At 44.8% G+C, this 71,689-nt stretch overlaps 3 protein-coding genes across 4 annotated transcripts; 2 read left to right on the top strand and 1 right to left on the bottom strand.

Moving 5' to 3' along the window:
• Positions 1–24,149: 24,149 nt before the first annotated feature.
• Positions 24,150–29,480, bottom strand: LOC136953803 (alcohol dehydrogenase class-3-like). Of its 2 annotated transcripts, none has more exons than XM_067247222.1 (9): positions 29,377–29,480; positions 29,155–29,256; positions 28,180–28,330; positions 27,981–28,068; positions 27,454–27,673; positions 26,899–27,159; positions 26,135–26,267; positions 25,735–25,873; positions 24,150–25,586 (listed from the first exon to the last, which is right to left on the bottom strand). In XM_067247222.1, the coding sequence occupies exons 1-9, from the start codon at positions 29,389–29,391 to the stop codon at positions 25,562–25,564; spliced, it is 1,134 nt and encodes a 377-aa protein (XP_067103323.1). In that variant the 5' UTR covers positions 29,392–29,480; the 3' UTR covers positions 24,150–25,561. The 2 variants fall into 2 exon arrangements, with proteins under 2 accessions (XP_067103323.1, XP_067103322.1); XM_067247221.1 differs by having other exon boundaries at positions 24,150–24,623.
• A 114-nt stretch (positions 29,481–29,594) lies between these two features.
• On the top strand, positions 29,595–32,040 carry gar1 (GAR1 homolog, ribonucleoprotein). The gene is made up of 7 exons (XM_067247917.1): positions 29,595–29,660; positions 30,221–30,412; positions 30,521–30,675; positions 30,793–30,852; positions 30,958–31,081; positions 31,227–31,352; positions 31,492–32,040. Exons 2-7 carry the CDS (start codon positions 30,235–30,237, stop codon positions 31,500–31,502), a joined length of 654 nt encoding a protein of 217 aa, XP_067104018.1. The 5' UTR covers positions 29,595–29,660; positions 30,221–30,234; the 3' UTR covers positions 31,503–32,040.
• A 1,027-nt stretch (positions 32,041–33,067) lies between these two features.
• LOC136953983 (alcohol dehydrogenase class-3) lies at positions 33,068–37,586 on the top strand. Its single transcript, XM_067247490.1, has 9 exons — positions 33,068–33,153; positions 34,402–34,503; positions 34,978–35,119; positions 35,452–35,539; positions 35,691–35,910; positions 36,082–36,342; positions 36,579–36,714; positions 37,166–37,301; positions 37,405–37,586. Exons 1-9 carry the CDS (start codon positions 33,136–33,138, stop codon positions 37,427–37,429), a joined length of 1,128 nt encoding a protein of 375 aa, XP_067103591.1. The 5' UTR covers positions 33,068–33,135; the 3' UTR covers positions 37,430–37,586.
• Positions 37,587–71,689: the final 34,103 nt, after the last annotated feature.

The following is a 71,689-nucleotide window of genomic DNA, read 5'->3' as shown; positions in this document are numbered from 1 at the left end:
TTGACAAGAACACACATTTTCTCTGACTCGTAGGAACAACAAATGAATAAAAAGGAAAAAGATAAAAGAATTAAAGAAAGAAAATAAATAAAAAAGTAAAAAAGAAAAACAGTCAACACAGATTTTTTTTTAAATGACCATACAACATAAAACTAATTTAGGTACTTCAGGGAAAAATAGTCACAAGTTAAAATAAAAATTCCTTCTGGGAGAGAAAGTACACTAATGCATCTCTAATTTATGCTTAACCATTTTAATTCCTCCTGGTGAAGAAAATTGAATTAGTTTGATTAAAAGTCACAAGGTAGTCTTGTGTTTTTCGAAACAGGCGGAGGCATGGTCCAACGTAATAATGAGCTCGCTGCATTCTGTGCTATCTTGGATCATTAAGAATGCATGTCTGTACGTTAAACATATGAATATGCATTGCCATAGAAAATGTGCTCTCAGACTAAGCAATGAGCCAGTGTTGTGCTTGGAATAATAAGCCATCAAAGAAATGAACTTCCATTCAATCACTTTCCTTGTTCTCTGCCAAGGGATAAAATTGTAAAAATGGTAATTCAATTTGACACTGCACAATAATATTACATTGATCTCCAGAGTAGCTTTCAGAGTCTTAAAGCTAATAACTTTGAATGTGCTCAACACAATGTGGATGTGACACTTGAAGGCTCCATCATGTCATCAACATTAATGAGGATAGTTTGGTACAGACATGAGATTGGCGTGTGTGTGTTTGTGTGTATGCATGTGTGTGTGTATGCGTGTGTGTGTTTGTGTGTGCGTGTTATCACATTGTTAGACTAAGAGAGCACCAGAGGTCACTGTGGAGAATAGGTAGAGGTTAACAAATGATGGATGCCAAATGAGAGGGGGAGGGGGTGGATGGATAGCATTCTTTCATCATCGGTTTGACAAGGTAGGAATCAGCTTGGTACACAATACTGTTTACGTTCTACGGGTCATGCCATGTCTGTTACTGTGATGTGTCACTGAAGTATCCAAGAGCCATTTTTTGAATAAATATCTTGTTTCTTGAACTTATTGTATTTCAGGTACGTTTGATTGGTGTATATTTACGTGCATGTAAATACCGGTTCCAGACATTCCTCATCTTGTAACAGTAGTTACGATATAGCAGTAGTTATGGCTGTTAAACAGTCGGGCACTGCAGGAAAACATCTTCCATGGTGGGAAGAGTGGTTTCAGAGTTAGTGCAGCTGGAATGTCAATGGAGGACACTGCAGTAAATAAATCAACGATTCCAAGAAGTTGAAAAGACACTTCCAGCTGCGTTTTCCAGAGCTTCCTTTTCCTTTCGCTCGCGAGCCCTGAGAGCATGCACGCTCGTGAGCCCTGAGAGCGTGCACGCTCACGAGCCCTGAGAGCGTGCACGCTGGTGAGCCCTGAGAGCGTGCACGCTCGTGAGCCCTGAGAGCGTGCACGCTCGTGAGCCCTGAGAGCGTGGACGCTCACGAGCCCTGAGCGCGTGCACGCTCACGAGCCCTGAGAGCGTGCACGCTCGTGAGCCCTGAGAGCGTGCACGCTCGTGAGCCCTGAGAGCGTGCACGCTCGTGAGCCCTGAGAGCGTGCATGCTGTCCAGGCACGCTGTCTCAGGTCCCCCTGAGAGCTCAGGGGGACCTGCTTTTCATTTCTCACACACTTGCCAACGAAAACAGGCAACTGCCCTCGAGAACAAAGGAGTTTATCTGCACACAACAAGACATGGTACGGAGAAAGGTGACTGGGAAGCCGGGTGAGGAGGGAGGGAGACAGAAGGGTTGTAGGACTGAAGAGAGGGAGAGAGATGGGTTGTAGGGGTGAGGAGAGGGAGAGAGATGGGTTGTAGGGGTGAGGAGAGGGCGAGAGATGGGTTGTAGGACTGAAGAGAGGGAGAGAGATGGGTTGTAGGGGTGAAGAGAGGGAGAGATGGGTTGTAGGGGTGAGGAGAGGGAGAGAGATGGGTTGTAGGGGTGAGGAGAGGGCGAGAGATGGGTTGTAGGGGTGAGGAGAGGGCGAGAGATGGGTTGTAGGGGTGAGGAGAGGGAGAGAGATGGGTTGTAGGGGTGAGGAGAGGGAGAGAGATGGGTTGTAGGGGTGAGGAGAGGGCGAGAGATGGGTTGTAGGGGTGAGGAGAGGGAGAGATGGGTTGTAGGGTTAGGGTCACCCTGCGAGTGAGTTCTGGATAGGCGGGAGCGTCGGCGTGGAGACGTGATAGTGTTGTACAGTTGAGGCCTGTCCCAGATCCAGCAGAGTTTCTGGGATAGCGTCTTTGTAACTCGTCGCTGTTCACTCTGTGTTACCTCCCCCCTCCGGGGTCCGATGGCTGTAGAAACAAACTGGGTGTCCTCAGAGGAGGGGGGGGGGAGTGAGGGGGAGGGGGGGAGTAAGGGGGAGTGAGGGGGAGGGGGGTGCACATTTCTGTTCTCATTTCCACACCCACGTCTTCAAACGCGTCGAGTCACCCGTCATTACTTCCAGAGAAACACAACGGAAACTTGCTCAAAGGCAGGACGGCTTTATCTTCGACAGGAAAGCTGAACCCACAGGGATGTAATCAGAATGAAGGAGAGGGGGGGGGGAGACAAAAAGTCATCATCTTCTGTGCTGCAGAGTTTCTCAGGCTCATTTTCTTTCCTTTTTAGAAACTAATGATTTTTCTGGGAAGGGGAGGGGGATGGGGTTAGGTAAAATTTCATCAAACACAGGATGTGTGCAGTTGATTAGTAATTCAGACCAAAGCTAACTTTGGTCAGACAATATTACAAGTGGGCTCAAGGAAATTTCTAATGAGCAGCTAATCTAACTTCTTCATCTTCCATCACACAGTGACTCGAATTTCTGGGTATTGAGACCTAATTGAAATGTGAATATCAAGCCATAAGACCATGATGAGCGATGGTGTTTTCAACATTAAAGAGATTAAACTCTCAATTCAGTCGTTTCACCAACAGTAGGCTGCTGTGAGGCATGTGGAAGCAGGGCTCTGTTCTGCTAGGGATCCTCATCACAGAGCAACCATGAGCCTCAAGTCCCTCCATCTGACCTCGCTGTCCCCTCCTGTTTACCCGCTCCATCCATCCTGCCACCCCTCTCTCCTTCAACACCTGTCTTCTATTAGAGCTCACTCATTGGCCGGCGGATCGCAGGGGAAGATTGCCGTGACGACAGCAGGTCCTGGTCACCAGGAAGCTGATGGTCAGGCCCAGGGAGGAGGTAAGAGAATCTCCCTCCTGAGTACGAACTCAGCCCCGTCGCATGCAACATGAAAAAGGTTCAGTTCTGTCACGAGACAGGGCCTGCCTCTGTAGGGATGGGCTCCTCATCCAATAACACAGGGCGAGGCTAATCTCAAAGGAAACAGAAGAGAACATTCGTAATATATTATGGTATAAAACCGTGATGTAATTACATTCCGTGATATAAAAAATTATAATTTGGCTGGATGTCGTGCACGGAGTTTGGCTAGCGGCATTTGACGGCAGAGTTACAGCATAACATCGTGTTGCCACGGTCTGATATTAAGTCTGCGAGGTGACGAGACGTTGTGTTTGTGAACGTGTGTCTAGGTCGCAGGCTTCATCAGAGACTGTCGCCTAAAGTCTGTCGGACCTTCTATCAACGTGGAGGGATGAATAGTTTTGCTCCGGGAGGAGGGTGGCGCGAGGTGATAGCCTGTTTGTTTTTCTTGCCATCGCGCCGGCGAGCTGACTGGAGCTTTTCACGAGGCTCCCAGAGCTTGTGATCAGGCCTGGTCTGTGAATCACAGCCTAGCGTGCGATCGGCCCACTGCCCTGCGCATGACTCCCCCGTGAACTCTGTTACAATAACACACTTGCCTTTGACTCCGTCCCTAACCCCTGAGCCACCCCACCCCTATTCCCTTACACTTCTGTGAAAACTGGGGGAAGAAAACTCCCTCAGAGAAGGCGGGTGAAAAGGGGGAGAGAGAGTTATCTATAGTGGTCTCTGAGATAAAAGCAGCCGGGATATCAGCCTTCTCTGGCCCGTTTGCTCCCTTCCAAACTCTATAACTGTTGTTAGCATAACTGTGATGACGAAGATAATCTTTGTTATTATTATTGTTATTCTTTATTACTTTATTTTATTTCTCCCTTTGGGGCGAGATGCAGTAATGAGGACCAGACGACGTGGATTCCTGCTCGTTCGGCCGCTTCGTGAGAGGAGAAGCATGTCCAGGTTAACAGTGCCACCTACAGCGAGGAACATCGAGCTGCTTCCCCGACGCTCTCAGAGACGCCGAGGTTCACGTTCTCCCTCGACGCGGCCCGTCTCTCTGGGATCTATCTTGACGCTTAGCTGCAGTTGAGATTTTCCATCGCAACATTCTATCACATTGAATTCAAGTGTTGAAAAGGCGGAATGAAAACTGTTTTTCGGAGCAGTATTTCATGTGCATCCACCAGGCTATAAGTACTATGTATAGAAACCAACAACATAAGAGTTAGTACATTTCGAAAAATAATTTTCTAAAGAAACTTTTTGGGCTGTGAAAAAACATTTGAAAGGTTGAAAAAATATTTGTGAAAAAAAAAAAAATCGAGGTTTGACAAAAAAAAACTGGAAAGGTTGAAAAAATATTTGTGAAAAAAAGTTTTCAAAATAACGTTTGCTTCATCGATGAGTACTTGATGAGGACTCTATTACACTCTACTGTACTCTATTATACCCGGCTTCTCTTCTGTAGAAGCTCTCTTCTGTCTGAGTATCTGTGCTTCTGCTTGAGTGAGGGATGTGTGTACTTTAGCCATCTCTGTTTATGAAGTATATATATGACAAGCATGACGATGTGCTGCAGCATCCAAGTACACAACCACCTCATCCAACTGTAAAACAGTCAAAATTAATCAGAGCCAAATCAAAATTTGTCTTGTCGGCAAAAAAGACCAAACACGGGTCATTACTGTTTATCCTCACCCTAATCACTCCTGGTGATTCGTTAGTAAATATTATCCCATTCTCCTTAATCCACTCCACAACACCACACTCCCCCACTTACCGGAAGCCCCGACATTTACCTCAGGATTTACCGGGTTTGGGCAGGAGGGTCTGAGAGTGGAGAAGAGCTAATCTACAAGGCAGATTCTGGATTAGTCTGCCACGCAAAGTGACCCGAGGGCCCGGGCTCTCATTGGCCGGAGAGGAGGCAGGCCTGTGGTTGGGGGTGTGGGCTGTCTGGTCTCTTGAGTCCTAATGCGGAGATCTGTTCTCTGTGCCGACATCTCTCTCTCCCTCTATCCCCCTCTCTCTTTTCTCAAGGAGCCCTGATGAGAATTCCACTAATCAGTCAAGGATTAACAGGGACTTAAACAACACTACATGTAATTCCCCCTTCACAGCCATTGGGGCAACAAGAGACCCCCCCTCACTTACACACAGCATCACACACACACAGCATCACACACACACAGCATCACACACAGTGTCACACACACACACAGCATTACACAAACACAGCATCACACACACACAGCATCACACACACACAGCATCACACACACAGCATCACACACACACAGCATCACACACACACAGCATCACACACACACAGCATCACACACACACAGCATCACACACACACACACAGCATCACACTAGGCGAGTGTGTGGACGAGCCTAAGGTCTAAACAGCGATCAACATTTTCCTTAATGTTTGGATGTGTGGAAATATTGGTTCCTTCGGTTAATCATGTGATTAAATCAATTGTCAGTAAAATGCACACGTGTCTGAAAGAAAAGGTCTCAACGACAACCGACTCAATTGCCCCTGCACTTTTTTCAAAATCATTTGTAGCTGGGATTTTCTGTGGATGATAAGCGTGTCTGGGTGCTGGACTTCCCCCCCGAGAGCGACGCTCCACTGGGCCTGGGACGAGGACTTGTGAGAGCGTTTCTCAAAGTGACAGCAGCATCAGGCACTGCCTCCCTCCAAGAGCAGGGAGACCACCCACAACCACCACACAACACCCACAACCTCCACACAACACCCACAACCTCTACACAACACCCACAACCTCCACACAACACCCACAATCTCCACCCACAACCTCCACACAACACCCACAACCTCCACACAAGTCTGTCTTGATCCTTGTCTCTCAAACGAGTAAGATTCTCAAAGCGATGTAGACACACTTTTCAAATAGCAGCGGAGTCCTGGAAGCACTGTGAAGTTCCAAGTGTTTTCAGGAACGGTTCAAATACAATTCCAGAGACAACAAATGAAGTATTTAGCGAAAGATTTCTGCTTGAACATTGCTTAATAGTTTTTCGGCATCTCCCGCTGCGAGCGCTGATTACAATTCATGCACGGAAGGTGTTGAGGAGACTCTGGGTGTTCATGGTCAGGCCTGTCCCACGCTATCAGAGAAACTGCTCTCCTTCCCAGCCTCCCACAGTTGTGCAGTAATGAAGGAGCTGTCTTACCCAAACAAATAGCTGCTCTGGAGACGCACCTCTGACGCCTCCCTGATCCAGACAGTCTCTCTTATCTCCTCAGAAATGGCCGCCGCGAGCAGCCCTGGCTGTGATGTCATCCATCAGCCCCAGGGCCGGGGTACAGCAGGTACGCTAGGAGATGTTTTGATAGGAAGAAGAAGGTCATTCCCGACCAAGGTGTGAACCGAGTCTTGGTGCATGTTTTACTTTTTGTTTTAACTGTTTGTTTTCTCTCAGACGCTGTGGTGTATTTACAATGTCACGTCGCAGTTCTTTGTGTTTATGTCGGGGCGTCTCCAGCTGGATGTGTGAGGAACATTCTTGGTTTATTTTGACTTCCTTTTCATGTAAACTGACACAGTAGAAGGCGGGGCTGTCAATCATTCAGCTAAAAAATGCTGACAGTTTAAACCGTCGGTTCTGAACGTTAATCTATAGCCAGAACTGCTTCTGACAGGCCTTTTACTGGACAGTTGTGAGGTTACACAGGAGGAGGAATAACACTTAATGGAAGAAACCACGACCGATAATGAATATCTGACGTTGGCAGCGATGCTTCAGAAAAGATGGCAGTACCTTTCCAGTGTTGACAGAAAGAGGAAAGTGAGCAGATCCGTGGAGGTTCGGTTTGGCAGAATAGGGAGGTAATTTGTGGAGGGTTCTGAAGGTGGCGTCGATCGTTAGATAACTTTATAGAGCTAAAAACCCTGGTCCACCCCACACGCCTCCCACACAGAGCTGGCTGCACTGTGTGTCAGGCACGGCACCCCCTCTCCCTCCTCAGGTACACACACACACACACACACACACTCTATCCCTCCTCAGGTACACACACACACAGACACACACACACTCTCTATCCCTCCTCAGGTACACACACACACACTCTCTATCCCTCCTCAGGTACACACACACACACACACACACACAGACACACACACGCTCTCTATCCCTCCTCAGGTACGTACACACACACACACACACATACACTCTCTATCCTTCCTCAGGTACACACACACACTCTCTATCCTTCCTCAGGTACACACACACGCACACACTGTCTATCCTTCCTCAGGTTCACACACACACACACTCTATCCTTCCTCAAGTACACACACACATGCAAGCACTCCCACACTCACAACACACAGACAGTGCTGCACTCATAACTTAACACATAATTCGTTATTGGGTTAAGAACCTCACCATAATAAATCTAAGTGGGAGCCACACTCGTAATGATAACAGAAACACTGGAAGCCAAATCTGCTGAAGTTCATTTCTACACTTTATGAAAACGTCCTGAAAGAAATGTTGAAAGGAAGTTACTGATTATTTTTCTACATGACATTACTCCATATTATTCTATCTACTTTCTTTTCAAACATCAAATCTCTTGCTTTACCCTCTGTCTAACTAGGCCCGGCTGCCAGAGATCCTCCAGCCAACATCTTATGTTCATAGGTGTGCGTGTTAAACAGGACTGCAGATTCCCATTGAGATCAGTTACCACAACTAGGTTATCAAGCAGTTGCTAAGAAGTCTCATCCACCAGAGCAGTGTTAACAGCGACCTGCATATCTTCCACACAAAGGTTGTTATAAAGAGTTAAGACCATAATGCCATGTTTGCGAGTTTAGCGACCACGCCAACAAGGAGCTGAGGAGAGACACAGGAACTGAGCAGCTCAAACAGCTGTGTTTTTACAACCCCTGAAATTCTATGCTGGAAAGATTTTTTTTTTTTTCTACTTCTACCAGCTACACATCCTGCACCTGTCGTTTCCATCACAGCCGTGTGGTCACAAAGGCTGCAGAACTGTCAACAGGCCAAGTCCTCAATAGACCCCACAAGCCAGTCAATCCCTCCAACACCCCCTCCAACCACCCCCACCATCAACCTGGCCATACCACACCAGTTCAGATGATACGCTGGAAAATTGAATGATTTTATGAACCTGCTGACAGCGGATACTTAAGGAGCAGCTCTCTGGAAGTGTAGTTTTTATCCTGAAGACAGACTCAGTGTAGTGGTTATCCTGATGAGAGACTCAGTGTAGCGGTTATCCTGAAGACAGACTCAGTGGAGCCGTTATCCTGAAGACAGACTCAGTGTAGTGGTTATCCTGAAGACAGACTCAGTGGAGCGGTTATCCTGAAGACAGACTCAGTGTAGCCGTTATCCTGAAGACAGACTCAGTGGAGCCGTTATCCTGAAGACAGACTCAGTGGAGCCGTTATCCTGAAGACAGACTCAGTGTAGTGGTTATCCTGAAGACAGAGTCAGTGGAGCGTGGCCAGAATTTAAGACCAGATTCTGTTTATCCCCCAATTTCAAATCCCTTATGTTGTGGCATTTGTTTCTTTCATCATAAAATGTTATTCAAATATCAAAGATTTAGTGAAATCTGGGCGACATCCCATTCAGTAGAGATGTTCTATTTTTGTTTTCTGTCCATCCTGTTCCGCCAGACACAACAAGGTACGCTCCCTGAAGATACGTGGTTTCCTCTTTAACAACGTTATTCAGAGGAGACACTCCCGTCCAGGGGAGGGCAGGAGAGTAGAAAAGCGTAGGAGAGGTAGGGCAGCGTGGACCCAGTGGGGATTAGAGGGGTCACAGTGGATCATCTGGGTCTTCCTCTCCCGTAATGGAGGAAAACAAACATGAATCACCTCTAGAGTATCACGAGTCAGGCCGTCAGGGCCGAGGACGTCAGGGCCGAGGACGTCAGGGCCGTCAGGGCCGGGGGCGTCAGGGCCGGGGGCGTCAGGGCCGTCAGGGCCGAGGACGTCAGGGCCGGGGGCGTCAGGGCCGGGGGCGTCAGGGCCGTCAGGGCTGGGGGCGTCAGGGCCGGGGGCGTCAGGGCCGGGGGCGTCAGGGCCGTCAGGGCCGTCAGGGCCGGGGGCCCTGTGTTCTTGTGTTCTCGGGGGCCCTGTGTTCTTGCTGTTTAATTGTAACTTGTCTAACTACATGCTCCTATTGTTCTTCCCTTTGGGACTTATTTGGTTTTCACAATGTATGCTTCATGTTTGGCAACACGCAATGTTTGGGGCTATCTCGTTGTTATGATCAGTGACCTATGCACTTTTGTAAAACTCTCTTTTGGAAGTCATTTGGATAAAAGCGTCTGCTAAATGCACAAATGTAAAATGTAAATGTGTGTGCACGTGTGTGTGTGTGCACGTGTGTGTGGTGTGTGTGTGTGGTGTGTGTGTATGCTGTGTGTGTGTCTGTGTTCGTACGCGCGTCTGTCTGATAACAGAGAAGGCTGGAATGTGGCAGTGTTTGCTCTCTTCCTGACTTGGCAGCGCTCGCTCCGCCCCCCCTCCCGCAGTGGGCCTCCTGCCCGCCGCATCGCTCTCAGGCGGCGTGGAGCCCCACCTGGCGCACGGACGCCGGCGCCATCTGGTCCCGGAGGCGGCCGGCGAACTGGGCGCGCTCGGTGCCCGTGATGGCGTTGTTTAACGAGCAAACAGTGATGTGCCAGGTGGCGCTCTACTGCACCATGTGACCAGGAGGGGCCCGAACCGCCGTACAGACCCAGGGCATCAAAGGGGGCCTGGGATTTCCAGAGTAACCAAGCCGTAATCCACCCCCTTATTGGTCTCATTCATATTGAAATGCCTGATCAGAGGGCTTCAGGGAACCTAATCTTGCCAACAAGGGGTCCGGCACAGCTGCAGGGATAAAGTTAGAGTATGAGACCACCACTATATTAGAGAAGCTAAGGCCTCGCTGATTGGATTATGAGGGGGAGTGGGGGTGTGGGGAGGGAGGAGGGATGGGGTGTGGGGTGGGCTAGGGTGGGGTTGGGGGTGGATGGTGCAGGGGGTACCGGGGCGAGGAAATGTCATTTTCCAGGGTTGTGTGTGGTAGTGTTGACCTCTCAGTAGTTGGAAGGCTTGGGCTACTAGGGGGGGGGATACTGGGGCGCTAGAGGCCTGGCGGGGGGGTTGGCTTTGTCCCTGTGTTTCCTGACCCACAAAGGAGAGTGGGGGGGGCAGAGAATGGGAACGACAAAATGAGGCGCAGAAGTGGGCCTTCAGCTCCTGGACTCAGGCCTTGGAGCTGCATTGACACCCAGCGTGAGATCGTCTGGTATTAAGTTGTAGCGCGACAGAGATTCAAGAGCGGGAGAGAGACGGAGAGGACTAAATGGGGCATTAGCTGCCGACTTAGAGGTTTTTGCTGGTTCCTCTGGTAGGAGGAGCGTGATTGAACGTGGCTTAGATGAGGATCAATGGTTATCCTCTTGACTGTGTTGTTTTCAGATTTCTTTCACTGCTCGTAGGAAAAGGTTGTAGTCAGTTAGTTCCGGTAAGCAGTCAGCTCATTCAAGTCGTTTTTCTCAAATCTACGCCTGTGTACTTAACAAGTACGTCAATCGAAAAGTAGAGTCCCGCATGAAAACATGGCCTGAAGGCTCAAACGTACATTATGTACATTAACGTGTCGTTGAAAGACGAGATCTCAAAACCTACACAAACCCATTTCTTCCTCAACGCATCCCAGTAACCAACGTTTAAACCTGCTGTTTTCAGTCTGTTCAAAACAAAGGCAAACGGCAAAGCTACTCTTTCATTGGATGACGTGACATAATCAACTGATTACCCTTCCAGAACTCTCCACCTGACTGGACCAGTGCCCGCTGTGGGCCGTCCCGACGGGATCTCTGCTCCACCTCTCCCTCGGGACCAATCCAACGCTGAGAAGCGCCAGCGTTTCATTGGCTGTTGTCAGGAGTGGGCGGTCTGCTGATGTGAGTTTGGCAGCAGCTCTGCACACCTGCCAGTTGAGAAAGACAACTTTGAGTGAGGAACACAAGGGTCAAATTCTGTTCCTCACTCAAAATTGTCTTTCTCAACTTTTCTCAAGGAAAGAAAAAGGTGCAGTGGTCTTCCCAGAACTGTGTATGTGTTTTTACAGTTAAACATAAAAAATAATAATAATAGGATCAGGAATTAAATGAAACAAATTTGTCTCCATCCAGGTGCAGCCATTAAGAAGATGGATCAGCAGTGAGCCATTAGCTCTGAATGCTTATCTCCACATCAACAGATACGGCTTCACTCGTTCACCCACTCACTCACTCATCCAGAGGCTGGCCCTCTGGTCATCCATCCTGAGCGTGTTTACAGCTCCCATCTAGGAGACTTCCCTGGAATCTGCACACATTCATCCAGGCGTGTTGCTAACTCACTTCAACACTTGACATCTCATTTTAAAGCTCACAGATATTTTTTTCTCTTTTAAACCCTACACGCAGCCATCCCCAATTAGCGTCCCGCGGGCCAGATCCGGCCCGCAAGAGCCAGATGTCTGGACCTCGCTGACAGCTTAAACTCTATTCATGCTGCCAGTTTTAATGCAAACTATCCAGAACAATCTGACCAGCGCAAACAAATGTCGATGTCGAGTTAATTAAACAATGTGCAATCGACATGGCTGCCTAAGTTTTAAACCAAGATAAACAAATTATAAATGTTGAGCTGTTCCGCTGCAAGTTCCGTTGTCGGCTAACACGGCAACCGAAGAGTCGAAGTTTTAGCGGAGGAGTGTTTTTCCAGTCTACTCACCGATTTGAGGAAAACAGAAGCATTCTCATTAGCAATAGACTCGTCCTGTGACCGAACCGACATGGAACAGCTGTCTGTTGTGTTTGCTGGAATTTTTGTTTGCTGACTGTTTGCACCGAATATGCTCCAGGGGCATTTCATAATTGAATAGTCGGTTTTGGACAGATTTTGTTGAGTAAATTTTTCTCTTGTGTGACTCCCAGCACCACTACTCATTATAAAATCATAATAGAAGTAACATCCGCGCATAAAACTGTCTCCAAAAAAACTAACATGTTGGCCCTTGGCTTGGCATGCCTGACCAAATTTGTCCCTTTTGGAAATCTAATTGGGGAACCCTGCCCTACAAAGTGTAAGGACTTTGTGCAGAGCAATTTCACAGTTATTTGCTAAAGATAAACCTTGGATCTGCAATCACAGCGTTTTTAATCTGTCAGTGGTAACTGACTTTCCTTTCCATGGCTGAATTACCACAGAACCAACAGTGTCACATGAGACCAGTGTCAGACAGAACACCTGCTGCCACCAAATGACTTTCATACCATCACGTTTTTTCCTCCTAAAATCTAGCTCTATATCATTTCAGCACCTTTGTTATGTTTATCTGTGAATTATGAACTGTAAATGTAAATTTCTGTAGAGAACTAGAATGTGTGAACAGTGTTTAGGTAATTGTGGTAACCGCTTGGTAAATGATCGATTATAATGATCAAACAGATGTTAGTTTCATCAGAGCGACAGCAATGTAAAAACGTATTCTCTGCCTTTATATTCCACTATTTAGGCGAACCTGTCATGATGATTATTCTGCCACCTCATGGCCACTTCTGATGCTTTGTGTTGGATCACATACAGTAAGCTTGTTTACTATTCAAAATGGCTGTTAAGGCTTACTAACATTTGAAAAGCATGAAAGAAAAGCATGAAATTTGGACTGAGAATAAGAGAAAAGGGGGGACAGAGAGGGGGGACGGAGAGAGGGGAGAGAGAGGGGGGAGAGAGAGAGGGGAGAGAGGGGGGAGAGAGAGGGGGGAGAGAGGGGAGAGAGAGGGGGGAGAGAGAGAGAAGGAAGGAGCAGATGTTAATTTGCCAGCAGCTATGGCTGAGACGCGAGGCTGTGCGACGTTCTCCTGGCGTGGCGAGAGCTGCAGACAGATCTCTCCCAGCGAGAGTATCAATGCACCGACCGTGAGAAGAGCATGTCATTGAACGCCATTAACATCTCCAGCGCTCCTTATCATGGTCACAAACATTCCTCCTCTCAGCGCGGCCGGGGGCTGTGTGCTTCTCCCACACGGCCGGAGCGAGAAACGTCCGTGCCAGAAGGACGAGTGTGAATGTGAGAGGAGCAGGTCCTTGGAGGGATGGGTGACAGCTCGTGTCAGCTGGGTCTTTTACCTGTCGTCAAAGGAGCAGGTTTACCCGTGTCTCCCCGGAGCCACGCTCGCCGGGGAGACAGCCTTCCCCTCCCCCTCCCCCTCAGGGAGGGGAGCCTCCTCTCCGCATACCGGCCTCGGAAATGCAGAGGCGGTTCGAAGCTATTCATCTCAATCTCCGCACCTTTCGGATTTGGCAACAAGTCATTACAGCAGTGGTCCTTCTATCAGCAGCAGGGTGTCTGGAGGGTGTCTGTTTACGAGGCGAGGCTAAGGCCCTGATTGTAAACCTGCTGTACATCTCTACACGTCACAGGGTCGTGCGATGTTGATCACCATCTGATCACATGAGTGAGTGAGTCAGTGAGTGTTGAGGTGGTTCAGGTTTTGCGGCACTCATTGCTGACAGTGGAATGGTTCATAGGGGAGGAGGTGAAAGAAACAAAATGGCCGACATGCAAGGGCTGATGTCTACTTTTCAAGCTGTGTGAATTGGAAGGTTTGAATCCCACGCTTCAACTAAAGTCCACAGTCATTCCTCACATTTAGTTTGCTGTGCTCTCTTCATCTTGGCAACGAGATCTTAGAATAAGTGTAAACCTTTTTTGCTGTTGAGTAATTCACATTGCATACAATTGTGAGAAATGTAAGTGTTGCTACTGTCGCAGACTTAAACAAATAAACTTCTATCATGACGGAGTCTTTTGAAATGCTCTGCGTCACCACATAACTGTTCAGGCTTGTTCTCCAGGGCTTTACATCAAGCTCTAATTAACTTTCTCAGTGAAGAAACTGATGATTATTCAACCTAGCTTCTTTGTTATCTGTTGACTAAACACTAACCTCTGCTTAAGTGGGCAAACAGTGTTCTTTTGGATACGTAAGCCCCCAGATATCATTAATTATACAGTATCACTGACAGGGCCTTTTGAACAAGGTCTGGGTCAGAACATGCTTCTTTCTGACGTCCCGGGAAAACCCTTCCGCTTGTGTTCGATATTTATTTCTTTGAGGTTCCTGGAAGTGTCACAGCAGTGACCAGTGTCGGACAGGATGACACTTTGCACACAGAGAAAGGAAGCAGGTTCTTTCGTACACACAAATTCAAAATACTTTTAGATTCTACTAAATCTTCATGTTAAACATACAGTTCAGGGGGCTCCCTGGTAGCCCATTAGGTAGGGTGGGTTCTACACGCAGGGGCCCGGGTTCAATTCCGGCTCGGGTCTTTTCAGCATGTCCTCCCCTCTCTCTCTCTCTCTCCCATACATTTCCTGTCTGCCTATCTTGAACTGCCTCCTGTCCAATAACGCCACAAAAAATACCTCCCCCAAAAAAATCTAAATCATACAGTTCAGCCTAGCAAGAGGAACACTAACTGCCCTGCGCTGTATCTCAAACCACATCCGGGTCACTCAGGGTTGATTTGAGCAACTGAACAAGCTGTCAGGGAGAGAGAGGAGGGAGGGGCAGGATGGAGAGATATGACAGCAGCCTACCACCTTGGCTCCCGTTGGTCTGGCAGAGAGACGTACCTGTACCTCACAGCGTGGCCAGACAGCTTTATAGACAAACCCTGACAGACACAACAGTCATATGGTCAAGGAATGGGCCAACATAGGTGGAGGAGATCAAGGATTTACGGTGCTTTCATTGCACCCACGCATTGATGTCATAAAATTTTATGATATGTTTCCAGGGTGAATATTTTTTAAGCACATCTTTACCAGACCGCGGAGATATAACTCACTGGAGGTCATAACTTACCGGAGACAGAATTTCAAAGCATTAATCTGAACGTGCTCACATGTGAAATACAGCACACTTCCACTCACGCCTGTCTTGGATATTTTGTTCTGGGTTGGATCTTTCGGGGGAGTTGCGAAGCCTGACTAGGTCATGGTTATTCTCTTCTCCCTGCACGGTGTGCACTTTCATCTGGTTTAGTTTATAAGAGCTGAGAGACATAATGACTGCAGTCTCCAGAACACAGCCCGACCTCCACAAACACAGCACCCTTCTGTGAGATTACTGCTTCGTCATGCACCTTCTAATGGTTGCACTAAATATCACCTTAATCAACAGACACAAGTCTTGTTTCTCACTTAGCCAACGCTAAAATGACGTCAGAACCAGATGGTTTCATGTACGGTTTACAAAACGTGTAAACACACAAGCACAGAGAGAGAAGGAGAACAGGCGTTTACAATCTTGAGTCCTAATCAAGAGAGAAGGCACTATATCCCCACTGATGGCTGCTATAATGTTCTTTTATTTTTTCTTTTATTTCTGCGTTGCCGTGTGAAAATTAATTGTGAGGCGCACAGAGGTTTGGTTTATTGTTATAGTTTAGTCTAGAATGAATCGTCATGATGGCTGCTGATCCGGCCGTGTCTACTGGACTGTAATGCCTCGGGGGTGAGAGGATAGCGTGGGTGTGTGCTAGAACACTTAACAACAAGCACAGCTAGACCAAGTTAACATGCAGAGCCATCTAAACAAGAAAACATCAAACCTTGTGTTTTTATGGGTTTTAACGCTAACAGCTCAACAGCAGGAATCTCCACCTTTAAAATATTGACTTGTGATAGAACCTGCCTTTGCTGCGGTTCTTATCAGCGACTGGGGCTATTTGGTGCGCCATCGCTCCCCCCAGTGGTGCTGCGTTGCAACTGCACTCCATGGAACGAAACGGCAGTTCTGAAAAAAATATGCAGAAACCTATCATTACACCATGTTTTCATTCTCATGCTGTTTTTTCGCAAGAGCTCAATTAGTGGTTAGGATTGTGATCTTTTCTGCCTCTTCATACGCCAGCCCTTAAACCTGCTTCTTAATGAGCCGTGAGACACTCACCCTCTCTGGGGGCGCGCAGGGTGGGACATGCACATCAGCAGGATTACTGAACGGAGATCACACACACACACACACAACTACAGGGCAAGCCAGGAGTCCTCCATCTTGCCACACACACACACTAACCATGCTGCACAGCCAGGAAGACAAACGCACACACACACACACACACTGTGACTCCCAGTCCCGGCGGCCCACCTCCCACAATCGGCATCCCAGGGTTGCTTGGAGAAGCAGGCCGGTGCATCCTCGTGGGGAGACCTGCGGGTGTTCCCTGCCCCAGGGAGGGAGGCCTGTCTGGGTGTTCCCTGCCCCAGGGAGGGAGGCCTGTCTGGGTGTTCCCTGCCCCAGGGAGGGAGGCCTGTCTGGGCAGGAGAGGGCTCTACGGTGGGCATGGCTGCTGCAGGGGCCCGGGGCAGGGGGATTAGCAGGGGCCACTTGCCTGTGTGTCGGCAGGGTCCTCAGAGAGGAGGTGGGGGTGAGGAGGGCGGGTTGGAGAGGGACCAGGGTGGCGGTAGGATTTAGAGGCTCTGGGTTAAAAGCATCATCCTGGGTGTTCCAGCTCCTCACTGTTTGTTTGCTAGTCAGTGATGGTGGGTTAGTTCGGGCGTGTCGTGGTAATCCTGGTTAGTCATTTGAGTTGTTTGGTAATAAGCTGTTTCTGGATGGGTTATTTGTTAGAAAATGTGTGGTGATTCTCTGTTTTGAGCAAACAAATCAGTTGAATTGTAATACAACTGCAAACATGATTGATTATGTTGTGCTATATACTCTGATATTGCTCTATTCCACACATATACAAACCTATTCCAGTTGCACATTTGTAAGTATTTTCCTTCCTATGTTTCATCACCTATCCCTATATGTCTACATGGTGTGCGTTTCCTCAAAACATAAACACAGTCCATTCTTTGGACTTTGTCATGTTTACCAAATTCCTCATCACTAGAAAGAGAAGCCTGTTTACTCTCCAGGACACCAACCCTGGGACCACACAAAAATTAAACCCTCTTCTCACATCCTGGCTTCCCCTCAAAGCCACCCACATCCTCCCAGTGTCACTCCAGATCTCCTGGCTCCCCCTGGACTGCCCTGCCCTTCATGTGTGGTGTCTCAGGTTAAAACAAGGTGCCACTCACAAAATCTAAACATGGGCTAAAATCAAAGGGTCAAATTCAGATATAGGAGTCCGATTAATTTGAGTTGTTTAGTAATGAGACTGTGGTATGGTTGAATGGTAAATTACTGTCTGTCGTCAACTATTTAATGTTTTGGTCTTCGTACACCACAGATACAGTAAGCTGAGGCTTGAGTCACATGATGGAGAATAGAACCTGTGTGGATTTAATAATCCCATGAACTGGGAATTGTAGTTCTAGCGGGAAATGTAGTTCCTACGGGTAAGACCTTGTTGATCATATTAATCTACCTTTATAGAGCAGTCAAACAGGAAGCTTAATTACAAATGGCTCTTTAAGATTTTGAGGGATGAGTCTAAAGACGTATTGGGGTGTTGTATAATAGATACCTCAATAAGAGCCGAAAGGGCACCTCTTTGTGTCATCAGTGACAGCGAGTGCCATTCATAACAAGACCACTTTCCTGTGTTTGTTCAAAGACCATCTTCCCAACCAGAAGGGTTTACTCAAACTCTCTAGACATGCAGGCTGAGCGTTGAAATATCAAACAGGACAACTGTTCAACAGGGTGCGTATACCACTACTGCACACACACACACACACACACACCTTATGGCACAAACACCATGAGTCACACATGCAGCACAAACAACATACTGATGAGTAGTTTGGTTCAAAACTCCCTCACTATTTCCTAAACTTACGAACACAGCATCATGCCTTAATTATTTTGGAATGGAGTAGAAATGGAAAATCATTTAAAAGAGCGATCTTCCCCATAGTACTGTGGCACCCTGGGACAGCGGAGGAGAATTACCCGTGCGCCAGGGGAATCTAATGCAATTAGGAGTGTTTGCTTACACCATGTGTCCCCCCCGTCTGTGCAATGGCACTGGCTGCATCCGCCGGCATTCTACTATTCAAGCCTGTGTTTGTTTTCAGAATTTACCCCCTCCCTGCTCCCCCCCACCTTCAATACCACTAATTAAAGTAAACCAATAGGTTTGAAGGGGGGGGCGGGGTGAAGGGGCCTTGGAGAAAGAGATGTGTTTGAAGACCAGATTGAACCCTATTGGTATATCAGAAGTCAAAAGAGTGGGTGCTGGTAAAATATACATTATTTATGATGCAAGGAGGGGGCCACATGGGGAGCAGGGAGTTTGTTTAAAAGATTAGCGACGGCCTGCTTATTAGCTTTACTGCGCATCCCCAGGAACACACAGAAATTGTCTTTTCACAGCTAGATATATTACTAAAAAAAGAGTAGAGAGAGAAAGTCCGGAAAATATTTTTGTTTTGTTGGGGGTGTCTGTAAAGGGGACCGAAGGATGGTTAGGCCCATTTCTTGAAAAGAACCAGCATTTTGTCCTCCAATGCTGTTTTATTTGTTGTTTAACTTTTTCTGACATGTACCTTTGGAGTGGGATAAGATTTCATGTCTGTGTACCTTGTGTCCACAGCAACAACTGTGGAAAACAACTTTAAACAAATCATTGGGTTTCTCATATTTGCTCTCAGAGATCTTAAAAGTAAAACCAAACATACAGCCAGGGCTCCTACTGGCTAGCAGATCAGGAAGCAGCTCCTAGAGATGTGTTGATTTTCACAGTGTGTGGTAAGAATATGGGAGTCAGGTGGCTGAGCGGTGAGGGAGTCGGACTAGTAATCCGAAGGTTGCCAGTTCGATTCCCGGTCATGAAAACTGACGTTGTGTCCTTGGGCAAGGCACTTCACCCTACTTGCCTCGGGGGAATGTCCCTGTACTTACTGTAAGTCGCTCTGGATAAGAGCGTCTGCTAAATGACTAAATGTAAATGTAATATTCTAACAACCTATCCTCCTCTGACAAGAGGAGACAGGGCAGAGCTTTTTTCGAACGTTTTTGAGGCTTCTAGCTCGCTGCCTTTATGTTGTAAAAGTAATAATGGTCCTGCTGCGTCCTGTCTGGGAGTGTATCACTGTGGTGGAGCGGCTGGTGAGGGCTGGACGTGTAGGCCTCTACTGTACATCATCTCCTCTCAGTTTTGTTTTTATTTTAACGTGACAACGCCAAAGTAAAGTCGTATTTCAAATGTATTCTGTTGCAACTGTAGTTTATGGACAGGCAGAAGAAATCCATTTGTGGACGGGAGGTAGACCAGCCAACAGAGATTAGAGAGCCTTCCTGCGGGACGATGTAGAGCCATGTAGAGTTGGTGACGAAGGAAGACACACCTAGCGTGCAGGATATGGCTAACCTCTCACCAGCACACCTAGCATGCAGGACATGGCTAACCTCTCACCAGCACACCTAGCATGCAGGATATGGCTAACCTCTCACCAGCACACCTAGCGTGCAGGATATGGCTAACCTCTCACCAGCACACCTAGCATGCAGGATATGGCTAACCTCTCACCAGCACACCTAGCATGCAGGATATGGCTAACCTCTCACCAGCACACCTAGCGTGCAGGATATGGCTAACCTCTCACCAGCACACCTTGCATGCAGGATATGGCTAACCTCTCACCAGCACACCTAGCATGCAGGATATGGCTAACCTCTCACCAGCACACCTAGCGTGCAGGATATAGCCAACCTCTCATCAAAAACTTTCACAAGGGATTTTATGACTAACTGTGTCATAGTCGTACACACAACCGTCCCCTGTAAAATAAAAATGTGTCTGCCACACAGCATATTAAACTTTTAAGAAATGGGAAATGTCAAAACGGCTACTTAAGGTTGTAGGCTATGCTTTGTTGTTTCATATAAGCCGGTTTCGCAAATGTCTGCAGAGACGTGTGTGACCAACAAATATTCCCATGAATTAACCAAATTCCTTCGCTCCGTTGAAAGAGAGCCTGGGAAGTCCGATAGGGTTTGGGTGCAAAGCTCCCAGTATTCCCCCTGGCTTGGGATCTTCTTCCCTGGGATTAGGAGGTAAACACAGAAAGCTGACAGAGCTGTCCTAACCCTCTCCATCTCCCCGCCACATCAAGTGGCACTACGGAGTGAACGATGGAACTTCTAAAGCCAGTGTTCCTGGTTAAGACCTGTAGTCAGCCACCTCAACCCCCCATCCATCACCACTCCCCCATCACATCCCTTTTCAGGTGAACTTCGAATGATTACATTTACATTTAGTCATTTAGCAGACGCTCTTATCCAGAGCGACTTACAGTAAGTACAGGGACATTCCCCCCGAGGCAAGTAGGGTGAAGTGCCTTGCCCAAGGACACAATGTCAATCGCACGACCGGGAATCGAACCGGCAACCTTCTGATTAATAGCCCGTTTCCCTAACCGCTCAGCTCAGCCATTAAGAAGTGGAATACAGGGGAACCTTAAAATCGCACTATTACACACTAAATATTGTTAATATTTCGAGTCTTACATACAGTATTTAGAGAGATAATATATGTATATCTATATATGTTTAATTTAGTGGGTGTGCTTGCATCGGCTGGAAGGTTCCGTTGCACGGTGTCGACAGAATAAAGTTTTAGCGGCTTAAAGTGAATCTAACGGTTGCTAACTACTCAAGGAATCCCACACAGCAGTACAGTTAGCCTGGCTCAGGTGTAGAGCTAGCCTACAAGTTACTTACCGCCGGTCCGGGGGTCAGGTCTGAAGCTTGGAGCACAGCCGGCTTCTCCAGGTGAGCAAAATGGTACATGGTACTAAGATGCGCTCTTCTGTAGCTGTGATATCCAGTTATCCAAAGCACCGGATGAGTAGCCAGCTGCAGCAGTAGCCTACTACCTACAAACCAGTTAGATAGCTAATTCGTTAGCTTTGTTCTGTTAAGGTAGTAGGATATTGTGGTGGGACTGATATATTATTAAAGCAATAATCTACGAGAGGGGTATCAAACGATGATCATAAATCCTGTAGAGCAATCGATGCCATCCAATAATCCAAACGATTGGCGTGGGTATTCTGGGTAACACTAGAAGCGCGAGGCAGTTTTCCCTCCTTACTTATGGTGCAGACAGACGGTCACATGACCCCCATCTTCAGACAATGATGTTGTTACTGTCATGGCGCTTCATAAACATTCAATGGTCTAATTAGATCCAGTTATACTGGCAAACATGTAATGTTCTTCAAGCAAGGTCCAAGTAGCCAAGTGAAATTAGTTGGAAATTCTAGGCTATAGGCGACTTGATGTTGCATGTTGGTGCATCGCCTATTCACTTTAACTTTCAGAATGACAAGACAGGCAGTGGATAATATCATACTGGTTTGATCATGTCTATTGTGGTTTTATGAAGACTATTACTGTAACATTGGAACACCAGTTGTTCTAAGTGTGGATTGCAGGTTACACGAGCAGTAAAACATATGTGTTAAACGAAAGTTGCATTTCATAAATCAAGTAGGCGACCTATCCACGACAACAAGCCTGACATGTCATTTAGAATAAGTTTTGTTCCCTTTGCATCTACGGACCCAAAAATTGTAAATAGGCTAATCCCAGGTATTGCATTGTGGAAGGATTTTTGTGTCATGGCTGTTAAACCGTGAATGCATCTTTCAGGCTGTTTGAAAGGTGAGATATCCCAGTGAGTTACAAAGGAACAGTGTTTTCAAGTATGCCATTACTGCCCAGGCAGGTATGTTACCTGCATGGAGAAAGAAGGGGTGTGGCCATCAGACAAGGGAGGGGCATGGACAGGCAGTGGTCTTAAGCTCACAATTACTGTTTTGCTGCAGTTGGTAGACACAATAGTGGCTTAGCCTGTCACTCAAGACAAAGAGCCAGTGATTGTTTGTTACTCCCTGTATATGAGTCTGTGTGAATGTGTGTGCAGATGTATTAGTAATAGGTGTACGTGGGCTGTGTCTAATCCTCTTTATGACCATTGTTTACTGTCTATATCTCCGCAATACAGTTGACCTGCAATAGAACCAGACAGGATGGCAGTTATTGGGAGTTAGGCAATGTTTAGGTAGAGATCCAATATGAGTCACCAGACTACCTATTCACCAAGTAGTTTCATAGTCTTGTAGCAAGGTCTTACTCACTTCCACCCTTCCCTGACGCGTGGGGTCGGGGGGTGTCCCTGGGGTGACCCCGAGCGGGTGTCTGAGAGGGGCCAGGGGTGTGGCACGAGGCAGGGGATGTCACGGGCTATGGCTGGCCTTAGCTGGATTTTCGGATAACACAGAAGCCTCCAACGGCAGTTAACCGGTGCATTCTTCCGTAGCAGCGGAGGCTCGGTATCCATCCCGCTAAGTCTCTCCTTCGATCTCTCTCCCTCCCTCTCTTTAATGCACAATGTCCCTCAATGCTTCTTTTAATATGACAACTGGGTATTAGGGGAAGGAAAGTGGGCTTATCTTGATGAATATGCATGTAAGTGTACACTCAATACCATATACACACAGTTCAATATCCAGCTGTAGGGCCCTGGAATTAAGCACTGAATAGTTGGTTAAATGTATCTGTGCTAGTTCGAATGGATTTCTGTTAACATGCATGGTTACGGTTTTGAACATGTACTGACCTCATATGAACTGTATCACGGAACAGAGCCTTATATACATCATTGCTGTAATGCTTTACATTACATTAAGGGATAGATTTAGCTCAATGTTGGGAGCATTTGACAGCAGATCAAGGGATTGCAGGTTCAAATCCCCCTCTGCGTCACTTTGGATGAAAGCATCTGCTAAATTAGTACATTATTATAAATGTATACAATTGGACATGACAAAGACAAGCGAGGAGTAATAACAACACTTCATCCGCTAGCATTGCACTCTAGCATTGCACTCCAGCATTGCGTTGCAGGACTCTATTGCATTCTTCAGCGCAGTTGGTAAATTGACGCTGTCTGGACAAGTCATTTAAGATGTCTCCTTTCCACTTTCATTGAAATGGCCCAGCTTTTCTGGAATGTGCCATCAAATTGCCCACGTCTCGACACACAAGTGGGACACAAGAGGGTCGCGGAGTCAAATAACATGGAATGGTGTCCTATGGAGCCATGCATGGTTTGAGGTCTGAAAATGTGCTGATGTCACGCACACTACTACAACCATATCCTGATTCAGATAGATCAGTCACAGGCTACGCTTCAATGAATTAACCCAAGTTAACTAAGAGCCTCGTTTTCTGTCCTTAAACGTTTGGTCAGCCACCATTTTAAGTTCCAAGTCATGGCTCTTTTGTGCCTCCCATCTGTTTGTATCATACAATAATATAATAATTAAGAAGGAAATCTCATGATCCCAATCTAAATATTGTGAGAGGCTAGGCAGCACTTTGACATTTTTTCCTGCTACTGGGGGAGGTGGGAGGTGTTTGTTTGGAGGTATTTACCGACGCTGGCATTTCTGTTTGTCAATTTTCTTTATGAGGCGCTGATGTCTGTCAGAATGATCCCAGACGACGGCTAGGTGTAACAGCCTAATGTTTGCTTGAACAACAGAAAAGATCATTTCCTTTCGATCCATCCTCCCACAATGGAGTCAATCAATTCAGAACAGTGCCTCTATTCTAATATTCACTAGCGTTATGAGACGCTAAAGTGGCTGCTCTCTGGCGCCTTAATAGTAAAGTCAGACACAGAAGCAGGACTATTTCATGTTTTGTTCATCGTAATCTTATAATTTTGTATTTTACAAATACTGTAGGTTTCATACAAATAGTGCTGTATAACACAATAGAACTTCATGGTATCATCAAAAAAGCTAATGTGCTTTTTGCTCAGTGTAGACGTGTAGAGGACTACACTGAGCCTTGAAGCAAGTTCCAAATTTTTATTGTCCATTTTAGGGCCCATATTAGACAGAAAAACAATGAGGTGGTATGAAACGTGACGAAAATATGGCAAATTCTTTTCAAACACGAATGCAAAATGAAACAGCAACTCCTCAGTTAATACATTACCCAACATCTCAAGAAGTAAAGGATGTTCAGTCACAACACGCAAAAAATCAGAGCGAGACTCAAGGGTTTCAACATGGCCGTTTTCCCACAGTGGAGAGCCAGACACTTGTCCCTAAGAAGAAAGAGTCTTATAAATCTGAAGGCGTGGGCTCTTCCAACGTTTATAGAAGACGAAGGGGGTCAAGTCACACAAGCACCTGTCACAACTCATCTGCTCTCTCCTCCTCTCTTCTGATGTCTCTTGCCCCGTTCTCTTCCCAGCTCTCTCTTTTGATGTCTCTCTCTCGTGTCTGCCTACCCTTGCCCCGTTCTCCTTCCAGCTCTCTCTTTCTTGGACCGAGAAAAAGACAAGAAGAGAGTAAAAAAAACTGGAGCTTTGAATCTCTGATTGATGACACACAGAGCCGGGAGAGGAGAGAGAGGGGAGGCACTGGTTCATTTTCCATTTTAAATAAAGATGGAAAAGCCGAGAAACTGCCAAGGGTATTCATTTGATCTGAATGGAACTTCAATAAAGCAAATTCTTGGACAGCTATTTCAGTTCATCATTAGGAGGCATTCCCAAACCAACCTTTTGTCTTGGGGCCTGACAGGCCGCAACTGTTATTTTAGCCTGCCATGGTGCTCTATATTAAATCAATATATAGTATTACCAAGGTGAAATCTTAGCCTGAACACATGAAACCGATATTATTTAACCCCCTGGTGACATCAAACCATTTGTCACCTAATGACAAAACACTGACTGATTCATCTGCCTTCTCAAAGAAAAAATTTAAAAAAATGTTACACAGTACTGAAGAAATAATACAATAATTGATTTTGAAAAAAATAAAATTTATAAAGTCCTCATCTTGGTTGTAAAGTATTTTAAACAGTGATTATGATTATCTAGTTAATGACACAGCTTGCTTCTTTAGCTCGGTGTTGTAATGTGTAGTTTTTCCTTGACTGACAGCTTGGAGGTGGTGATCATGGTGTTATTGCTACTGAGGACTGATGCGTTTCTGCCACCTAGTGGTCAACAGTCTCCTACACACAACTGGGGAAATGGATTTGGTTTACGATGCCAACAGACAAAGCGATCACAATTGGACACGAAACACTCAATAAACACATAATGTGTGGCCATGCATATGTAATCCTTGTAAATGTTACTGAATTATGGCTAAATTAAACCCGCAAATTGACACATAAATACAGCATCTAGCATGGTAAGATGCTCCAACGAACTTCATCTTTGCCCAGAATGCTGGAGAGTAGCTCCATCACAGTTTCACAACTGTTCGGATGCTTCGAAAAAATGATTAGGAGAAAACTATTACAATGTGCAGTTTATTTTGAATTTAAGCTATTTTAAACTGAAACTTGGTTAAAATAATACTGTTAAACAAAATCATTATTTGACATGTACAAGACATGAAAGTAAAGGAGATCTCACCTTTTCCCACTGGTCAGGAGGTCAAATGCTTCGTTGATTTGGTCTAGGTTCACAGTGTGAGTCACAAACTCATCCAGCTTGAGTTTCTTGTTCATGTAGTCATCCACCAGTTTAGGGACACTCTCCACACTCTTCCAGCCTGGAGCAGTTGTGTTCATGGTTTGACTTACTCATCAATCAAACAGATACTTTTCATATAAAATTGTCAGAAACTCAAATACATCTAAAATGGATTCCATTTAACAAAATGTTAAAATCCATGTGAAATTCAAAGATTTCACTAATTCACAAAATCATTTATTGAACCATTAGTTTACTGTTTATCTAAGTCCTGTACGGGCTTAACTAAGTGTGCCCGCAAAAATCATCACAGCATCTATTATTCAGCTACCTCACTCACCTCCAAAGTAGGTTCCCTTCAGGGTGCGTCCCAGCAGGAGGTCTTCCACCACCAGACTCATCTCCTCCGTCTCAGTCCAGCCCACGATGACGCACACGCCCCACGCATCCTTCGTAGCCTCGAGAGCAGCCCTCTGGGAGAGAGAGCAGACAGTCTGGGAGAGAACAGCCCTCTGAGAGAGAGAGCAGCCCTCTGGGAGAGAGAGCAGACAGTCTGGGAGAGAGCAGCCCTCTGGGAGAGAGAGCAGACAGTCTGGGAGAGAGCAGACAGTCTGGGAGAGAGAGCAGACAGTCTGGGAGAGAGCAGGCCTCTGGGAGAGAGAGCAGAAAGTCTGGGAGAGAGCAGACAGTCTGGGAGAGAGAGCAGACAGTCTGGGAGAGAGCAGGCCTCTGGGAGAGAGAGCAGACAGTCTGACAGAGAGCAGACAGTCTGGGACAGAGCAGACAGTCTGGGAGAGAGCAGAGAGTCTAGGAGAGAGCAGCCCTCTGGGAGAGAGAGCACACAGTCTGAAGTTCTACATCACAGACCACATATTCGACACCACAGGTTCATCCACGTTTCTGGAAAGCTACCTCTCGGTAGGCTGTCGTTCAAACTCCATTTGCTGCTAACCTGATTATGTCAACCAGCTATTTATAAGAATTAGGTGTGCTACATTAGATTGAAAACATGCTTTATATCATGCTTTTTAAAATAGTTTCAGATCAGGGTAGAGAGCCCTGGTCGAGAGAGCCCTGGTTGAGCTTAGGAGAGGTTTCCTGTACCATGACGGTGACGTTCCCGACACACTCCAGTGCGTAGTCCACCCCCCCGTCAGTCATGTCCACCAGCACCTCCTGGATGGGCCTGCTGTGCTCCTTAGGGTTCACAAACTCAGTGGCTCCAAACTCCTTGGCTTTCTCAAACTTGTCAGGGTTGACGTCCACTCCGATGATCCTGGTTGCTCCGGCAACCTTGCAGCCCATCACCGTTGCGAGACCCACAGCCCCCAAGCCAATCACTGCACAGGTCGACCCAGGTTCAACCTTAGGGGCGGAGAAGGCAGGTGTAGGTTCAGGAGTGGATAGAAGCATTACCTGGCATATCCCAAGAGACCAGTGAACCAGCCCCACCAGTAATTAGCAACAGGGCAAGGCTAATCTTAGCAACTAGGGTGATAAAAATGTTTGTCCACACCCATGTTCAAACATACTCCTACACAACTGGGATAAGAGACTGATATGCCGACCATGAGACATCTGGTCTAATATGAAACTATATTGAAGTGATCCTAAACCGTATAGGTGCACAGGTTGAACATGTGAGAGGTGAGCGTCTACCTTGGCAGTGTTGAGAGCTGCGCCGTAGCCGGTGGATACGCCACAGCCCAGCAGACACACCGTGTCCAGCGGAGCGTCCTCTCTGATCTTAGTGACGGAGGTGTCAGCCACCACTGTGTACTGGCAGAACGAACCGACTCCTATGAACTGGTACACCTGCTGGCCTTTACAGGATATCCTGCTTGTACCGTCTGCTAGAACTCCCATCTGGGTGTTTTGCCTGTTGGCAGAGGTCAGATAAAGAAGTGTGATTTAAGCAGGAGAAAAGTGGGGATAGGTGTAGCTCATAAATCAAATAAAAATGTATTTGTATAGCCCTTTTTACACGCAAGCATGTCACAGAGGGCTTCACATACGCCCATAGAACTGCCCCTCAACCAACCTAAACCAGCTCCATGGTTAGAGCATTTTCGGATCAAAAGATTGTAGGTTCAAATCTCCCATGTACGTTGCTTTGGATAAAAGTGTCTGCTAAAAGACTATTAGTATTTTCACATCATTAATAAACAAGCAAAGCAAGAGGTTACCAGTTCTTTTTGCACAGGTTCGTTTTTGGACTGAGACAGCGTTCACACTCTCCACACTGTGGTAGGAACAGTGGAATCACTTTGTCCCCTGTGGAAACACAAAAGGCAGCTAGAATAAAGCGTGGTTAACATCCGTAGGCTACGAACACCCAAGCCGTGTGTTCAAACGCCCGCTGAGGGCCGTACTGCTGTCAGCTACCTGGTGAGAACTTGGTGACTCCCTCCCCGACACTCTCCACGACTCCTGCTCCCTCGTGACCCAAGACCAGGGGGAACGGTCTGGGGTACATCCCCCTGCTGGCCTCATACAGGTACGCCCAGTCAGTGTGACACACCCCACTGGCCGATATCTGTTATGGGGAATACTGGTAAAGTGTGATCAAAGAATAAAGTAGGACACAAGTGTAACCTTCTATAAAGGCAGGAGAGATTTCTGTGTGTGTGGATAGACTATCTCGAGAACCGGGAACTTTATGAAGTTGACTTATGAAGTCAGTATATTGCTCAGGACCCGAGTGACCATTGTGAGTGTTCTACTTTAGCAACATTCACCCTGATTAATGGCCACTTAGTAATATACAACTCAATTCACTTCCTTGATCCAGAAGGAAATTATACTATTTATTGTGCTTCTTGTATTGGCCTACTGGATACGTGTGGATTCACATAAAGGGAATTTGCAAACTGGAGCCAAATATTCCAATCCAAAACAGTGTTATTGAGCCATGACTCAAGCCGACTTGTGAGAGGCGTGTCTCTCATTTGATGCAAACGTATTTTAATTCTTTTTTCGGAAAAAAAAGTTTCAGAAAAAAAGTAAAAAAAATAATTTAAAAAAAGGATTTGCATCATTGATGAGTACTTGATGAGGATTCTACTAGACTCTATTCATTGTACTCTGCTTTAATCTACTCCGTTTTAAGCTTCTCTGTTCTCATCTCCGCTCCTTTAACTGTGTATGAAAAGAAAAGTTCCGAAATAAATGAAAGGTTGAAAAAATATTTCCAAAAAAAGTTGTAAAGGCTCCCTTTTACTTAAGTATGTAAGAGCCCATACTTCTTTAACTTGAGTAAAAAGGTGTAGTCAGTGCTTCCACTTTTAAAACATGAGTATCTGTACTTCTACTTGAATGAAGGATGTGTGTACTTTTGCCATCTCTGCTTGTCGGTTGTACCTTAAGGCGCACTTCATGATCTTTAGGTGGGGCCACTTCCACATCCTCGATACAGAGTGGCTTTCCAGGTTCCCAAGCAACAGCTGCCTTGCACTTGATGACCTGAGTAGACAGTATGCTTGGGACTGGATCGGGCAACAAACAAATCTGAAAGCCTGGGTGACTCTTTACTAACCACCCAGAAGTGGCTACACAGTGTAACACCGCACAATACAATCTTACCTGTCCCTTAGTCATGACAAAGAAAGTTGTAGTACCCGCTAAAACAGTGCAAGTCTTTTGGCAATGCTTGGCTACAAACTACAAACTTTCCTTGTCTGTTAAGTACACATATCCCGTATCGGGATAAGGGGGGGGGAGGGGGGGTACATAAAGCGTTGTGGTGACGTAAATGTGTATAGTTTACGACAGGACCCACATTTTTATTTACGGCACCGTGTTGACCACATGTGCAGCGTGGTGCTGGAGACGTCGCTGGTAACCGTCCTGCACAGTTTTTGAATAAGGTACTTTTCAGTTTATTCGTTAATATATAGTTTGACTTTTTTTGTGAGCATCTAATTTAATCCAATAACTTGCCTCATAGATTTTTTGATATACACTTAGTCTGTAAGAAAACGGTCAATTATTTATACTAGTACCCTTGGCTAACGACAGCTAGCTAGCTAGTATACATTCCACCTATTACAAAGTTGTCTAACGATAGTCAACTAGCTAATCAACCAGTTTGTAATATAAGAAACTCATCTGGGATTATATCGGACTGGAGTATTATAAATGAAACGCATACTTAATTTGCAATCATCAACTTGTTAACGTTTACTGTTGATAGCGAGCAAGTTCCGAAGCTAGCTGACCATGTAGTTCAGGCGAGCAAATTAGCCATTGCATCTTTCACTGAATTAGCCAAGTAGATGACTTGACCTAATAATTAGATAGTCATGTAATGTTAACTATAACGTTTCTATAGTCAGAGCAAAAGCTGTAGAATTCCGCAGAATGAAATCCTTTGGTTGGATATGTTGTATGGTTATCACATCTGAACGTTTTGTACCCCGTTTTTCAGAAACTGCATAAGAGATGTCTTTCCGTGGTGGTGGTGGGAGAGGGGGTCGAGGTGGAGGTGGTGGATTCAACCGAGGTGGAGGTGGCAGAGGAGGGGGAGGATACGGTGGACGAGGTGGTGGCGGTGGATTCCGTGGCGGTGGAAGAGGTGGCTTCAGACAGCAGGACTACGGTCCTCCAGAATACGTAGTTGGTAAGTTGTTACTGGCCTAGTTAGCTATCTAGCTACATGTTGATTTGCGGGAGTTATCGATTATGTACCATCCATTTTGTTCCAACTCTCTTGTTTATGTTGTTGCAGCGCTTGGAGAGTTTGTGCACCCATGTGAAGATGACATCGTTTGCAAGTGTGTGACAGAGGAAAACAAAGTACCCTACTTCAACGCTCCAGTTTATCTGGAAAACAAGGAACAGATTGGGAAGGTGGATGAAATCTTTGGCCAGCTGCGTGACTTTGTATCCTTGCCCAACACTACTTGTATGACGTTTTTGTTTGTTGTTGTTCATATTTAAAAGTAATGAAGTGGATCATATTTAACTGAAGTTTATAAACTCCTTAACCCAACGTTTCAGTATTTCTCTGTCAAACTTTCGGATAATATGAAGGCATCGTCGTTCAAGAAACTTCAAAAGGTATACACATTTATTTGTGAGGTTGTATACGTGTCTTTTGTCAGTAATCTCTGAGTTTGCTAAAGCTGTGAGGATTTGTCAGTAAATGCCATATTCCTCCCACAGTTCTACATAGACCCCATGAAACTGCTACCCCTCCAGAGGTTCCTACCCAGGCCCCCAGGAGAGACGGGGCCTCCCAGGGGAGGCAGAGGGGGGAGAGGTGGAGGCAGAGGTGGAGGCCGCGGAGGTAAGTACATTACATGTTTCGAATGCCATGTTCTTCACTCATCTTAATTGTATGTTGTCGTCACTATTTGTCGTGCATGTGGAGGGATTTTTATTCCTACAAGTCATTAACCATGTTAAAATGTTTTGGTTTTCTTTTTCTTAAGGTGGTTTCCGTGGCGGCAGGGGAGGAGGTGGATTTGGCGGCGGAGGATTCGGTGGTCGGGGTGGCGGTGGAAGAGGAGGAGGGTTCAGGGGAGGGAGTCGAGGTGGAGGAGGACGAGGGTTCAGAGGTACGTTGTGTGTGCGTGTGTACATTAATAAGTGTGGTACTGTGTGTGTATTGAGATGTCTTGAAAACAGTACGGACTTGATGCAAGTTATCATGTCGTTGAGGCCGGATCATTTGATTTGACTTGTGTTCTCGTCTAGGTGGGAGATGATGAAGACTCTAGTTGGGCCTCATGGGTTCTCTTCTCTCTACCATCTGGTGCTGTGGCACATTGCCAGTGCCTGGCTCTGTTGGACTGGAGTTACGGAAATGGACACCAGTATCATTTTCTGCTGCTCCACTTCCAATTGTTTGTGTTTATTTTTTTTGTGTACCGATTTGGATGACTAATGTTCATGGTTTTATTTGCTGAACCCTAGCTGCATACAGGTGTTGCCCTGGAATACAGACTTTTGATTTAGCTTCTCCAATGCCGACACGGGTTGTGATGAACTAGATGTTTTTTGTCACAGCATCTCCGAAGTGACATGGTGACTTTCATTTCAATGCAAGTTATGGAATCCTACATTTATTCTCAAAACGTGTCAAGATACAAGGTGATGATGATCATAAGGGTTATTTTCATGTTTTTCCATATAATTCAAGATGTTTTATAATAACTATGAAAAGAAATCACTGTTGCAGAGTGCTGTTACTTGTTGTAAAGAAAAGCCTTTGAATAAACAGTTCTGTAGACCATTGTTTTTAAAGATGCTTGTACTTGTGGTCAATATGTATAAAATAAAATAAAATACCTGATGGGTAACTCCATGACAGGACGTATTATAACAATGGGTTTGCCCCATTTTTGGTCGATTCAAAGACCATTATTTTGCAGTAATAATGGTGGAACCGCCGGCATTAGTTGGTAGTAATGAGTAACTTATCTTAACTTATTGTTAGCTAGGATAAGATAGCCATGTTCCAAAATATACTGCCCACGCTGTAGTTAATAGTACCCAGTTTCAAATCGACAAATCCCTTCTACTGGGTCTGTAAATATCAAATTAAGTACTCGTTAATAATTGACAGGGACCTCCATCTTTCTCATGGAAGACGAACACCTGTTGAACAATTGTCACGGGCGGTCTACATTACATTTACACATTTACATTTAGTCATTTAGCAGACGCTCTTATCCAGAGCGACTTACAGTAAGTACAGGGACATTCCCCCAAGGCAAGTAGGGTGAAGTGCCTTGCCCAAGGACACAACGTCAGTTGGCATGACCGGGAATCGAACTGGCAACCTTCGGATTACTAGCCCGACTCCCTCACCGCTCAGCCACCTGACTCCCTACGCGGTTTTCAGAGATACAATTATCCTGATAGTTACGTGACTCCCACCAAAATTAAATGGAGGCGAAATTCGCCTCAAAGTGTACATTGACTGCTTCACAGCAAACTAGCTACTAAGCCTTAGCTTAAGTACAGTCATCGTTGCTTGCAGCCTAGCGTAGTACTGTGGCGTAACTGGGAACGTCACCAGCAGATGGTGCTATGACTGCGATTTGTTCTCTGGGCATTCCCTGTTCTCTTTTTTGTTATGCATTCGTTCCGCAGCAGATTTACCCATTGCATGCAGTAGCCTATATAAATCTATGCATGCTGGATTTAAACGAATTATATGACGACAACCGTTGCATTTTGCATTGATTTAAGAGCGTCTGCTAAAAAAATGACTAAATGTAAATTTAACTGGCATTTGATCGCGGCGTGTCTGATTGGTCGCCGTTTTTGATTGGTCTATTTCAGAGCCACTTCTTTTGCACCTTCCCACCCCTTTCTCTTACGTCTGCAGACCGAATGGAGACTGCTGGAAAAGTAAGTTGCCAGCTTTTTATCATAAATACGCGGATTACTCTTTATTTGCAATGTTTGACGGCAGCACCGTGTGCTCTGATAACTACTTCGGATTCAAGTTTTAACCTTGTAACTATTTTGTGTTTTTTTGCATTCATTCGCTATGAACGATGACATACACCTCTTGCACAATCACCGATAAATACCGTTGGCTAGCGGGATTGTACAGATTTGGGTTTCAAGGACTACAAAGAAACATTGTAGCAGTTTCTGCAGCAAGAGTTCCACTTTTGGAAGCATTAGCAACAGTTTTAGCAGTTAAAAACTGGTTTTACGCCTCCTGTTAAGAAACCATTTGAGCGAGGTGTTTATGATTTAGCCAACGACTTCTAATGAAGTAAATGAACGCTACGTAACCAATAAGTAATCAGACCGTTTTCGTCAAAAGCGCTATGTAGAGTTGGCTAACGGAAACCAGTACTGTCATAATGTAGACCCAACTGTTTCAAATGGGGGGACACTGTGCAGACAAGAACTCTCTCAAGGAGGGAGTTCCGGTTTAGAGGGGTCTGAGGAGAGAGTGCTGCAGTTGTAGCCTGGTCCTACCCAGACCCTAGTACATTTAATTTGTATAGAAGGTCTGGGATCGCTCCATTGACAAGCGTTAACTTCCTTGAAGGCGGGTACTCTGTTGAAGTTTAAAACTATTGGATCTGCCCAGAGCCACTCTGATCTGCCATAACCAATCGCTAGCGTTCGCCTTAGCCAACTCCTTCACCACTACTGTAACGGAGCTAGCTGTCGTAGCTGGAAAATCAAACTTTTCCAGAACCCCGTGGGGAGGAGGGCCACAACATCATGGCCACCAACAAAACTTAGCAAAGATGGTTCTTGCTCCGGCTTTAAATTTTCGATATTCGGCAGCGTTGCCACAACGGGCCGAATGAATGGCTTCGCTCGCATCTTTCTCCGCTGCCATTACTGAACTACAACTCAAACTAGCACACAACATCAACGTCATCGTTCTCAGCCACTCCCTCTGTTCGCTGATAGGCCCTACAAAAAAATATTTGAGAAAACCGACTTATGTATCGAATTCCCAGACCTAGTACAGAAGCACAATCAAAATTGAGCGGAAGTACGTAGGAAGGCAGATTCAGGCTACTGCAGTTGGCCCTTTCTCAAGAATCTCCCTTCCAAAGTGCACGGATAACCTCTCCAATGTTCTGGTGTGTGTACTGATAGTTTATCCTACTATCTGTGTTTCAGGTGATCAAGTGCAAGGCAGCTGTAGCCTGGGAAGTAGGGAAGCCTCTATCCATCGAGGAGGTGGAGGTGGCTCCACCCAAGTCCCATGAAGTACGCATTAAGGTAAACCAACCCTCCTCAAAACGTCTCACATTGGTGCGACTTTACCCGGCCTCTTCGACTGCTGAGAAACTCACTGTAGCTGTAACTCTGTTAGCGTCTGATAAATGACTAAATGTAACCAACTGAAGAAGCTGGTCTCTTCAGGTGTCGGCTCTGTTTTTTGTTTTTTTTTTCAAAATATTTTTACAACCTTGACAACTTTTTCTGTTCGAGGGAATGAACTACTAGGCTATCGACCAGAGCTGACCAAAACAGATAACCTAGCCATCTGAAAGGACAAAGTTCTGTTCAGGATCATATTAACGCAGTGTAAAGCCAGGAGGTCAGACGAAGGCCAGTGTAGACGGACACCTTCTCGTCAATCACTGCTACTAATATTCTTGTTCTGCGCTGTTGCCTTACTACATATAAAAGCATCCATGGGTCTCCTGAAAGGCGCTATGTGGATTAAAGTTATTGTTGTGTGTTCCTCAGATCTTCGCCACAGGTGTGTGTCACACTGACTCGTACACGCTGAGTGGCAGTGACCCCGAGGGCCTGTTCCCCGTCATCTTGGGGCATGAGGGTGCCGGCACGGTCGAGAGCGTCGGAGAAGGGGTCACCAAGTTCAAACCAGGTGAGGAAATAACGTGAGTTATTAAAACATCAGAAAACATCTGAAGATGATTATAAGCAGAAGGCGGGTTAAAGTTGCACTTTTACCCTTGTGTTATCTTCGGGTCGTTCTGACCCATCAGTCATTGTGACCCACCGTCGTATTGCGACAACTTTACTGCATACAGAAACAAAGTGAAGCATTTTCTTTTAACCGTTGGGCTGTCTCAGACCCCCCACATTGCGAAGGTTAAAATAAAATGTTTTTGTATTGTGGTAAAATTGGGTAAACACAACGATGGTTTGTTATGAACCTTTGGGCACAAGGGTTAAACAATCGCATCTTTTTTTCAGGTGATGCTGTGATCCCACTGTATGTGCCCCAGTGTGGTGAATGCAAATTTTGCAAAAACCCCAAGACCAACCTTTGCCAGAAAATCAGGTAGAAAAAACACAAGCTTGCAGTTGTCAACCCCCAATCAATCGCACCTTCCCAGACATCAGCCAAAAGAATGCAAAGACATCTGTGTTCCATCACAACTGATTGGAGCTGTGCTTCAGTTCAACCTCCTCCACCACCTCTTCTCACCCAGGATCACCCAGGGCCAGGGCCTGATGCCCGACGGCACATCCCGCTTCTCCTGCAAGGGCAAGCAGCTCTTCCACTTCATGGGCTGCAGCTCGTTCTCAGAGTACACGGTGGTGGCCGACATCTCTGTGGCCAAGGTGGACCAGAAGGCCCCCCTGGACAAGGTCTGTCTGCTGGGCTGTGGCATCTCCACAGGCTACGGTGCTGCTCTCAACACCGCCAACGTGGGTCAAAGGTCATATCGTGTCTGGCTGCAAGCGATGGTTCCCAACCCATTGTGTGTGTGTCTGTGTTAATAAAGCATGAAATCCTGTGTATCTGGTGCTAACTAGAGTACAAAAAAGGCAGTACTCTTTGGTTGTAGTAGGGGTTTTGATGTGTCATATCCTGTTCAGGTTGAGCCTGGGTCCATCTGTGCTGTTTTCGGCCTTGGCGCCGTGGGGATGGCTGTGATTATGGGCTGCCAGGTTTCTGGAGCAACCAGGATCATCGGAGTGGACGTCAACCCTGACAAGTTTGAGAAAGCCAAGGAGTTTGGAGCCACTGAGTTTGTGAACCCTAAGGAGCACAGCAGGCCCATCCAGGAGGTCCTAGTGGAGATGACTGACGGGGGGGTGGACTACTCGTTCGAGTGCGTCGGCAATGTTGGCCTCATGGTAAGCGTGACGTCTTCAAGTGAACGACTCCTGGTTTGTGCTTTGGTTTGTGTGTGCTCACTGTGCCAGCCGACACACATTAGGAAACCTGAATGTTTTCTCAGGCCTCCTTATGTAACATGGCTGTCGCTCCGTCCCAGCCACCAGAGGACACTGTTGCCAAGGAAGAGAGTTGTTGCTTGGTGGAGGTGGGGGAGCCAATGCTTTCTAAGTGCTCAGTGGTGTTGTTGTTCCAGAGAGCTGCCCTGGAGGCGTGTCATAAAGGCTGGGGGGAGAGTGTGATCATCGGGGTGGCAGCGGCGGGCCAGGAGATCTCCACACGCCCCTTCCAGCTGGTGACTGGGAGAGTCTGGAGGGGAACTGCCTTCGGAGGTAAATAGACAGGTTTTAACCCTTGTGTTATCTTCGGGTCACTCTGACCCATCAGTCATTGTGACCCACCGTCGTATTGCGACAAATTTACCTCATACAAAAACAAAGTGAAGCATTTTCTTTTAACTGTCGGGCTGTCTCAGACCCCCCACATTGGAATGGTTAAAAGAAAATTATTTGTATTTGTTTTTGTATTGGGTAAAATTTACCTCATACAAAAACAAAGTGAAGCATTTTCTTTTAACTGTCGGGCTGTCTCAGACCCCCCACATTGGAATGGTTAAAAGAAAATTATTTGTATTTGTTTTTGTATTGGGTAAAATTGGGTAAACACAACGATGGTTCGTTATGAACCTTTGGGTCATGTGACGCGAAGGCAGCACGAGGGTTAAAGAAGTGGGTTGGGGAGGGACAGTGGTAGATGATTGACACAGTCTGCTTCCTGCTGCAGGCTGGTCTGTGGACAGCGTGCCCAAGCTAGTGGAGGACTACATGAACAAGAAGCTGAAAGTGGATGAGTTTGTGAGCCACAATCTTCCGTTTGAGCAGATCAATGAGGCCTTCGACCTGATGCATGCTGGGAAAAGGTAAGTCGGGATTCCTAGACGTATCATGACTGCTACGAAAAACAAGAATTTTTTAATCGACACAAGTGTTTAGGGGAACACTCATTTTGCTTTTCATTAACAGTATCCGCACTGTGCTGAAGTTCTGAGGAGACGTCCTACGAAGGGTTCTCGCCCGCCTCCAGCCTTGGATCAGAATCACAGATCTAGCACTTAAATCTTCTGCACTTAATGTGAGCTATCTGTTTCATAATTTAGACTGCAAGTGTAGAATTTCAACTTCAATCAATAAAATGTGTTAGTGTTTTTTCTTTGTAGTGGTTTCCACTGCAGTGGAGTGTTTCTTCATATGATGCATAGCATATCACAACAGTCTGGGTTCAGAAATATGCTTCATGATAAATTACTGCACCTCATCTATTATTAAAACATTGAATCTGTTTAAATATTCCTCTTGTAATGCATGATTAATTATAAAACTACAAGTTTTCAATGCCTGTCCAGTTCGACCATGGATTATTTTATAAATCAAGGCTTATTTGTGCTTGGACATGTAAACCTAGCATATGGAGCAGAACCATAAAGTGTGTTAATAGTGACACACTAAAAGTGAAGCTCAAATGCACTTGGACAGGATCGCAGAATACTGCCATAGTATTACCTCAAACACCTCCACTCACTCAGTCCTCTTGACGACACTCAAACCTGTATATCTACACACTTCAAGACTAAAGGTCACCACGAAGCACATTGTAAAAGAGACGCATGAATCGATTACCACGAAAATGTCATTTAAATAATTCGATGAATTAATTACCCAATATCCATGTGTGATGTCAAATTAGGGCACGATCTACAGCTTCGAACTTGTTGCTTCCCTTTTAAACGTTATTTTTTTTTAATATTTTCTTGGTGGACTAATGGTGGACTAATGTGATCTTGTAATCATCATTATTAGGCGTTTGATAGAGGTATGGGTGAATGACCTGTGAGTATCAGATCGAGACTCAGGTGGAGAGAGGGCTTTCATTCCTCGCAACAAATAATTGGATGAAAATGTTCGACTATGTTAAGGTAATCGAAGGTCACTAAACATCACGCTATCACGTCACGGCCGAGTAAAGGTCAAGTCAACAAACCTGTCGATGGATACATCAGTCTAAACCTCTGCTAAACCAACAGGCCGATCGTCCCGTTGTAAGCCTTGACTCAGCAGCGTTCAGAGTGCCATGTCGGTCGCGACCGCCGAGTGCTTTACAATTCTCTGGGTAATGAAGGCACCTCATGCTATGAATTCATTCATGGTTCATCTTGTGATTTTATTAATGCATGAAGACTTGCTGGGCGGACCGACTCGTCCCACCCCGAGAACCACAAGATTAATGGGTTTCCCCCCCAAACAGCATCAGTTAGCCAGAGCTATCTGGTATTTGTCTTTACAAGATTGTATCGACTTTTGGGAGATCATGCAGAAAATGAACTGTCATGGACACGATGGCTTTCTGAAGGAACGCTGATAATAGCTAAGGACTGGGCAGACAGAAACAAGCCTACACGGTTAACAGAATTAATAGCGACTAGGCAGGGAAGTCGAAGCACGTCTCTCGCCCTGGTCTCTGTTCAAGAGTGGTTCTTTAATACATCTTGTAATATGGAAATCTGAGCAGAGTTGTTAGTGTGGAAGTTTGGTTAGCAATTTACAACTTCATATCATATGATGTCGTTCTTGTGTTTGCGTGGACGAAACAATAGTCTCATAATTCTTTTTTCTTTGCGTGTGGTGTGGAAATTTGAAACTGAAGGAGAAAGAGAGGGCCCTGCCTTTGTTCTGTGTAAAAGGGTACTTAGAGTCAGATTAGCATCTGAGACTAGAGAGACTACATTTCAAGGAGTTATTTTCTTCATCTAGATTTTTTAAATTATTTTACTTTGGAGCCATTACATTTCCTCAAGGACATCAGACAAAAGGAAAAGAAAGAGGAAAAAATATATAATAGTTTAGCCCTATTTACATAATCATCTATTTTGTGCATTGGGTATGCATCTTTCCTCAAAATGCGACCTTTTTCCAAAAAAATAGCTTTTTAAGTAGGGTGAATAATGGATTTTCATATTTCAGACACAATAAGACCTTCATGTTGTGTCTCTAAACTTGGAATAATTTGGCTGGAAATTGCAATATGGAGATTGTATTTGCTTTGACCAAAATAAACAGCAAGGCCTCCTCCTGTAGTACTTTATAAAGCTGATCTGGAACTAATCATATCTGTCCTCCAAAAAGTCTTGTGCACACATGTAGACACACCTGCTTAAATTCCTCTCTAAGCCCAGCCTTTCTGACACCAAAGCGATTCCCCCCTCTCATCAACTTGTAACTTTTGCTCAATTCTGAGAATCTAGTCACAGTGAGTTCCCAGAAGTCACACCACCCGCCATTTTTGGGGGCAATTTCAAAGACACAGATTAGACCGAGGCAGCAAAGGAGCGCTGGGAGAGACAGATGGGAGTAAGGAGAAAGGCAGTGAGGGGAATGATTGCCCCAGGAAGATAATTGTGCCTGGAGAAGCATCAAGCAAAGGAACCCTAGGAATTGTATCAGTACATCCTTTTAAAGCAGCCCCTCTTTAGGGTGAAATATTACAACAAGCAAAGTGCAGGTGGGAGGAAGACGATGTTATTGCCAGGTATCCTCACACACGCGATAAACTGCCAGCTTTCCCCACCCTTGATGGTGTTTGTGTTCCCTCCTCAGCGGAGGCAAAGGTAAACACCCGTCCCTGGGCTTTCAAAATCAATTTAGGCCTCCCGTCTCTGCGGACCGGGCCTGTGGCGCAGCTCCGTGCTGGGGCCTGGAGGAGAGCACAGGGTTTCCCCTCCTCGTGTCCTCACACACACACACACACACACACACACGTATGCCTCAGGTTCTCCTCTTTCCCTGCTCCTGGGAGAGACCAGTGTTGACACTGTACATTTTAAGTGGGTTTCACCCATGTCAGAGCCCTACATACTAACCCCAACGGTTAATTACTGTGTAGTTGCCACTCAATATGCTATGATAATATATTTAATATTTTATTATTATTGCCCTCAGGGTGTAAACACTTCACGGTATGCACACAGTGATTACATGTTCATTAAAGAAGCTGATGGCTTTGGACTGGAGTCCACATGCAGCTCCACACTGGCAACAGAAGAACTGCAGGTGAGCCGTTCTCTTGTGAACATCTCTAAAGGAGTATTTATGCACTGCTCAGTCTTGCTGCAACAAATGAACCCAGCTTGGGCCCATTCATATGCAATTAGAGAACCGGAAAGGATAAACTTGTGACAATGTGCATGCCCCTGCCTGGTAAATCCACTTCCTGGCTAGCTTTCTTTCATGTAATTTATTTTCAGGCGGTCGTTTTTGTTGCTGGAAGCCCCTATGCATAAACAGAGCCTGGTGTTGATTCAGTTACAACACATCCTCCACTGCACTTCAGAAGGCTCAGAAAGTATATTTTGAGGAGTTTAATTTAGATGTACACAAATGCATCATTCACCAAAACAAATATTTACATTTGGTTAAAAAAAAAGAAAATTGGGTCAATGGTAAGAGATTTGATCCCTCAAATTATAGGTGTCTGATGAAAACAATGGGAACCCGTCAAGTTCTCACGGTTCCCAGAAGGTTCTGCGGTGTACACGGCTGCTGCTGATTGGTTATTCATATGCACGCCAGGCTCATCTGGCTGCGTTCCCTCTTCACCTGAAGAAGAATCCCTTCCCGTCCCATCCTGGCTGCGGTGACAGGTACGCACAAAACACCAACCCCCATAATCCCTAGCAGTGTCTCCTTCTGATGTCATCTCCTCCCAGGGATGAGCCTCAATGCCCTCTGGGCTTGTGATAAGCCCTGAGTCTTAGAACAGCGCGCTTCCTTAAGTTTCACACTCCTGGATCTAACAGAAGTATCAGCTGCAGACACTCCTTTACTTATTTATAGCCTGAATAAACCCTTGGCAATTAGTTACCCTGCGAAGGGAAGAACCGCAGGAGAGCCAGTGAAAAGAGTAAAAGACAAGACCATATATCAAGCAGCATCGCACATTAAATCAATTGGGCACGCTTTAAAACATTCTTTCTGGAGCTGATTTATTTGCCTATTCTAAAACGGAGAGGGGCCTTATAGATCAAGGCTTGCAACATATATTTAAAATATGATTTCTGTTTCTTTCATAGGCAGCAATGGCATGAGTGAAATCAGTTGAGATGGGCGTCTTCTTTGAAACCGTTACATATGCAATATATGCCTCTTCTGCCCTGGATAGCCCCTGTCCCACTAACACATCCACGATTGGACCCAGTCCTCATGTCTCATCCAGAACACTGACTGTGCCCCAGAAACAGCTCCTCCACTCTGCCTCTCATAGGTGCTGGTGGATGTGTGGCACATGCAGTGAAGACTGAGGGATCTGAGACCAATGTTCCTAATGGATGTAAAGTCAAGGATGTTACAATGGGATTTTGTAATCAGACTCTTGTTGCGATCAATGTGAGCCTGTGTTCTGCCTCTGGTTCAGCTACTCTGTGTTTGAGCATGGTAGCACGAGAGAGAAAGAAAAGGCATGTGAAAGTGATAATGTCTCAGATATTTGGAAAATGACTGGTCTGGTTGGTGAATAAAACGGTAAAAAAAATGTTTCCATCCAAGCCAGATATTTTCAGAGATCTGTTCTCGACGATTAATGGTGGGACTGAAGAGGAAAAGGTTGTCTATTCACACTGTTGGTGCTCAGCCTAAATCACTTACTTTAGTTTTTGACCAAAGTCTTACCCAACAAACTTTCTCTGTGACTGAAGCGTTTTGAAGAACCAGATAAGGAAATCGATTAAGAGCCCAGAATTTCCAAACAAAAGGACAGCCAAGTAAACAGCTATCGAAAGCGAAGTCACAAAACAAAGCAAGGTGCAGAATCCAGTTTGAAGATGAATTAAACCATCAACAGTGTCCAAACACAACATCTACTCGGTAGGCATGTATGTACTTCATTGATCCCCAAGGGGAAATTGCGGAAACCATTTGAAACTGCTCAAAAAAACGGCTTCCCAGCAACTGCAGGCTTCTTGTTTCATGGACATGCCTGTGAGGCCTGCAGTATGTGTCTCTCAGACAATAAAGAGAGCATACACAAGGGCTTTTCGCTTAATGAGCAACAAGCCAGCAGCATTCATACAGTAGCACCAATCTTTCGCAATTGAATGTGATTCCTTCATCCACAGTCAATACCTCAGAATCAATACTGGCCAATGCTCAAACTAACCTTGTCAGACTACACAGAGCATAAATCCTTCATGTCATGGGTGAAATATTGACCAGCAACCAGGGAAAAACAAAAACAACACAATCCACTTGATAAGCATTCTGCTCCATGCTCCCTCTCTTCCTGTCTCTCTCCATGCTCCCTCTCTTCCTGTCTCCCTCCATGCTCCCTCTCTTCCTGTCTCCCTCCATGCTCCCTCTCTTCCTGTCTCTCTCCATGCTCCTTCTCTTCCTGTCTCTCTGCATGCTCCCTCTCTTCCTGTCTCCCTCCATGCTCCCTCTCTTCCTGTCCCTCCATGCTCCCTCTCTTCCTGTCTCTCTGCATGCTCCCTCTCTTCCTGTCTCCCTCCATGCTCCCTCTCTTCCTGTCTCCCTCCATGCTCCCTCTCTTCCTGTCTCCCTCCATGCTCCTTCTCTTCCTGTCTCTCTGCATGCTCCCTCTCTTCCTGTCTCCCTCCATGCTCCCTCTCTTCCTGTCTCCCTCCATGCTCCCTCTCTTCCTGTCTCTCTGCATGCTCCCTCTCTTCCTGTCTCCCTCCATGCTCCCTCTCTTCCTGTCTCCCTCCATGCTCCCTCTCTTCCTGTCTCCCTCCATGCTCCCTCTCTTCCTGTCTCTCTCCATGCTCCCTCTCTTCCTGTCTCCCTCCATGCTCTCTCTCTCCTGCCTTTTCTCCTCATCCCTCTCTCTCCATCTCCTGCTCTATCTATCCCCTCGCACCTCCACGGTTTCATGATTTCTTCCATGGTCATCATCTAACACGAAACGCCACAGTGATTTCATCCTCCTTCAGTCCCTCCACTCACGTCCTGGAAAACAGGATTATTTGCATACCTCTGGAGGTGTCGCCACTAAGCTTGGTGTGGGTTACATGTGTAAAATATTTCCCTCATTGCACTTTTAATCAGTCAGCAGATAGGGGCGGGATGCTCCGTAAAAAAAAATTAAGGGATACAAAAAAAGTTAATGAGGTTTTTCCTGCACTATACCTCTGGAGGCAGGAGTCCACTTAACTGGAATGTCATCATCCAGGAATTTAATGGGCACTGTTGTTTTGCTGTGCTATCAATTCATACTTTAATTGCACCCACAAGAAGAGAGACAAAACAACAGCATGTGTGACGGGCTACTTTCTACTTTTCATCTAGTTCTTGTCCTGCTCACACAAGCAAAGGAGGGGCGAAAATGACAGCTTATCGAACAACATATTCTACATTAAACCGTAAAGCATTTGTCTATAAGTGTGAGTGTATATTGCTAACTTCAGAACTAGTGCGGAAACACATTAATTCTGAAAGAGACAGCGCATAAGCTAGCCCCCCTTTCGGTAGTGTATGTTTTTACTGTACAAGTAATTTAAATCCAGCGCCCCGGGCAATCCATCACAAGGATAGCAATCTAAACTCACCCCTCTGCACCACAATGGCCCTCTGATCATCACGAGTTACACCTACTCACACTCACCCATCTGCTAATGCAAGATGCAAAGAAACATGGAAGAATGAAGCATAATCATCTGACACATCACTTGTTTGGATGAGAAGCGCTGAGCTCATATCATTGGTCCGGCAGTGTGGAGGATGTATGGCTGGCGCTGGGATCCCAGACTGCAGGGAGGAGAGCTGGATCTGGGCCAGATAATGTCAGTCAAGAGCCCCTGTCCTGGTCCGCCCTGGCTAGTGTGTCGTGGAACAAATTGCACTGGAAGTGATAAATAGCATCCAGCACTGAATGAGTTTGATCACATAGACCTTCAGGTAGTCTGGTTGTCTTTTTTATTTGATTGTATATGGTGCGGATGATGTTGCCAAGAAGAGGGATATATTTTGTGAGATATTTTGTGCCAGAAAGGAGCACATCATAAGTTAATGTCTTTAACACAGAATCCATTAATTCGACCATCAAAATGCTCCTTTTTTAGTTTTTGTTCATACATTTTTTAAGTTTGCTTTAAAACAAAAAACTATAAAAACCAGCGATACCAATAACTCAAAATGCAGCTGCCATTTGTTTTTTGGAGGCCATTTTCACAAACACATTTAGTTATTGTTTACCTTTGTTCTAATGCACAGGAGTCTGACTCTCTGCTAAAGGAAATGAACTGTGGGGAAACCGGCCTCATCTGTGCTGCACCTTTTAATTGACTTCAGCAGATGAGTAGAGGCGGGGCCAACACCAGGTGCATACTAAAAATAGAACTCTCTCATTGGACTCCCTACCAGGAAGCAACTCCTCATGCATTATGCATACATGCTAATGGTGGACAAGGAAATGGATGACTTGAAAGGGCACCTGTGGTTTGGCTCTTACAGAAGCAGGCAATGGGGAAATGTATTTGATTCGAAATGCATCATTTACTAAACTTCTGGGTTGACAGTTAGATCTCAGGTATTTTATGGCTCCGGTATGATTGCAGATTGATTGGTTGATTAATCGATATGTCGATTGATTACATACAAATTAGTACATAAATTATACAAATCATCAATGTGAAGTGTGTTATCACACAAACGTTTTGGAAGCACTGAATAAATCCAGACAAACTAGTCATATTAATGATAATTATGTAAAACTGAATCTTTGCATCTAACAATCCTTTCTCACATTTAACCAATTATTATATTCCATCAAACATCTTTCGTTTTTTTCTTATGTTTGTTTCATTTTTCTATACTACAGCATCTAATGTGTCCAATAGTTCCTTGGTATTCTCATGAGGAGAGAAGAGAATAGCCATGCAGCTCTCAGCCTTTCACTGTCGACTTTAATCTGAATCCTCTGGAGTACTTTAGGTTCTCTGTCACGTATTGAAATCAGAAGGCCCTGCAATCCTCCGCTCCACGTTCCGCAGATAAACATCTCAATCCTGTCGCCTTTCAGCAATGTGCATGCTTCAGTAGAAAGCCATTTGTTATCTCCCCTTCCCACAACTTAGGTGACCACATGATATAGCTACCATGATTCAATATCCATAGAACTGAAGTGCCTGGGGGGGTAAGAAGAAAGGATTCACCAGCGCTGAGAGATAATCCCTATCATGCTGAACTCATCCCATCATTACAATGATATCAGAAATTAAGGCTTTCAACAAGGGTTTTGGGTGAGCTGGGGTCCTTTGGTGGAAAATGGAGGTTTGTGTGTGTGGGTGGATGTGTGTGTGTCCGTCTGTATGTGTGTGTTTATGATGGTCTATCTGTGTGTCTTATTCCAGTGTAACCTGAGGGGCGCTAGGTCCAGAGACAGCAACATCAGCACAGAGGACAGGGTTTGATGGAACGACTGCCATGCTGTTTCTGAGTAGCTCTTTAATCTGCTTAAGTGACACCACCAAGCTTCCACTGAGGTCCATCTGGGATTCCCTCTCCCTGCTCACCACTGACCCCTGAGAGGTCCATCTGGGATTCCCTCTCCCTGCTCACCACTGACCCCTGAGAGGTCCATCTGGGATTCCCTCTCCCTGCTCACCACTGACCCCTGAGAGGTCCATCTGGGATTCCCTCTCCCTGCTCACCACTGACCCCTGAGAGGTCCATCTGGGATTCCCTCTACCTGCTCACCACTGACCCCTGAGAGGTCCATCTGGGATTCCCTCTACCTGCTCACCACTGACCCCTGAGAGGTCCATCTGGGATTCCCTCTCCCTGCTCACCACTGACCCCTGAGAGGTCCATCTGGGATTCCCTCTCCCTGCTCACCACTGACCCCATCGCAGAGCGGGCAGAGAGGTTTCAGAAGTCAGGCGAGGTCTTCGTGTGAGGGACACACAGCAGGAGGACTCACAGGACTGAACACAAACATTCTCTATTCACACACCCGCTGGTAGCTGTCTCTCTCTAACTGAACTGAAGACAGGAAGATCCTCAGACATCCCCACCTCTGCTCTCCAGGATGACAGGCTCTGGTGTTTGGAACTCTGAGTGATGTCACACAGTCCTGCTCGACAACCAGGGTAACTCTCCGCACTCTCTGCCTCGGCGCATCGTGTGAGCTGGCCTTCTGTCTAGGTTCTACACAGGCCGGGTCTACCAGAGAGACGTTCTAGTCCGGCGTCTGAGAACACAACTTGATAGAAAGTGACAGAGGGTGTCTGTGTATTCCTGACCAGCAGCCTGCTGTGACTGTTAGCCCTGGAGCTGGGATGCTCGTGGATGTGGCTGACAGGTCAGGAGTCCGGCTCTGATCGAGAGGATCTGGGTGTTATGAGGTCCCCTTTGTAAACAGTGGCCAGCCAGAGAGAGAGAGGAGGATGGGGCGGGCGAGCCTTAGCAGGAGGGTAATTGCAGTGCTCACGCTGCACACAGCATGTAATGTGACCTGGGAGGCTAGCTAACCATCACCTGGCCAGGCACAGGAGGATTTATGTTGGACAGGGAACCTGAGTTGGGGATGAAAAATGGTTCATTGTCATGTAGATTGATCCCCCTGTGTGATCGATTACATTACTGCATTACTGATTGGCTTTTCATTGTGACAAACAACATGGAGCTTGTTTGAGGTTTAATTGTTCTGCTGTTTCAGTGGATGGAAACAGAAACAACAACAAAAATGATTATCCCTTTGTGTACGGCTACATTTTACTCCCCCCCATCTACTAGTGTTTGTTGTTGAAATGATCCTTTTGTGTATTTACAGTTTTTATTTTTTTTATTTTTCTCTTAACTGTGAGCATACTTGCAAGTTTTAAAATGACTAGTGTTGTGAGCGACGTATGCTCTTCACAACATTATTTCTCCCACTAAATATCTGGCTGGCTCATAAATACATTTAATAACAATATAAATATCCAGGGAAATACCAGACACACTGCACTGGCACTCCATCAAGAAGGCCACTTCTTGTGGTGCAGGAAATTACATCATCTGTATCTCCTTTGTTCTAGCTGACTAGGGGCGTCTAATGCTAACCCTGTTAGAGCCCCGTAGCAGCACTGTGTGGCTGTGTACACAGCCCCAGGACAAGCACCCGGGAAGGTGACGATGGACCCTGGAGAGCAGGACCGCGAAGACAGGCTGTGGATCTGAAGCAGGGCAGACACACAGTGGATGGAGAGACAGAGAGATGAGAGGAGGTCGAACGAGACACCAGAGAGCTCATACACTGAGTGTGACTGGAGGGGAGCTTTCTGATATCCACAGGGATTGTGTGTTTGTGTACTTGCATGTGTGTGTGCTCGCAAGCTAGTGTGTACATGTGTGTGCTTATGTCTGTGTGTGTGTGTGTGCAAATAAGAGTGTGTGCATGTGTGTCTGTGCAAATAAAAGAATGTGTGTGTGCATGAGTTTGTGTGTGTGTGTATTTGTGTGTGCATGCATGCGTGCTTCTTCGCTCCCCTACATGGATTGTAAAGTATCAGGTCGTGTGGGCATGCCTCTGCTTCTCTGAGCACGCTGAGGTGATGGAAAGGAAAAGTTGGGACGCAGTTTAGGAGATGTGATGATGAGTCACATGGTTTCAGATAAATCATGTCACACTGTTTGCCAAATGGGGCATCCAATTGTTCGCTCATGTTTCAAATGTCATGTGAAAAATTGAGAAGCACTGTTTTATTGACTACAGGGGAACATTCATAATATATCAACTCTGTGAATAACCATAAAAAAAAAAAAAAAGATTTGTTTCTGTTGATAAATCTCACCGCTGGACAACCGGACTTCCAACTAACAGCACAACAACCCACAGGTCCGATCCTACGTGAAGTAGTTTTGCTGTGGCAGCGCCTCAGCATTCACCTTTTACCTGCGGGACTGTCCTCTTCTCTGAGAGCCCTGACACCTTGTTAGGGACCCACTTAAGAGTTGTGCAAAGCCTGCAACACTGTCACACACTCCCCGTCTGTCTGGGAATCCTCAGAAACCACCTCCAACCAGCACTGACACTTTCCCTCCTCAAGCTGCCCCGGAGAAGATACAAGCCTGCTCTCCCCTCCTCCTGGGACCCAAGTGGAAGATCACAGAGGGCGCAGTTCCTTCGAGCACCAGCAGGGCGCACTGTTGCGTTTCTCTGCCTCTTCCCAAGTAGGCCATGGGGGATATCGGTTATAAAATGTTGTAGATCTTTCCCCGTGGCTTGATTCACGGGTGTGGGCGGTACGACACCTGGACAGACTAAGGTCAAAGGTCGGCACTTTGCTCTGTTAACAGACTTACCATAGACCTGTGTCAACAGGCCATCTCATCCAGGAGACAGAGATGGAGAGAGAGAGAGAGAGAGAGAAGGAGGAAGAATGAAAGAGAGAGGGAGGGAGGGATGAGGAAAGAGAAGGAGAGGGAGGGAGGGGGAGAGAGATATTGGAGCTCATGGTGCAGAAGAGAGAGAGACAGGCAGGAGGAGAGGGAGAGGAGGACAGAGAGGAGAGGGAGAGAGAGGGAGACGAGGAGAGAGACGAGAGGGAGAGGAGAGGGAAAGAGAGGGAGAGGAGAGGGAAAGAGAGATGAGGAGAGATAGGAGAGGGAGAGAGAGGGAGAGAGAGTCGAGAGGGAGAGAGGAGAGGGAGAGAGAGGGAGAGGGAGAGAGAGGGAGAGAGAGTCGAGAGGGAGAGAGGAGAGGGAGAGAGAGAGAGGTGGTGGAGCTCAGGATGCAGCAAGCCTTTTCTCCTCAAGCGGACATGAAGGACAAGGCTCCTCTGACTCGCTCTTATGAAACGTTGCACCCGCGTGTTTCATACCGTGAGCTCTGGGAGATGCAGGGAGAGGCTGTTCCCCCTCGTCTGCAGCTCCCACAGAGGACACATCCACTCTTCATCACCCAACACATCACCCTGGGAACTGGTGACCAAGTGGAATAACAGGAGATAAAGAAAAGATGCTTATTCTTCTGCTGACTAGTACAACCATTGCAGCGCCCTGACACTGTCTCAATATTGAAGGCGATAAATAAAATTGATTCATTTGACTTGTATTAGTATTATTACTCTATTTATTTTGAAAGGTTCCGTTAGAGATGGGTTAGAAAGCGTCCAACCATTGATTAAAAGGGTTTGAGGGGAAAAAAGAACAAACAAATAATGTAAAGGCATCAACAACAACCAGGAGAACAAACAACATCTCTGGTTGTGTGTGATCAGTCTTCAAACACATGAAGGAGTTTGCTGCATGGGTCTACGGACGCAAAATACACTAATTATATTGCAGGTTCACCTCATGGATTGCCACAACAATTATCCTAAAATAAACAAACTAACAAATCACTCATAACCACTTGAGAATAAATCACAGTCTGACCACACTCAAGTGGTTAGTGGTGTTATGGTTATGTTTTGGAGCCTTTAGTGCAGGCTTTGAAATAATTCCAAGAAAATGTTCCAAAGTCATCGTAATTTGTCATGTCATTTCAAAGCTGGAAAAGAAAAAACCTTTTAAAACATTACTTTAACAGAGTACCTCATGTGATAAATGCATTTTCACTCAGCATCAATTTGTCAAATAATTTCAAAGGAACCCTACATAAAAAAAGAAATGTATTATGTAATTAGTTAAAAACATCCACCAGCAAGTGGATCCTGTCTGAGGAACAATATGGCACACTCATCACAAGTATGCATTTCCTAGATTTGCTGCACACAGCTTTCACCACTTTAAACACACTCAGAGTTCTTGGTGGGTAAGGAGTTGTGCACCAAGAAGAAAACAATTTGATCTCATACCTGGTTCAGACATGCCTTAATTATGGTGATTACTGAATGTTAGCTTTTACAGTTTTTACCTCAGCACTTTGCTATTTAGATACCATTACTTGATCACTGCCACCAGTTAATCCAGACAGCCAACTGATTTCCTTTTAGTCAATTAGATTAATCAATTACTGTCAGTGTTTAAATCTCTTTATCTGATGCAGGTAACCATGGTAAACATGAGCAATACAACACATATCGATGCATGTTCTCAACCCATGGCACGAAAAGATCAAACCATTGCATTCCTCCATGCAAATAAACACACCTATATCCATTTGATACTGTATCCTTCATTTTCTGCTGATGTAAGAGCTGAGGGAGAAAGGGTTGGTGAGGGGGAGGGAGAGAGGGTTGGTGAGGGGGGAGGGAGAGAGGGTTGGTAAAGGGGAGGGAGAGAGGGTTGGTGAGGGGGAGGGAGAGAGGGTTGGTGAGGGGGAGGGAGAGAGGGTTGGTGAGGGGGAGGAAGAAAGGTTGGTGAGGGGGAGGGAGAGAGGGTTGGTGAGGGGGAGGGAGAGAGGGTTGGTGAGGGGGAGGGAGAGAGGGTTGGTGAGGGGGAGGGAGAGAGGGTTGGTGAGGGGGTTGGCAGGTGTGTTAGATGGGTCCAGAAAGCACATATGACATAGAGCTGATAAGTGACACGATTACATATTTTTAGACACAGGTTCATACACACACCTGTGTACATTTTACACAGACGCACGCACACACACATACATTTCCCGCTCACATGCACACCCACACACACAGAAACGACGCACCACTGAACCATAGACGTTGTTGGTAGTAATAACACAATTGGACGGCTGGGATGAGAAAATATACAGCTGCATTATTTTTTCAATTACATGTACGCGGCTCTCATCCGTTTTATAAGGTCAAAGGTCAGACCTCAGAGGAAGGCCCACATCATCACAGTAACCTAGATGGAGGATGCAGCTGATGGATCAAGGTACAGGGTAGTGGTGTATTTGCATGTTAAATATCCTGGGTAGATGATCAGTGTGTATATGATGTTCATGGGAAAGCCCATGGGTGTGGAACTGAGGCCTTAAGCACGTTTCTCATGGTTACATGATACTCTGATAAAACAGCAAGATGAAGCCATGTGTTGCTGAAGTGCATCTTGGGTAAACCAGCTTCAATTGCGTTTATTTAAAAACATTTTGAGTCATTCCTTTTCATCATCAGTTGCGTCCCTTGAAACCAACGGCAGGGTTTTCTGATAGATGTCACAGATGCAAGTCAACTATACACCGACTAGTGTAAACATCAAATGATTTGGTCATTTGGATTCCTGTGGATCACATGCAAAGCCTTTATCACTGTCACATTGGAAACTGCTTTAGATCATACATTAAGATTTCACGCTTAATTTAAATTTAATTTTATAGTTGATTAAGCCATTTGATATTAAAAGCAGAAACATCCACTGCATGAAAACACAACATCCACACTGTCTTAAAACACAAAAGCATCAACTTATACTATTTTGTATTTCGATAAAAGACAAGCTGACAGACATGGGCAGTACGTTTCATGTCTTGGGCTCTTTCCCTTGTTCTTCTGCCAGCTGGTGGTGCCCCCTGCAGGCCGGGGCAGAACCGGCAACCGGAGAGCAGGAGGGAGGGAGTGGAAAACTTCTGACTTAACCTTGTAAACATGCTTCCCTATCAGTCTGGTTGGATGCAGGTCGATGGTGTGTGTGATTAGGCTCTGGAGTATATGGGTGGTGTTCAGTCACTACAAAGGTGTGTGTGTGCGTGCATGCATGCATGCATTTCTGTGTATATTATTGTGCGTGTGTGGGCATGGATGTGTTTTTGTGTCTGCATGTGTATGTGTGTGTGTTCTGGAGTGGTTTTATGGGTTATGTGTCAAGGCTTTGCAGTGTTTGTGTGTGAGTGAACTCGAGGTGTTCTTTTTAAGAGCGAAAATCTTCAAAAATAGTACACCATCTCTTGCAATCATATCACCCTCTCTCTCTCTCTCTCTCTCTCTCTCTCTTTCTCTCTCTCTCTCTCTCTGAGGTTTCCAGCACTGCGCGGGAGTCCGTCAACCCATCTTAGGTGTATCAACACCCAGACCACCAGCCAGCTCTCTCCCCACATCGTAATCAGCAGTCTGCCTGCCTCTTCCTGTCCAGTCCAGGCTCAGCTCTGACTCCTCAGGATAATCCCTATTGTGCTCATCAGAGAAACCAGCCTTTTCCAAGTTCACAAAATCAACTGTCTGGCAAAGAGTTTTACTGTTTCCTACAAGCTGCAGGTCCGCTACAGGTAAACAAACATGTTTTTGACTGATCTTGTCGTTTAACACTGGTCTCACTTGACTCCGACAGACTTCACCTTGTATCTACTCATATTGTCTAAGTCCACTAGTGTTAGGAAGACAGAGGAGCTGGAGATTTATTGATGAATAAGAATAGTCATACGGTAACGCAAGGAGAAGAGGATTTTATGTGTTAAAATTGAAAAATAATTTGGTTATGATGGAATGGCATCTTTGGGTTTAAAACACACCATCATTCTTCTCTTTGTGATCATGCTATTCATAAATTCAATAGTCTTGCTTATTCTGCATTAATGAATTCGAAGCACTAAACCACAGGACCACACATTATTCATGGCCCAAAAATAAGCTCAGACACAAGTTGTGTTTTGGCACAGCACAGAAAAACAGTCGTATTACATTATTTAACGTGGATTTAAAATTCCAAGTGTAAGCTCTCACTAATCCTTTATTATCTCTGTGGCGCTTAACTTCTCTCAATTAATGTGTGAGGATATTCAGACCACGACTGGAGGTCCCCTCCTTGTAATCAAACCTTTTGGCAATCTTATAACAACATCAGCATCTTGCCTCGATTAAAATTATACTGGATTTTGTAGTTAAAAAGACACCTAGAAGGGCAGGGTCTTGTGGCTCGCTGTGGAGATGCCAAGTGGGACTGAAAACACTTGAAAACATGCGGACCATTCTCCATTGAAGCCAGACAATTATTTGGTGATAAAGACCATTTTTAACTTGTAGGCAGGAAAATAGCACAGAGTATCACAAAAGTTGTTCTCAATTTCAAGTCTTAAAGGTTACATTTCTCAAGAGACAAAAATATAGGCTAGTGTTTCTGACTTGTACAGAACAGTCACACTTGCTCTTCAGGTGTGGAGTTGCTTTCCTTTTTCAAAGTGCACACAACAGAGAAGTGTGTTTGGTCCGTGAACAAAATCTAAAATTGAGGTTAAGAGTGAGGCGAGGAGAAAATAAGCTCACCCATGCAGACAGCATATCCTCTCCCTCATATAATCACTCTCCAGAAGAGAACCACCAATTACATTTGAGCGTTAGTGTTGTCCACACAATACATTGGAGGACTTCCAGACTGTACTGTTGTAATGGAGGATAATGCTAGTGCAGATTTGAAACAAAGCCCTTTTCAATGGGCGCTAAGCAGTTCCATTCTGCTTCCAGGAACGTACAACAATAGCTCATGATTGGACTGGCAGCATTCTCCTCCGACAGATAACAGGTATGAGCAATCACGAATATGACCTCTTAGTTCTGAAGGAGGAAGCGAAGGATGAACAGTGATTATTCCTCTTCTGAAATGCTCCAGTCCAGTCTCATGCACATTTAATAACTTTTTGGAGACAGGCAAATGTGTCTTATTTGCCAGAGTGAATATGTATTTCTATGTCGTCATATCACGATGAAGCTTTAAGCGGGCTGGTACGCACTAGTATGTGTGTCTCTGTTTTGGGTCCACATTTACTGCACACCAACATCAAAATCTAATTCTTAACGATTTTCAGATGCTGGCAGTTTGGAGTGTTGGAGGCAGAAAGGTAGCTCTCCAGGAACAGTGTTGGAGAACCCTGAGGTAGTCTATGTAATGTCTAGCTAGCCCAGCCAAAACAACATTGCGGTTGATGATGAATCACGCAAAACAGTGGGAGTAAATGCCATGAAAGTTACTTTTACTTGGTTTGCCTTTGCCACCCTTTTCACAGACGTGTTTACACCCTTCTGGGTGTGTCCTCAAGGTTTGTTTAGAAACACAGCTCTCCTCCAGGGAGCTCTGTGTGAAGACCACTCTCCTTCTCGTGCCGCAGTTTCAAGACTCCTCCCTCTGGTCTCCTGGGTGATGAGGCCGGGAATGTGTGAAGAACGTTGTGTTAAAGCGTTCTCCTGCCCGTCGTGATAGTCCTACCAGGGCTTACCGTGAACACACACCCCAAGGTTAATAAGGTTAAGGTTGAGTTTAATGTCGATGTTAGGGTTAGGGTTAGCTTCTATAGTTTCGCACCACAGTCGGAAAATCTGACAAGGCAGGACAAACCGACAGAATGCCGGCAACCATTGGTTGTGTCTCAGATGAGTGACTTCTAGAAAACTGTTTCAAGTGATATGACAAGTCATAACATTACAACCATACCCCATGGTCAACTTCACAGTATTACCCCATAACAAACACTAGAACACTTCTATGTGGACAGTAACAACAAAAACAAAAACTGTAGTGTACAACTCACACCACTAAATTTCCCAACAGAACAATCCCATATGTTGATATACCGAGTCCGGTACATGACGTCAAAAGCTCTTTGATATCCGAGCGCACGACTGTTTAAAGCGGCCACACATCTCAACTGCTTGAGCAGTGTATCTCTCTCCCTGACGGACATCCTCCCCACCATGGCCTTCCAGGCTGAGGTCATGGGGTTCCGAGTGGTCTGGACACCCTGTCTGCTAGGCTGATTCAGAGCTGCAGATCTGAACGGAGCAAGCTGTTTGGATAACTGTCAGCTCTCCTTCTCCCCAACTGCAATCAGACGTGAAGAGTCATTTTTCTCTGTCTCGCCATGCCCTCTTAAGGACGTCACTGTCAGGAACACCACGCGCCTCTGCTCCCAGCCCCCTCCTTGTCACACTAGGACTCTGGCTCCGTCCTGACAGCCAACGTGGCGTTTCATTTTTTATTTGTTGGGGGTGGCTGATAAGGCTTGTAGGTTTAACTTGTGGTGAACAATTGATCTCAACCAATGGAGTTCACCCCTCTTACCCTCTCCCCCATACCGGGCCTTCTTACACTTAAGAACCTCGCAATTGTATGAGACTGTACTTGTCTACATACATCAATGATCCACATCAGTGTGATTCCTGGGTCAAAAAAAATCTGTTAATTTGAATAATAACATTCAGGAACACCCTTAGGTCTCTGCAACCTATGAAGTGAATGTATGGAAATCCTAAACTTTAGCTTGTACCATCCATGACACAAGTGTTACGGAGGTTTCCTCTCCGATGCAAGGCCTCATCAATCATCCTTGGCCAGTGGAGTCGTAAGTATCCCTTCACCTGGGCGAGAGATTGATGGTGACCTTTGCCTGGTTTATTGAGCGTCCACCTCCCCTACTCCTCCCCATCCACTGACCACACAGCTCATGGCTGCCCACTGGACCAGCTACTTCTGATTAGCTTAAAGTAGCCATATTTCTCCTCCTTGGACAGTACTTTCAACCAGGAGATTTGAAGGGATATCGGGTGCCTACAACTCCCACGCTGCTTACCTGGCACTTAAGCCTGACTGATGAGGGAGAGTGACACTTACTGAAAGAGCCACTTTGATTTATTATAGTGCTTTTACATCCAACATTTCCAGTGACACAAATATCGCCCTGTATGTATGCATTGTCTGTGCGCAATGTTAAATCTGTTTTATTTTCGATTATGCATTGGTGACAACATAAAAGTCAATAAGTGCTTCAAAGAATTGTGTCCAACATTTCCGCAATCAATAGAGAAGGTCCTTCAGTGTCTATGAATTAATCAATTACCTTTCAAAACTGTTTCTTCAACACACCTTACTCAACTAATTGGCTTCTCAATCTGACGGAGGTTGATAGGTGCTTCTTCAAACAGTGTGTGTATTGATCCTTATCTAGTATGTAAATGACACTCCTCCACATTACTCCAAACAGACTCCGCCAATTCTATTAGGAAGACGAGTGGGAACAGGCGCCAAAATGAAGACCATCTGTCTTGATCTTATCATGTCTTCTGTCTGAGGGTGCACGCTGTAAACAACTCCATTTGTCAAGATACGGCGGACCTTGGACTGTCATAACTCAGTTCCCGCCTTCACTCTTCTGTGTGGGAAAACTGCGGCATACTGCAAACAGACTTTACAGACGCAGCATGTGGCTCGTATGAGCCCACGTCGCAGTTTGATCTCGTTGTTTCGAAACCGTTTTGAGCTGTTTCCGTATCAAGTGAGCGAGTATGAACGGGTGATTGACTGTGGCGGACCGTCATGAACAATGATGCGAAACACACTGTAGAAATCTGACGGTGTTTCTGCGTTTGTCAAAGCTTTACTCGGCGCCTGGTGACAGCGACGACTGAATTAGTCTAAATTAAGCTTCATGTCAATTACTTCTCTGTGTGTAGGCTTTAGTTGACTGTTGATTAATAGCAGGCTGATATGTACCTCAGTTATAAACTTAATATGTTCAACCTTACTGTGCTTGAAGGACTTCATGAAGCAGTCTTCAACCATATTACTTCATTACTCAGATTCCAAGAATGACTTCAACTCTACAGGTTTTTATTTGGAGAAAAGTTAAATAGAAAAAAAAAAAAAAGAATAAACTACTGATTTGACAAATCTAAGTGGGAATGAGAGAGATTTTGTTTTTCATCGTCCATTTTTGGGAGTCTAGACTTCTGGGGTTGGTTGAAAGGAGGACCTGGTTTAAAGACAAATTTGTGCCCAGTTTTGATGGCCTATTTTTTAAAGTACATCTGGGATGTAAATACGGGGCACAATCACAGTAAGGTTGTTTGAGTTAATGAGTTGTATCTCATTCTTTCTCTCTCCAGTGTTTACAGTGTATGAACAGAGCTTATAAATGAAAAACAAATATATTTAGCTTCTAATCATTTAGCTTCTAATCCCACACCTGTGTATCTCCAGGCTTGTTTTCATGACCTTAAAAGAGACACTCCATGTTTTGTATTAATTTAATTAGCAACATGTATCACATAGTTTACTGTGTCTCCTTTATTGTTTCAAAGTCCTCCATGTTAACAATTATTTTGAAATTCCAGTCTACAAGCGTTGTGTTGCTACACATGGGTGGTCATCTTGTACTGTCTGAGAAGAGCTTGTCTGAGAAAAACGCAGCCCGATGTGTTTTGCCACATGTCATGGGGATGATCATAAGAGGCTGGCAGTGTCCCTGGGGTGTGCCCTGTTACACTTCAGCACACAAGATTACGTTGGCAGACAAACTAATGAACAAAAGTACCAGAAAAGTTAGCAACTTCATCTGACCCGTACACTTTTCCAGGGGCTGCAAATGACCTGGCTCGTACTGGGTAAACTTGCACACAAACTACAATTAATAATTTATGTAAATCTTGTGACATTTGACACGGTGACACAATCTTTAGCTCTGTTTGTAAATATCCGTATTGTGGAATCAAAAACACCATCCACAAAAAATTACACTGATAATTCCAAATTCATTCAAGCTTCAAGCTTAACTATTGGCCAGCCCAGCCCAGCGCACTCAAACATGTCCAAACAGTACACTTATAATTTACAACACTTACAATCTAGGACAACACACTACAACCTTCCTCCTGACTTCCTTGAAAACCTGGACAAAGCTTTATTTTTTGTTTGTTATTGTAACTTGAACAGTCACAACATTTATCACAGTAATCAAAGACTGAGACTAATTTCCCGATTTTTCCTCAGAATCTGGTATTGTAAACATTGCATCTACTCCAGGAAGAACAACAAACCTAATACATTGTTTCAACAAACTCATGATACCATCTCTTTGTCAGTACATATTGCATGTGTGTCTGTCGTGATATTTTGTGCAGGAGCGAATTCCTTTCAAAAAGGATTGTAGTAACCAGGCAACAGCAGAAGCTGAACCAATAGAGAGCTCAAGTAGGAAACCAGTGTTTTTTTTTCCTTCCTGAGTTTCTCTTCTTCTCCCTGTTTCTCTTTCTCCCAACACAGTCTTTCACGCCACATGTGTAAGTCAGTACTTTGCCTGGAACCAAAATCCCCTCTCAATCGGGTTTGACCATGGAAAAGACCCTAAGCTCATCTATTATGCTCACGTGTTGGATTCATGTCCATTCAAAATAGAGAGGGGAGCTTAAACTGGACGTGATTTTCTGTATAGGTGAAAATCCGTCTGTTCTCTTCACAACAAATAGTTGAAACATAGTACCGAGGTGAAGGGGAATTAAACAACCCTCCACAACGGAGGAAGACCAAAGCGGAGTGTGAGGTACAGATCCAGCTCTCTCAAGTGTCTGTGGATCCTGCTACTTCTTGTGATTCAGAGCAACAGCTACACGAACACCTGAGGTACTGGAACAGTCACAGACAAGAAACATGTAAACACCTCTGTCATTCTGAACACTTCATCATGGAGAACTCCAGAAATATATGTCAGTCTTCGTAAGGCCATGGTTACACTGGCAGGATTTCAACCATCCCCCCCCTCTCCCTCCTTTCAGTTTTTTGCTGAATGCTGACACTTGTCTTGCCAACACATGACTCATTAGCCATGTAGCGTGGGCACTGAAAGTGCTCTGCGACACAGTTGCCCTCTGGTCAGACACGCAAGCTTATCATTCTCTTGTGGTTTTAAAACTGGAGCACAATTGACTACTAGTTAAGTTGCTATCCTGTGTCAGTGTAATTATAGTATTTATGCCTGTTTACACGATAGGAAGCACCAAACTCTTCCCGATGCTTTGCGAAGCATTTTCTTGTTTGCTTGTCTTCTGCATTGTTTATCTGGTTTGGGCTTGACCTCCTTCGTTCTGCCCACCTACTATGGTACCCTTTGTTATTTATGTTGGAGAGACGCCTGGAGTATCAATCCCTGAAGTTGCCTGCGTACAATACATAGTGCTTCAATACATAGTGCTTCAATACATAGTGCTTCAATACATAGTGCTTTAATACATAGTGCTTCTCTCCACAACAGTGTTTCAGTGTGAGGCTATGAAAAATAGTCTTTGAATGGGAATGGTAGACAGTAGGAAATATTTTCCCTGGAACATTGAATCTGAAGACTGAATAGGTAGGTGAATCCCTACAGATCAGTCACGTTGATCAATTATCGTTTTTTGCAAGACTACAGCTGAAGAACATTTCCCAGAGCCTGGTGAGAAAGAGATGGAGAACAGCCATTATGCACCTAATATTGTCCATCTGAGAAAGGGAGCGACAGACAAGACAGGGGAGAGCGAGGAGAAAGAAAGAGAGAAGAAGAGAGGGAGAGAAAAGGGCCGAGAGTTATAGAGGAACAATCTTTGTTGTGGACATGACAAACCCTTAAAGGATGGGTCATAAACTAACAGCTCGACAGTTGAAAGTCTTCCATAAAGGAAAACCTTCCCCAGGTTTTCAGTTAATTTTCTGAGCTGTGTATGTTTGCACCTCCTCTGTTGGAAATCCACAGGTTACACCAGCAGAGACGGTACCAACCAGAGGAGAAATAAGCACTGACCTACCGCAGAGAAAGGATAATAACTTGGAACGTCTAAAAAGATCTAATAGCTTCTGCAACAACAGAAGCTGTGTCTTGCTGTGTGTGTTGTGACAACCGAAAAAGATGTGTTCAAAAGAGAAAAGACACCAGACTGAAAACACTTATATCATCTGTTTTCCACTGCTCTGATTCTCTACACTCTTGTTGTGTGTTTGACGATTTGCTGCATGGCAGCAAGAGAGCTCTTTGTGAAGATATTGAAATGTAATTTTCTCAAAGGATTGTAGGACAGACCAATATAAAGTAATATCAGAGCTAAAGGGCTAGCCAAACGAGATGGAAGGAATTGGTAGGAGAGAAAGAAAACCTGATCAAAGGACCTTTATTCCAACAAAGAGAATCCTCTTTATTGGTTGAAATCAGACAACAGTGGGTGGCTGCAAAAAGTCTGTCTTTGGGGTGGTGGTGGGGGGGTGACTCAAATTATTTGAGCACTTATGATACAAGCCTTAATTTGCTGGTTGACATCAAAGGACTGGTTCGACGCATGATGTCACAGAAGGCACGTGATGTCACAGAAGGCATGTGATGTCACAGAAGGCACGTGATGTCACAGAAGGCACATTCTGTTTTCCACGCAGACATCGGGTTAGTCAATAAGCTAAAGGTCAAAAACTCTTTCGTAACATAATCTTGAAGAAAGTCCTTCACGGTTAATTATAGATCTCTAGTGCATAGTCATCCAGGTAAACAAAAAAAAAGGATGTCAGGAGATTTCTTGCCCTCTCCTCCACTGCTATTTGTAGATATATTACAGAGCACAAATACACTGTAAGGGAAATTAAGCTTAAAGTGGCTTTATTAAAAGAACGGGCTCTCTGATTAAAGACAGGAAGTGTTCAGGCAGGAAGAGAAGAGGACCTCATCAAGAATAGGTCACTGAGCCCCATAGGGGCCCAGCCTGCAAATTACTCTCCCTGACCTTTGTGCGTCAAACCCCATTTAAGGTTTACCTGACCCACATATCCTGGTTGGAGGCGGAGGCACTCACAGATATGTGCTAACATTTGTGTTCTTGATGAAAGAAACCAAAGTCCACAGCAGATTTATACTGCCTTTCCATAGTGCTTATATCCCGTTTCCCACTTATCTCACCCGTAAGGTATTGAGTTTATGACTAATGGGGCAGTAATTAATTTAACCCACCTCTAATGGCTCTGGTTTGGCTGAAGAGAGGGTTATAGGGATGGAGGTGGGTGGGGTATTCACCCCCTACGCTATCCTGTGCATAATTGATTTTATGTAACCTTAATGTCTTTAGAGATGTCCAGGCTAGGCTTAGTATTTTTCTAATATCCAAGGCACAGTTAAGATATTCAGTGTTGTCGTGGTAGAGCCACTGTCCAAAGGGAGAATACAATCTCAACACAAGGCCTCTTAGGGAGGAAAAAAATAATAAGGCGAATTGTCTTCATTTAAAATCCGAGAAAGAAAACTAATTTCAAAGTTCTTCTGGAAAGATTTTAGTGTTTTTAAAGTGAAACTGTTTTGCAGGACCAGAGCCAAGCTAGGAGCCTAGGTGTCGAGGGTAGGCATAGAAACATGCAGCTGTGTCAGACTCGATCCAATTATAAGTCATGACAGTCAGAGGGAAGGATTCTGACTCAGGTCCTTGTCGATCCGAAAGTAGCATTGTTATGAAAGGGTCTAATGTTACAAGTGCTTCAAGAGTGACCCTAGTGGAAGACATGAGATTTCCTATGTGCTGATGATAATCACAATCAGTAGATCAGCTATTACCTTATTATGTATTAATATATTCTGTCTTATTATCCATACATGTGTTCCTACTGTCACAGCGCTATGATGTACCTGCCTGCTTATATAACAAACACCAATTGGCTGTGTGTTATCTTTGTTTTTCTCTTTTCACTGTAAACACCGTCCTCTGGCCTTCAGAGCTGAGAGATATGATTGAGACCTAAGCCTGGTGTTGTCAGAGATCTAGGTTTCTCTTCCAATCTGCAGATTAAAAATACTTTATAATCCAGAACTCATCTGAATTTACTCCTCCATTAGTGAGGATGGATCATTTCACCCTCAGTGTCATTTTCGGATCTCGTCATGTTAATTAAGAACATGAGCATAGTGCAGCTTGTGACATTAATGATGAAAATAATCATGTGATTCTCATATACATACACACAATAATTATTATAAGATATTAACAATAATGAAACAACAACAATCTGCAAAAGTGAACTGAACTAAATTCTAACATAAAAACGTTCCGATGAAATTGTAATGCTTTGTGCATTAATCATTACATGATGGCAACTATATGACAACACTGATGCAGTCAATGATTACTCTTTTATTACCCAAACTATGATTTGTTAATAAAAAGGGTTTTAAAATAGACATCTTGCAGCTTTGCTTATAAGTCACACCAGGAGGCTTTTCTAGTAGTTCAGACTTGACACTTGAGAGCAAGTGCAAGTAATGATTTAAGTTTCCCACAAATGAATACAGTTTACACTAAAGTTATATCAGTTGTAGCAGTAGCCACCTCTGGCTGTATCCTCGATAAGTTTGATTTCATCATGAATTATTTCATAGTGCTGAGGAAACTGGGGCAGACACAAGACTGTTTTCCATTCTGGCAAGACTCCCAAATGAGATATTTGGAGGCATCTGCTGGTTGAGAAAGCTCAATATGCCTCAGAATGCCTGTGCATGAATTAGCCTACTACACTCAACCCACCACAACACCAGTGGCAGTCTATACGCTGTGTAAAAAATAAATAAAGAAGGAATTATCATATATATCATGTCAGCGGGCAATGAAAATAAAAATAACTTCTTGATGAAAACAAAGAGGAGAGCGGTGGAGAAGCGTTGAAGGAGACGGGGCTGTTGACGATGAATCAGGGCGAGCATGTGGCGGGTGCACCTGCTGCAGTGGGCTTTGATGAATATCTCTCTGTCATCGCCACAGCCCCACAGGACAGCATAATTACAAGTCTTTAATTTCCTCCATCTTGAATGTACTGCTGTGCCCGGGGAAGCCCAGGGTCGGTCCAGATTCATCACACGCTTATTACCACAGGTCACGGCTACTGGCCTGTGTAGCAGCCCCTTCACAGCCCTCCTCCCCGTCTGCACTCTGCACCCATCTCAACGAACAGCGATAACCTGCGTGTTTGTCTGATGGAATATTGATTTGGACGACGATCAAGTCTAAAGTCAGATGTGTGGGGAGGGTGGAAACTGTGCCTGAGTTAAAATTGTGTGTGAAAATGGACACGCTTTTACACACACGCTTGTGCCTGGAGAGCGGATAGATAATCTTTCAAGACTCGATGTGACTGTAAATCTAAATAAACAACAGTATAATCTCAGTATTAGCATACTGATAAACTAAACTCAAAACTACAGCACTGACAAGGAGGAGATATCCTTAAATTTATTTGACCAACAGAGAGACCATGGATTTGCTGATATCGCTCATTCTACATCCTATATCTCGTTATATATATATATATATATATATATATATATATATATATCTCGCTATATATTCTTGGGCTTGCTAATGCTAACAGTTAGGTCACAGTTCTCTGAAAAGCCTGTCTCAGAAAGGATCTTCCAGCTTGAAGTCTTTAGTCAAAAGGACTATTGCGATAAGGTGACCAAGCATCATGACAATCTGTCACCGTCCTTTGCCATCACAGCTTTGGATTTACAAATATATCCAGAGAACGAAGTAGCTTACAAATACTTTTTTACTGTACTTAAGTATCAGTACTTTACTTCACTGTTCATTTTTCTGACAACTTTTATTTTACTTTCACTCCTTGTAGGCCATCTTTTACACAAATATGTACTTTCTACTTCTTACATTTTCAAACCAGGCTTGTTACTTTAGTTTTAATTTGCATGTGAGTTTGTTACTTCCCATCTCTGTTTCATTGTTATTACACTGTTATTATTTTGCTTATACACTTATGTTGTTATGCTTATACACTTACACTGTTATTATGTTTTTGTTACACTATTGAGTACGCTGCAATGGTTATAAATATCTCACGTTTGTTCAGGATTAGCTAAACTCTCAGAGTCATGACTTAGCAAGAGCAAGGATACATGGCCCTAAGTAGAGCAGACAGCGTAGGCTGCTGCTACGTGCAAATCCAAGATCTAGACATCTGAAAACATTGTTTCTTTTGGCAGTTCTCTCCCTCTCACCTGCAATCTTCAGTCGCTAGGTGAGCCGGACCTCATTTAAAAACCTTCAGCGGCCCTGCTGAGAAATGTGGGATGAGGGTGGCGGGGGGGAAACCTGAAAGCGTTTGTCCGATGAAAGCAAGGCCTCCTGTCAAACACTTGTAGAGATTATCGCTGATGACACGTCGGGGGGTCAACAGGAGAGGCGGATCTCCCCCTGGGGCCGGTCGACTCACTTAATCAAGAAACGCGTCAAGGCGCTGGTGTAACTCTGATGATGTTGGGCAGTTCACCTTCTACTGTCTGGAAGTAAAGATATTTTTAATTCAAAACAATTAGAGATAACATCCCACCAGAGCAGTAAGGATTGGATGATGTTAATTAATGTTGAACTATTAAATCATTCAATTTAATTTAAAGGTTCCCTATGAAAGTTGATGACAGTTGTGGTGAGGTGAGGGCAAGGAGAGGAGGGGGTATAGTCTCTGCTACAGCTAGTTCTTTCATTTCAAGGTATATTTCTCAACTGTACTGCATGTGAGAACAATTACTGTTCAAGTTGGTTTCAACACCCATTGACACTTCCCTGCTGTATGACTATGTTAAGTCAATTTTCAGCAATTTTTTTCCTCTAGTGACTTCTTCTGGGATTTTTTTCTTGTCTTCCTTGAGGGTGTAGATTGGTTGACGGGCAGTTCTATGGGCGTATGTGAAGCCCTCTGTTATATTGCTTGTAAAAAGGGCTATACAAATACATCTTGATTTGATTTTGAAGTTGATTTCTGGCTGTGTGTGTGTGCTTACGAAAACCAACAGCCCAGCAGCCATCCGTATCCTTCACACTATCTGACATTCCTACCATTCAAAGAGACAGTATTCAAATCCCAACCGCTGCCCATATCCTCGTCAACACAAGTGGTTTCTTGTGAAACTACTGCAATAATTAAGAAGCGCCACTATTAACAGTTGTGGACAATTACAGCGTCAGACTCCTCTGTTCTGATGTTGCTAATCTCTTTTATTCATGTTCCCACTTTCAAAGGAACATCAAAAAAGGAGAGAAGGATCATAACAAAGACGAAACAGGAAGTAGTTATCAGGGTTTATAAAAATGTTTATAAAAAAATAACCAGAAGCTTGTCTTAACTAATTAATGTAAACTCAGGAGAAAACCAAATATAGAAAGAAAAAAGCAGATTTCAAATGTGAAAAAAAGTTTCCAGTAGAATATAAAATCAACACAGAAAGCCGTTCGTTGTAGGGAGCGATATTTTGAAGTGTATTATGCATCAGTCCATCCACGGGAAAAGCGTCTGTTTCATTGATGAGAATTGCCTGGCACTAGAAAGAAGAGTTTGGTTGGCCAACTCTGCGCAGTTATTTGTGCCAGGTCTCTTCACTCCGTGATTGCGCCTCTCTGATTAAGCCCATCTCTCAATTACACTTCCAATAAAAAAGGAGGGTCTGGCTTGGCATGCGAATGCCTCCCCCCCCCCCCCCCCCCCCCCAACCCTAACACCCCCCCCCCCCCCCCCCCCCCCGCCGCCACATTTTACAGACAGGAACTGAATGTGGAACGGATGTGCAATGGAAAAGTATTTTTGTTTGTCTGAAATATTTTACACACAATTACAAATTAATTTTACTTACTATTCCTCACATCCTTTTATAACCCTGACAGTATTAGACCATAATCTCCTAGGGAACACCCATCGCTACGGAGGAAGGAAAGGTCCAGACTGTATTACTTTATCTCTATGACATGCAGTATGAAAACACTCCCTCATTGGTCTTTTTGTGCTAACGACTAATTGAGACACATCTGGACACATTTAGCTGGCATATTCCCGAAAATGATTAACAGATGTTTTCCCAAGGGGTGTTTAGTAGCAGTTGTTTGAAACATGAGAATATTCACTTGTAAAGTAAGACTTGTTTATGCGTGTGTTAAATACAAGATGAGGACATGCTTGAGTAAAAAGATGACAAAAGACCGCAGGACAAATATTAAAGTGTCAAATATATCAGTGCCACAACAGAAATGAGATGTAACCTTGCTGTTACCTTGAGATCAGTCACCTACGCCCTGGATGAAAACCACCATCGATCAATCATGTATGTTCATGAAGGACATTCATAAATAACAGTGCTAACCATAGTCCAAACCCAAAACATTAAAAATATTTGTTATATTCAGATCAATTGACCAGACACAAAAAAAACACCGTCCACTGACAGAGTGACTCGCCCAAGAGAGAACCATCTGGAATCTAAGATTCCTCCGGAGGCTGAAAGGATTTCCCACTAGCGAGAGAGAGATGTCCTCACCAGGCTCCGGTTATCAAACAATAGCATCTTTCCAGATGTTATTCATTTTGGATTAGTCCCCACAGGTCTTTTCACCCAGAACCATCGCTCCCATCAGGAAGCCTGAATGAGATGACTCCTGCTCGGTCTTTGAGAGTCCCCCTGTTAGCTGTGACAAGGGGAGGACGGATCATGATGACCTACAGAAACCACAAAATCTCCCATCACATGGAGTAACCCTGGTAACTAGAGCCTTCGTTCAGCTCAAGGAACACAAGGAAGACACAACTGGTTGTCTAACGATATAAATACAGGGGGGTGGGATGAGTTTAGCTCAGTGGTTAAAGCATATGACTGTGGATCAAGGTTCAAAGCCCCCGTGTGTGCTTGGATACAAGAGCCTGCTAAACTTCACTGCTGATTAAGATACTGTAATCGTACGGTCTTTTATCAAGGTGTGATACTGTTCCAATCAGCTACTGTACAGTGGTTGTACAACACTAAAGCAGAGCATTACTCATACACCACATTATCTTGCAAATATTTTGGGGTGCGACGCTAAACTCTGATAGGAAATGAGAAAATCTACAACTGTTTCTTCAACTATGTGAACAGTGCACGTGCATTGCTGTACGGTGTAACCAGGTATTTACACATGCAGTACTGTATGGTGTAACCAGGTTTTACACATCAGTTCTGTACGGTGTAGCCAGGTATTTACACATGCAGTACTGTACGGTGTAGCCAGGTATTTACACATGCAGTACTGTACGGTGTAGCCAGGTATTTACACATGCAGTACTGTACGGTGTAACCAGGTTTTACACATCAGTTCTGTACGGTGTAGCCAGGTATTTACACATGCAATACTGTACGGTGTAGCCAGGTATTTACACATCAGTTCTGTACGGTGTAGCCAGGTATTTACACATGCAGTACTGTATGGTGTAACCAGGTTTTACACATCAGTTCTGTACGGTGTAGCCAGGTATTTACACATGCAGTACTGTACGGTGTAGCCAGGTATTTACACATGCAGTACTGTACGGTGTAACCAGATATTTACACATTAGTACTGAGTCAGACGCCTGAGTTCAAAGCCCATCCAGTGGAGTCCATCTTCAGATACACACAATCTTGCAACTTGCAATTATTGGCACGACTGTATGGATGTTCCACATGTGATTTATCCACTCTCACTCCTCCTCCGACGCTACCAGGCTGACAGAACATTGTCCAGAGACACACAGCGCTGCTCACAGGGACACGAACTGGATCTGATAGAACCATTGTGTCTGATGTACAAAAAAACGAGTGGAGCCCATTCTGTGGACAGGGTTTTGTCACAGCCACTGCTCTGGAGAAAGACAGACTTCCACGTAGCTAGCCGAGGCTGTCACCTCTCTCAAAGGGTCTCGGAGCATCTTGTCACACCTTCCCCACCTCCCATTGTGTGGAGTCTAGCCTGGCAGGTCTCCATTGATCTGCTCCAGAGCTGCGATAATTGGGCCATTAAGAGCTCAAAAAGACAGCCAGCATGTGGCTGTGAAGGGAGTCTAGGAGTCGGGCTGTATAAAGCTCCTCCAGCCCCTCACTGCAGTTCGTGTGATTTCAAATCCAACGTTGCCTTGTGGTGAAGCACTGCAAGCGGAAACAGCAAGACACAGTGTTTTCATTTCATGACTTCGGTGGCGTCACGAATGCTAGAGTTTTTTTTTTTAATGTATTTTAGCGTGTGACTATTTTCATAGTTCCTTTAAATAAGCTTGAGACCTGACAGGACAACTGTGGACATTTAATTTCAAAGGGATATTCCTGGTAGGGTCTGGACAAGGTAGTTTGATGCCACAGTGAACTGACTGTTCCCAAAAAAGACATAGCATGGTGTGCCATTATGTGCCGCGGTGTGCCATGACGTTGGAGTTGTTGACGTAAGCTCTTTAAGACCAATTCCTGTCATTAGACCATGTCAATGTTCCTCCTCTGGTAAAAACAAGTCTGCTTATCAACCTTGCTCACTGTGTACCACACAGCCACCTGCTTTAAATACCTAATTTAAGGTGTAAAAGATTTTGACACAAGGATTACTGCAATTTGTATTTATTTATTCTAAGTACATGTTAAATTGATATGGGGCAACTTGAAGTTAGAGGACTGTGCTGGAGGAATAAAAGTAGAACGGAGGTGTCATTACTATGACATTTGTGATGTTATGGATTGATTCACAAAGCTTCATCTTTGCGAGAGAAGATGGTATTTATTCAGTCAGCTTGGTCAAGTATTTTTTTCACATATCTGACAGTTAGTTGTTGGCAAGCTGGACTGAGTGGACTGTGTCTTGAGTCCAATGAATGACAGCCTAGAGCTGGAAAGATCCCTCTTGAGACCACAGCATGATGAGACATTTGGTGTTTATTTCAAAGTACCACAATTTCCAGATGGTTTGTAATTATTTATATATAGCTAAGCTTACTAGCATTATAATAAAGTAACATCTTTTAAGCTTTTGTCAATCTTATGAAAGTTACTAGACCTTTTACTGTTAGTTGCAGTTTTCAATTAAAACGTACTAGCTTTGACATTTCAATATTACATTTCCATCCTTACTTTTTCTGATTAAAATAATAATACACAGTGGAAACATCTTGGAAAAGAATGGCCACTCCTCATTATGTGGATCTTGAGCGATATATCCCTAATTTAATTGCAAAGTTGGTGTAAAAACTTTTTTTTTAATCTGTTGTTTCTTTTATGCCACGAAAGAGTAAACAAGAGGAAATAATTGCTTTGTTATTCTGGAGATCCACTGAAGTTGACAGTCGAGAACAGAAACCTCCTCACTGTGTCCTTCACTTCTCAACACTAAATCCCTAAAAATAAAAGCACTGACTCTGTACTAATGACTGCAGGTAGAGATGCAGGTAAGGGTGTTGCCGAAGACAGCCCCAAAGCTGTCTCATCATGAATTTTTTGATACACCAAAAAATAGCTGTGAATGCTGTGTTGAGTTATAATTGAAATTCGAGTTGCAGTGAGCAAACACAGATGTTGTGACGTTCGCAACCCTTTTCTCAGCTCACGCTTACTGTCCCAATGTTCTCTTTGAAATATTTACTGGAGTGAAAGGCGAGCATAGAAATTACGAGTTGAGGGTCGAGTTAGGTGCTTCAATGGGGGAAAATGATTGTGACATGTTGGATTGGATGTAACTGCTCCCTCGCCCGAGTCTGTCGCTGAGCTGGCGCGTGTCTCAGCCAACCAGAGGACACTTGACAGCCTTCAGAGCCGCCTGATTGAATCAATACTGACACAAGGTTGGGTGCGTCGCCCTCTTGGAGAACCAGACAGCTGTGCATCATGGATGAGAGGCAGGACAGCAGCTAAATACACCATAGCATGTCACTGCTTTGTTTTAGAAGGATTTCCATGTGACAGGGTTTTATAGATATTATAAAGAAACACCATATTTCTATCATCATTTATGGGTTATTTTTAGTGCTTTTACTGTTGATGCTGTTCATGAACTCAATTCTGATCTTGTAAACTAGTGCAACTTTCCAAAAGGCAACTGTATACTGTAAACCCTGTTTTTGTGCTATACAAGTACAATGCAAGACGAAAACAAATGTTATGTTTTCTACTCATTCATTCACTCAAACACACACACACACACACACACACACACACACACACACACACAGAGACACACTGACTGTTTCCTGAACCTTGAGGTGGAGCAGAGGTTGATGGGTGGTGGCGAAGGGCAAACGTAATAATGGTGTACCCAAACAAGGGCAACAGGGCATTTTCCTCAATGCTAATCTGGCTTTTATGGCAAAATTAAACAATGTGGTAAAAATAAATTTAACTGGCTGCCTTCTGCCGGGGGAGATGAGGAGTAATGAACTCATAGCACAATGAAAGCCAAATAAGACTGAGCTTAGCCCTGGCCTCACAGGCTTCTGTCCAGCGTTCTGTATTATTTACAAGTTGTGCTCAGAGGCCTGCAGCTTGAGATAATATTGCAATGTCAGAGGAGAGAGCAATAAGACTGAGAAAGGAACAGCAGACACATGCACCCCATCACTCTCCACCCCCACCTCTCCCCCTCCGCCACCCTCCGCCTCCCCTACAGTATTCGTGGGAGACAACCAGAGAGGATCATGGGAAGTCGTTAGTCAGCTTGAGGTGATTTTTTGTATTGTTTGTCGGTAATTTATCTAATTTAAGGCGAAGATGTCTGCTGATTGCATCTCAGGTTGTTGGCATTTGAGTAAGACTATTCCCTAAAAGGATTGAGAAGAGAGAGCCTACTTTTCTGCACCTGCATCATGCAGGCATATTGAGTCCTTCTTGCAGTAAACTCCAGGCACAAAGGAAAAGAATTGAGGTTAAAAAAACAAGCTGCTGTTTTTTGTGGCCAATAACATGATGACACAGTACAGCTGTGATTAATTATGCAAATATGTTTTCAATTAAATTTGTGGTCTCTGTCAATATATTTAGCAAATTGAGCTTGTTGTGAATTGAACATTTAAAATTGTTCAAACCATCCATTCTGACATGTTCTCTGGAGTGTAAAACAATACTGAGCCTCTTGTATTTTCGTACCTCGAACACTGTGCGCTTACTGCAGGCAACACAGAATACCCCCCAAACAATAACACACAAGTGAATGCATACCCAGATAAGCTGCTTAATAATTCGGAAACAACAATAACATTCTTCCAAAGCGGATGACAGGAAATGAGTTGCCTCTAATTCCACTCCCCAAGATTCTGACAAAACGAGAGGCTTCATCTTTTTGGCTAATCGGACAGTGCGATGGAAGATGCTGCTCTCTTCATCTGTAGCCTGTGGGTGCAGTCGCTAGAGCCCTGCAGCACAGAGAAGCCGGCTTCCTCTGACTCTCCACCTCCTTTAAATCTGTTTGTGTCAGGATCTCTGGCTTCATGCAGTTCATTGACTGGCCAGCCCTCAGGGTTTAGAGGAACCGTGCTGGCTGCAGAGGGTTAGCTGCCGGGCAAACAGGACTGTCAGGAGATCACAGACAAGGTGTGGCCTAGCTGGTTCGGTTAGTCCCATGGCTAGCCAGACCTGCTAGTCAGCTCCAGAGTCAGGGCCCAGACGACAGTTTATGTGACGATTACTTTTGAATGTGTCTTGTCACAGCATCCGATTTGTTGACTTGAAGGATGATGGTCAAAGGAAGTTTCACAGACAAAGGAAGCTTCAAACCGGTCCAACAACACAAAAACACTAGCATGCTATGACTGGCATTGTCTTTGTGCTTCCTCTCACAATAGAAATATTGGCTTATTACTTGTGTTGCTTCCCAGAATGATTAGTCCAGATTTCACAGGGACAAATCTG

Source organism: Osmerus mordax, chromosome 12 (assembly GCF_038355195.1).
Source record: "Osmerus mordax isolate fOsmMor3 chromosome 12, fOsmMor3.pri, whole genome shotgun sequence".
In the NCBI taxonomy this organism is placed as follows: domain Eukaryota; kingdom Metazoa; phylum Chordata; class Actinopteri; order Osmeriformes; family Osmeridae; genus Osmerus; species Osmerus mordax.
This window is presented reverse-complemented; position numbering and strand designations above follow the sequence as displayed.

Excerpts from the sequence above, each read along its gene's own strand:
- gar1 (XM_067247917.1), top strand. The coding sequence starts at position 30,235 with ATGTCTTTCCGTGGTGGTGGTGGGAGAGGGGGTCGAGGTGGAGGTGGT. Across the intron at positions 30,413-30,520 it reads TCCTCCAGAATACGTAGTTG|CGCTTGGAGAGTTTGTGCAC; the intron begins GTAAGTTGTTAC and ends ATGTTGTTGCAG. Across the intron at positions 31,082-31,226 it reads CAGAGGTGGAGGCCGCGGAG|GTGGTTTCCGTGGCGGCAGG; the intron begins GTAAGTACATTA and ends CTTTTTCTTAAG.
- LOC136953803 (XM_067247221.1), bottom strand. Across the intron at positions 27,674-27,980 it reads AACCTGTGCAAAAAGAACTG|GCAAAACACCCAGATGGGAG; the intron begins GTAACCTCTTGC and ends CTCTGCCAACAG. Across the intron at positions 24,624-25,734 it reads CTCCTGACCAGTGGGAAAAG|AAAGAGAGAGCTGGAAGGAG; the intron begins GTGAGATCTCCT and ends TCTCGGTCCAAG.
- LOC136953983 (XM_067247490.1), top strand. Across the intron at positions 36,343-36,578 it reads TCGGCAATGTTGGCCTCATG|AGAGCTGCCCTGGAGGCGTG; the intron begins GTAAGCGTGACG and ends TTGTTGTTCCAG. Across the intron at positions 37,302-37,404 it reads CTGATGCATGCTGGGAAAAG|TATCCGCACTGTGCTGAAGT; the intron begins GTAAGTCGGGAT and ends TTTCATTAACAG.